This window comes from Castor canadensis, chromosome 16, assembly GCF_047511655.1.
Source record: "Castor canadensis chromosome 16, mCasCan1.hap1v2, whole genome shotgun sequence".
Taxonomy (NCBI): Eukaryota; Metazoa; Chordata; class Mammalia; order Rodentia; family Castoridae; genus Castor; species Castor canadensis.
In genome coordinates this window covers 27,566,989-27,639,077 of record NC_133401.1, presented here as the reverse complement: position 1 = coordinate 27,639,077, position 72,089 = coordinate 27,566,989, and the positions used below count along the sequence as shown (strand labels likewise).

General features: G+C 40.5%; 1 protein-coding gene and 1 long non-coding RNA gene across 8 annotated transcripts; both read left to right on the top strand.

Moving 5' to 3' along the window:
• The first annotated feature begins 36,207 nt into the window (after positions 1–36,207).
• LOC141418104 (uncharacterized) lies at positions 36,208–52,812 on the top strand. 3 transcript variants are annotated; one of them, XR_012442756.1, is made up of 5 exons: positions 36,208–36,312; positions 38,967–39,058; positions 39,496–39,796; positions 50,186–51,092; positions 52,614–52,812. It is a non-coding gene; the product is annotated as an uncharacterized lncRNA (long non-coding RNA). The 3 variants fall into 3 exon arrangements; XR_012442757.1 differs by lacking the exon at positions 50,186–51,092; XR_012442755.1 differs by lacking the exon at positions 52,614–52,812 and having other exon boundaries at positions 50,186–52,604.
• Positions 52,813–58,269: 5,457 nt separating this feature from the next.
• LOC109693072 (natural cytotoxicity triggering receptor 1-like) lies at positions 58,270–66,013 on the top strand. 5 transcript variants are annotated; one of them, XM_074058261.1, is made up of 9 exons: positions 58,276–58,485; positions 58,722–58,757; positions 61,004–61,258; positions 61,673–61,963; positions 63,970–64,080; positions 64,159–64,201; positions 64,292–64,329; positions 64,554–64,606; positions 64,680–66,013. In XM_074058261.1, the coding sequence occupies exons 1-9, from the start codon at positions 58,452–58,454 to the stop codon at positions 64,836–64,838; spliced, it is 1,020 nt and encodes a 339-aa protein (XP_073914362.1). In that variant the 5' UTR covers positions 58,276–58,451; the 3' UTR covers positions 64,839–66,013. The 5 variants fall into 5 exon arrangements, with proteins under 5 accessions (XP_073914365.1, XP_073914362.1, XP_073914363.1 ...); XM_074058260.1 differs by having other exon boundaries at positions 58,281–58,485; positions 61,004–61,285; XM_074058264.1 differs by lacking the exon at positions 61,004–61,258 and having other exon boundaries at positions 58,270–58,485.
• The last annotated feature ends 6,076 nt before the right edge of the window (positions 66,014–72,089 follow it).

Below are 72,089 nucleotides of genomic sequence, written 5' to 3'. Positions count from 1 at the left end.
AGGCATATGTGCTCACCCTCAAGAAACATGAGAATCCTATATGAAGTACCCAGCATGCAAAATGCTGGTGACTTGACATGATATCTAACCAAGACCTTCCCCACTAATTGAAATTCCCTTTTCCATTCCAGGCACATTTGATACTGTGGGTGGTGCCCTGGACAAGTCTCCCTGGGTGAGAAAGGCTCCCAAGGTACACCATTAGGTTATTTGTTTGAAGTCTGTCTGTCTTTTTGAGGTAGGCTTTTATAGAAATAAACTTTGCTCTTAGAACCTCTTTCCTTGCATCCTATAGGTTCTGGTATGTTGTGTTTTCATTTTCATTTGTGTCTGGAAATTTTTGATTTCCCTTTATTTCTTCAATAACCCACTGATCATTCAAATGTGTATTGTTTAGTTTCCATGTATTTGTATATTTTCTGCAGTTTCTCTTGCTTTGCTATGGATTTCTCATTTTATTTCATTATGATCTGATAAAATACATGAAGTTATTTCAATTTTCTTGCACTTGTTAAGGCTTGCTTTATGTCTTAAAATATGATCTGTTTTGGAGAAAGTCTTGTGGGCTGCTGAGAAAAATGTGTATTGTGTAGTGGTTAGACTATTCTGTAGAATTATTGGATAGAATATTCTGTTAAGTACATTTGATTTCTGCTATCACTTACTTCTGAAGGGTGTTTTTTTTTGTGTGCTGATTTTTTTGTTCAGAATGGCCTATCTATTGGTGACAGTGGGCTATTGAGATCATCTGTTGTGTTGGGTCTACCTATGATTTTATCTCCATTAGTGTTGATTGCATAAAACTTGGTGGACCAATGTTTGGTGTGTCTCATGTCCTGCATGAGCTTGTCCTATAAACCTTAACTGGGGGTGATGGGAGATGCCAGAAAAGACAACAGACTGAAGATGAAACATACGTAAAGCTGGGGCCAGGTAGGATGGACTCTTGGATGGAGACACACCAGCCCCCTCCACCTCTAGGGAGTTTATTATATACAGTCACAACATGAGGTGGAGCAGCAGTTCTCTGGGGAGGGGGCGTGGCATTGTAATTCTTGGGAACAGGATAAACCTGTGACATCTCTCTGAAGGTAAACATCTTAGGAAAAACTGCTGTACTGCATCTTGTCCACTTCTGCAGCTGAGGCTGTGCCATCTCACATGTAAAATTTATTGGGCATAACTATGCTTGCTCTCTTCTGTGGTTTGGGGCTGTGGCAAACTCAAACCTGCAGCTTATTTGATACACCTGTCCTCTCTCCACAGGTGTGTGTGTATGTTTATAATTGGTATACTTTTTTTTGTTTACTTTTTATCAGTATGAACTGATTTTCTTTGTTTCTTCTGAATAATTTTGACTTGAAATCAGCTTTGTAAGATATGAGTATAGATACTACTACTTGCTTTTGGGATCCATTTGGTTGGAATATTTTTTCCCATCCTTTTACTTTAAACCTGTTTTTGTCTTTGCCAATGAGGTACATTTCTGGTAGGCAACAAGAATTAAAATGTCTTTTAATTCAATCTGCCAGTCTATGTCTTTTTAATTGGAGTATTGACACCCATAACACTCAGAGCTATTATTAAAATAATTTGTTGTTTTTGTAATGTTGTTTCTTTTCTAATCCTCATTTGCTTAAGTATTTCTCTAGTGAGACTTATTCTTTCCTGTATTCTCATGGTTATATTTGTCTTTTAATAACAGTTTTAATAACAGGCTCTATTCTTTTTCAGGCATCTACAAGGACAAACCCTCCCTGACTGCTCTTTCAGGTCCCCAGGTGGCCTCAGGAGGAAATGTGACTCTCCTCTGTCACTTATCCCATTCCTAGACATCTTCATTCTGTGCAAAAATAGAGGGACTTCTTTCCCCTAGGACTGTTCCCATCAGGACTACAATACATTTTTCCTGTCCTGTGTGAGCCCAGCCCATGAGGGGGATACAGATGCTACATATCTTCAAGAAATAAACCCCACCTCTGGTCACTGCCCAGTAACCCCCCTTGAGCTTTCAGTCTCAGGTGAGTGGAATCTCTGGCCACTTCAGCTCTGAATCCTAAGACATCTGGGTGCACTGAGGAGGGAGATCTCAGGACAGGTGTAAGAGGTACATACTGAAATGTAGTACATATGGGACTTTGGTTTTTCTCACTTTACAAACACCATGGACTTGTGCTACATCATCAGATTATCTGATAATGTATGAAGTGGATCTGTGAGTCCTTGTGCTAAGTCTCACATTGTCCAAAGGTGCTGCATGAGTGAGGATGTCCTGAGAGCTCTGAGCATATGGCCATCAGACCCACTCATGGTCCTCACCATACCCTTCCTAATGTGTACACCTGTAGGTGTGGATGACAGAAAGAAGAAATCCAGGTATTACGGTCTTCAGTCAGGATTCATTTGTCCTGTCCCTGTTTGTGTCATAGGAAGTTGGTAAAATTGAACTGTGGAAATGACCCTGGTTAACAGTGTCCAGGGTGAAGAGTTGGAAAATCATCAAAAGTGACTATGATGTGTTAAGCAAAGTAAGCCAGGTTCAAAAAGTCAAAGGCTGTATGATTTCCCTCATATGTGGAAGCCAGACCTATGAGTTAAACGTGTGTATAAATATATACATGATCATATATATATATATATAATAGAAAGCAAATGTTAAAGAATGAAAAATGTTGACAGCATCCATCTACATATGAGTACAATATAATGCAATATACTGTAAGCTTTTGACTATCAGTGGAGCATGGTGATGGAGAAAAAGTAAGTAATGGAGGCTTAGTTTGATTAAGGCATGATATATACAGGTCTGAAGTGCCAAGGTGAAACCCCCTTGGACTATCAATATACACTTAAAAAATGAAGGACAAGAAGGTAAAACAGGTCTTTTCTGGGGGTGGGTACTATTGGGAAAAGGGTGGGTATAAGGGAAGGGTGGATGAGGGTGACTATGGTAGATATATTTTGTATTCAGTCTCTTTTTTAAATTGGCAATACTGGGGTTTGAACTCAGGGCCTCTTGCTTGCTAGGCAGGCACACTACCATTTGAGATACTCTGCTAGCTCTGTTTTGTATTAATGTAAGAAAATAGAAGAATGAAACACATTGAAATATTTCTAAGAAGAAGAAGAAGGAGGAAAAATGATGGGGGAGTAAATCTAATTAAGAAATATAGTAAACGCTTATGTAAATATCACAATATATCCCCCATGTAAAACTATTATATGCTAAGAAAATAGTGACAATGATGGATTATGTGATCCATCAAATTATCCCGTGAAAAGGTTAGATCCTATGTCAACATGTAGTATAGCATGTGAATGGGGGTTGGTTTCTTTTTTTTTTATTCATATGTGCATAAAGGCTTGGGTCATTTCTACACCCTGCTAACACCACCTCCCTTACCACCCACTCCACCCCCTCCATCTCCCCCCTACCCCATCAATACCCAGCAGAAACTATTTTGCCCATATTTCTAATTTTGGGGTAGAGAGAGTATAAGCAATAATAGGAAGGAACAAGGGTTTTTGCTGGTTGAAATAAGGATAGTTATACAGGGCATTGACTCACATTGATTTCCTGTGCTTGTGTGTTACCTTCTAGGTTAATTCTTTTTGATCTAACCTTTTCTCTAGTTCCTGCTCCCCTTTTCCTATTGGCCTCAGTTGCTTTTAAGGTATCTGCTTTAGTTTCTCTGCATTAAGGGCAACAAATGCTAACTAATTTTTTAGGTGTCTTACCTATCTTTACCCCTCCCTTGTGTGTTCTCGCTTTTATCATGTGCTCAAAGTCCAATCCCCTTGTTGTGTTTGCCCTTGATCTAATGTCCACATATGAGGGAGAACATACGATTTTTGGTCTTTTGGGCCAGGCTAACCTTACTCAGAATGATGTTCTCCAATTCCATCCATTTACCAGCGAATGATAACATTTTGTTCTTCTTCATGGCTGCATAAAATTCCATTGCGTATAGATACCACATTTTCTTAATCCATTTGTCAGTGGTGGGGCATCTTGGCTTTTTCCATAACTTGGCTATTGTGAGTAGTGATGCAATAAACATGGATGTGCAGGTGCCTCTGGAGTAACCTGTGTCGCAGTCTTTTGGGTATATCCCCAAGAGTGGTATTGCTGGATCAAATGGTAGATCAATGTCTAGCTTTTTAAGTAGCCTCCAAACTTTTTTCCAGAGTGGTTGTACTAGTTTACATTCCCACCAGCAGTGTAAGAGGGTTCCTTTTTCCCTGCATCCTCAACAACATGTGTTGTTCGTGGTGTTGCTAATGATGGCTATTCTAACAGGGGTGAGGTAGAATCTTAGCGTGGTTTTAATTTGCATTTCCTTTATTGCTAGAGATGGTGAGCACTTTTTCATGTGTTTTTTGGCCATTTGAATTTCTTCTTTTGAGAAAATTCTGTTTAGTTCACTTGCCCATTTCTTTATTGGTTCATTAGTTTTGGGAGAGTTTAGTTTTTTGAGTTCCCTATATATTCTGGTTATCAGTCCTTTGATGTGCAGCTGGCAAATATTTTCTCCCACTCTGTGGGTGTTCTCTTCAGTTTAGAGACCATTTCTTTTGATGAACAGAAGCTTTTTAGTTTTATGAGGTCCCATTTATCTATGCTATGTCTTAGTTGCTTTACTGCTGGGGTTCCGTTAAGAGAGTTCTTGCCTATACCTACTAACTCCAGAGTGTTTCCTACTCTTTCCTGAATTAACTTTAGAGTTTGTGGTCTGATTGAGATCTTTGATCCATTTTGAGTTAATCTTGCTATAGGGTGATATACATGGATCTAGTTTCAGTTTTTTGCAGACTGCTAACCAGTTTTCCCAGCAGTTTTTGTTGAAGAGGCTGCCATTTCTCCATCGTATATTTTTAGCTCCTTTGTCAAAGAAAAGTTGGTTATAATTGCGTGGCTTCTTATCTGGGTCCACTATTCTGTTCCATTGGTCTTCATGTCTTTTTTTGTGCCAGTACCATGCTGTTTTTATTGTTATTGCTTTGTAATATAGTTTGAAGTCAGGTATTTGATACCTCCTGCATTGTTCTTTTGACTGAGTATTGCCTTGGCTATTCGTGGCCTCTTGTGTTTCCATATAATTTTCACAGTAGATTTTTCAATCTCTTTAATGAATGTCATTGGAATTTTGATGGGAATTGCATTAAACATTTAGTTTACTTTTGGGAGTATCAACATTTTTACTATGTTGATTCTACCAATCCATAAGCATGGGAGATCTCTCCACTTTCTATAGTCTTCTTCAATCTCTTTCTTCAGAAGTGTATAGTTTTCCTCGTAGTGGTCTTTCACATCTTTTGTTAGGTTTACACCTAGGTATTTGAATTTTTTGAGGCTATTGTAATTGGAATATTTTCATACATTCTTTTTCAGTTTGCTCATTGTTAGTGCATAGAAATGCTAATGATTTTTCTATGCTGATTTTATATCCTGCTACCTTGCTATAGCTATTGATAATGTCTAGAAGCTTCTGAGTAGAGTTTTTTGGGTCTTTAAGGTATAGGATCATGTCATCTGCAAATAGGGATATTTTGACAGTTTCTTTACCTATTTGTATTCCTTTTATTTCTTCTTCTTGCCTAATTGTTCTGGCTAGGAATTCCAGTACTATGTTGAATAAGAGTGGAGATAGTGGGCATCCTTGTCTGGTTTCTGATTTTAGAGGGAATGGTTTCAGTTTTTCTCCATTAAGTATAATGCTGGCTGTAGGTTTGTCATATATAGCTTTTATAATATTGAGGAACTTTCCTTCTATTCCTAGTTTTCTTAGAGCTTTTATCATGAAATGGTGTTGCATCTTATCAAAGGCTTTTTCTGCATCTATTGAGATGATCAAGTGGTTTTTGTCTTTGCTTCTGTTAATGTGGTTTATTACATTTATTGATTTTCGTATTGAACCACCCCTGCATCCCTGGGATGAAGCCTACTTGGTCGTGGTGAATAATCTTTTTGATGTATTGTTGAATTCGTTTTGCCGTTATTTTGTTGAGGATTTTTGCATCAATGTTCATTAAGGAGATTGGCCTATAGTTCTCCTTTTTGGAGGTGTCTTTGCCTGGTTTTGGGATAAGTGTAATACTGGCTTCATAAAATGTGTTTGGCAGTTTTCCTTCCCTTTCTATTTCGTGCAGCAGTTTAAGGAGTGTTGGTTTCAGTTCTTCTTTAAAGGTCTGATAGAATTCAGCAGAGAATCCATCAGGTCCTGGACTTTTCTTTTTGGGGAGACTCTTGATTGCTGCTTCAATTTCATTTTGTGTTATATTTCTATTCAGGTGATTAATTTCCTCTTGGTTCAGTTTTGGATGATCATATGTATCTAGAAATCTGTCCATTTCTTTTAGATTTTCAAATTTATTTGAATATAGGTTCTCAAAGTTGTCTCTGATGATTTCCTGGACTTCCATGGTGTTTGTTTTCATCTCTCCTTTTGCATTCCTCATTCTACTAATTTGGGCTTCTTCTCTCCTCACTTTAGTCGGGTTTGCCAGAGGTCTATCGACCTTGTTTATTTTTTCAAAGAACCAACTTTTTGTTTCATTAATTTCTTGTATGGTTTTTTTGGTTTCTATTTCATTGATTTCAGCTCTTATTTTTATTATTTCTCTCCTATTTGTTTTGGGATTTGCTTGTTCTTATTTTTCTAGGAGTTTGAGATGTATCATTAGGATATTGATTTGGGATCTTTCAGTCTTTTTAATATATGCACTCATGACTATAAACTTTCCTCTCAGGACTGCCTTAGCTGTGTCCCATAGGTTCCAGTAGGTTTTGTTTACATTTTCATTGACTTCCAGGAACTTTTTAGTTTCCTCTTTTATTTCATTGATGATCCATTCTTCATTAAGTAATGAGTTATTTAGTTTCCAGCTGTTTGCATGTTTTTTGTCTTTACCTTTGCTGTTGAGTTCTACTTTTACTGCATTGTGATCAGATAGTATGCACTGTATAATTTCTATTTTCTTATATTTACTGAGGCTTGCTTTGTGCCCTAGGATATGATCTATTTTGGAGAAGGTTCCATGGGCTGCTGAGAAGAATGTATATTGTGTAGAGGTTGGATGAAATGTTCTGTAGACATCAACTAGGTCCATTTGATCTATTGCATATTTTAGATCTTGGATTTCTTTATTGATTTTTTGTTTGGATGACCTCTGTATTGATGATAATGGGGTGTTAAAGTCTCCCACAACCACTGTGTTGGTGTTTACATATGCTTTTAGGTCTTTCAGGGTATCTTTGATGAAATTGGGTGCATTGACATTTGGTGCATACAGGTTGATAATTATTATTTCCTTTTGGTCTATTCCCCTTTTATTAGTATGGAATGTCCTTCTTTATCTCGTTTGATCAATGTAGGTTTGAAGTCTACTTTGTCAGAGATAAGTATTGCTACTCCTGCTTGTTTTTGGGGTCCATTGCCTTGGTAAATCTTCTTCCAGCCTTTCATCCTTAGCCTATGCTTATTTCTGTTAGTGAGATATGTCTCCTGTAAGCAACAAATTGTTAGATCTTCCTTTTTAATTCATTTCGTCAAGCGGTGCCTTTTGATGGGTGAATTAAGTCCGTTAACATTAAGCATTAGTACTGATAGGTATGTAGTGATTCCTGTCATTTAGTTGCCTTAGTTGTTTGAAGGTTTGATTGTGTGTACCTAACTTGATGTTACTCTCTACTGTCTTGCTTTTTCTTATCCTGTGGTTTGGTGCTGCCTGCCTTTTCATGGTTAAGTTGGGTGTCACTTTCTGTGTGCATGATCCCTTGCAGAATCTTTTGTAATGGTGGCTTTGTGGTCACATATTGTTTTAGTTTCTGCTTATCATGGAAGACTTTTATTGCTCCATCTATTTTGAATGATAGTTTTGCTTGGTAGAGTATCCTGGGGTTGAAGTTATTTTCATTCAGTGCCTGGAAGATATCACCCCAAGCTCTTCTTGCTTTTAATGTTTCTGTTGAGAAGTCTGCTGTGATTTTGATGGGTTTACCTTTGTATGTTACTTGTTTTTTCTCTGTTACAGCCTTCAATATTCTTTACTTAGTTTCTGAACTTGTTGTTTTAATGATGATATGTCATGGCGTAGTTCTATTTTGATCTGGTCTGTTTGGTGTCCTGGAGGCCTCTTGCATTTGTATGGGAATATCTTTCTCTAGATTTGGGAAATTTTCTGTTATTATTTTGTTAAATATATTACGCATTCCTTTCGCTTGCACCTCTTCTCCTCCTTCAATACCCATGATTCTCAAGTTTGGTCTTTTGATGGAGTTGGTGAGTTCTTGCATTTTCTTTTCACAGGTCTTGAGTTGCTTAATTAATAGTTCTTTCGGTTTTTCCTTTAATTACCATTTCATCTTCAAGTTCTGAGATTCTGTCTTCTGTTTGTTCTATTCTGTTGGATTGGCCTTCCGTTTTGTTTTGCAGTTCTGTTTCATTCTTTTTTCTGAGGTTTTCCATAACGTGGGTGGTTTCCTCTTTAATGTTGTCTATTTTTGCCCTGAGTTCATTTATCCGTTTATTCATTGTGTTCTCTCTTTCACTTTGGTGTTTATACAGTGCTTCTATGGTTTCCTTTATTTCTTCTTTTGCTTTTTCAAATTCTCTATTTTTGTTGTCTTGAAATTTCTTGAGTGTTTCCTGTACATTTTTGTTGACCCTATCCAGTATCATCTCTATAAAATTCTCATTGAGTACTTGTAGTATGTCTTCTTTTAAATTATTCTTGTGGGTTTCATTGGGTCTTTTGGCATAGTTTATCTTCATTTTTTGGAGTCTGGATCTGAGTACCTGTTTTCTTCATTCCTCTCTGGTTCCTGTACTAATTTTTTGCTGTGGGAAAACTGGTTTCCCTGTTTTTTCTGTCTTCCCATCATTGTCTTTGGTGTTGTTACTGTGTGCAATTAAGTATTTTCTAGCTTGTAATAATAACAATGGTAATATTGAGAATGGAAGGGTGAGCTGAGATGGAAAGCAAGAAGTTAAAGAAATGGGAAAAACAAATACACAGACTGGAAGGAGAAAACAGAACAAGGTATCAGACAAGAAGGTTTCAAAGGTATAAACAGTGAGCTTTAGTGTACTAATCGACAGTAAGCTGAACAGACATTTGAGAGACAGAGGATTGAAAATCAAAAATAAAAAAATAAAGATAAGAAGAAAAATAAAAAATAAGTAAATGAAAGAAAAATCTATACATAAAAATGTATTAAAATAAAATGAAAATAGACAAAATTTAAAAAAACCAAAAAACCAAAAAACCTCCAAGTTCAAATGCAATGAAGTTTCAGTCTTAATAATTTGGGTGTCCATCTCAGTCTCCAATCCTGGAGATGGTGCCTCAGATGTTGTTCTGTAGTTGTCTCATTAAAGGAGACTCATAAAGTAGAACAAAACTAGACACGCACGCACAAAAAAAACCCCCACCAAGTGTCCCAAGTTCAAATGCAATACAGTTTCAGTAAGTTTTTCAGCTTGCAGGTGTAATTCGGTTGTTTTCTCCTCAAAGGTAGGGAGACAAAGAAAAAAAAAGAGTCTAGAGACAGTTCTGAGAATGGTGTCTGCAGCTGTGGCTTGCCTGCCAGCTGCTGTCAGTCTGCTGTTGCTGGAGGCGTTATTTATGCAGATCTCAGTGGTGAGCTTAGCTCTCACCTGGCCCTGCAGGCTTTGTTTACTCAGATTTCTCCTGTGCATGAGACTCTGCTACAAGCTTTCCCCTTTCCAAGCACACTGGGAAAGTTGACACTGCACCCACTTTGTCAGGCCTGCATGTTTATTTACAGTTCATGTGGGAGGTGGGTCTTCCCCCATCTCCTGTGCAGTTTTCCTCCCACCGCCACTTTCACAAGCTTTCCTGCTCCTGATTACTGGGTGGTGCTGCTGCTCCTGCCAGCTGCCATGTTTGTTTACAGTTCATGTGGGAAGTGGGTCTTCCCTCCTCTCCTGTGGAGTTTTCCTCCCTCTGCCACTCTCACAACCTTTCCCGCTCCTGGTTGCTGGGCACATGCCCCTGCTCCTGCCAGAGGCTCTCTAGCCAGGCTGGCTTGTTTATTTACAGTCCTGGGAAGGATTCCTTTCCCCCAATCTTTGGTGCTCAGTGTGCCCCACCCTCTTTCCCGTGTGTCTTTATTGCTCTTATTGCTTATTACTCAGTTTCTCTTTTTCCCTGGGTGGAGGTTTGTCTGTCCAGGGGGCTATGCCATTCTGGCCCAGGCTTGTCTGTGGGAGTACCACGTACCATGAAGCTCACCTGGTCTGTGTCTTCCCAAGCTGTCTGGGCACCGGCGACTGGTGGCCTGGGGGCCCTCCTTGTTTCTCTGTTTAACATGAAGCGGAGATTCTCTGCACTGGCTGGAGGTGTGGAGGGGTCAAAGTTATGCCTCTTCTCAGTGATTATGCCTGCAAAGTGTGTCTCCAGCGTCTCCCCAAGATTTCACTATAGGAGGCTCGCTTTCTGCTTCTTCCCTCTAGCCGCCATCTTGGAATCTTGTCTGGGGGTTGGTTTCTAAGAAATATTCTATTATGGCTGTATATTTACATATGAGCAACAGTCTTTTATGATGACAAGGAAATATAATCTAAAATATGTGTGGTTGCATGATAAGGAGGGGCTAGAGATAAGAGAAAGGAGTCATGATGGTAGACAGGAGGGTTACTTAACCTACCTGACTAAAACTGGTACACGATGTCATATGGGCTGGTAAAAGACCTGGGAATAGTAAATGAGTAAGTTTTTCAGTGTCTCATTTGAATTCTGGACGGCATGAAAATGCCAGAAAAATCTGCTGAACTCCCTATTAGCATCACAACTGTATGAATGTACTCCACTGTATATACATACAATATATATGCAAAATATATTCTTTTAAAAAAATTTTTTATTGTTTATTATTCATATGTGCATACAATGCTTGGGTCATTTCTCCCCCTTGCCCTAACCCCCTCCTTTACCACCCACTCAACCCCCTCCCTCTCCCCCCCACCCCCTCAAGTCTGGGCAGAAACTATTTTGCACTCATCTCTAATTTTGTTGAAGAGACAGTATAAGCAATAATAGGAAGGAACAAGTGTTTTTGCTAGTTGAGATAAGGATAGCTATACAGGGAGTTGACTCACATTAACTTCCTGTGCTTGTGTATTAGCTTCTAGGTTAATTCTTTTTGATCTAACCTTTTCTCTAGTTCCTGGTCCCCTTTTCCTATTGGCCTCAATTGCATTTAAGGTATCTGCTTTAGTTTCTCTGCGTTAAGGGCAACAAATGCTAACTTATTTTTTAGGTGTCTTACCTATCCTCACACCTTCCTTGTGTGCTCTCACTTTTATCATGTGCTCAAAGTCCAATCCCCTTGTTGTGTTTGCCCTTGATCTAATGTCCGCATATGAGGGAGAACATATGATTTTTGGTCTTTTGGGCCAGGCTAACCTCACTCAGAATGATGTTCTCCAATTCCATCCATTTACAAGCAAATTATAACATTTCGTTCTTCTTCATGGCTGCATAAAATTCCATTGTGTATAGATATCACATTTTCTTGATGCATTCATCAGTAGTGGGGCGTCTTGGCTGTTTCCATAACTTGGCTATTGTGAATAGTGCTGCAATAAACATGGGTGTGCAGGTGCCTCTGGAGTAACCTGTGTCACAGTCTTTTGGGTATATCCTCAAGAGTGGTATTGCTGGATCAAATGGTAAATCAATGTCTAGCTTTTTAAGTAGCCTCCAAATTTTTTTCCAGAGTGATTGTACTAGTTTACATTCCCACCAGCAGTGTAAGAGGGTTCCTTTTCCCCCTCATCCTTGCCAACACCTGTTGTTTGTGGTGTTGCTAATGATGGCTATTCTAACAGGGGTGAGGTGGAATCTTAGTTTGGTTTAATTTGCATTTCCTTTATTGCTAGAGATGGTGAGCATTTTTTCATGTGCTTTTTGGCCATTTGAATTTCTTCTTTTGAGAAAGTTCTGTTTAGTTCACTTGCCCATTTCTTTATTGGTTCATTACTTTTTGGGAGAATTTATTTTTTTAAGTTCCCTATATATTCTGGTTATCAGTCCTTTGTCTGATGTGTAGCTGGCAAATATTTTCTCCCACTCTGTTGGTGTTCTCTTCAGTTTAGAGACCATTTCTTTTGATGAACAGAAGCTTTTTAGTTTTATGAGGTCCCATTTATCTATGCTATCTCTTAGTTGCTGTGCTGCTGGGGTTTCATTGAGAAAGTTCTTACTATACCTACTAACTCCAGAGTGTTTCCTACTCTTTCCTGTAACAACTTTAGAGTTTGTGGTCTGATTGAGATCTTTGATCCATTTTGAGTTAATCTTGGTATAGGGTGATATACATGGATCTAGTTTCAGTTTTTTGAATATATTCTTTTAAAAATAATTTTTATTAAGATATATTCATTATATGGGGGATTCATAGTGACAATTCTGATTAGACTTACATTGTAAATCATTTACATTGCCTCCATTGTCTCCACTGTTGCAAACATGTTCTACAATTGAGTTTGTACATGATCATGCTTGTTTTTGTGTATATGTTTATCTTCTGTATCTTTCTTCCATGTATGAGAGAAAACATGCGACTTTTGTTTTTCTGAGCTTGGGTTACTTCACTTAACATGATGTCCTCCAATTGCATCCATTTACCTTCAAACCTCATGGTGTCATTATTCCTTATGGCCGAGTAATACTCCATTGTGTATATACACCACATTTTCTTGATCCATTCATCAGTTGTAGGGCACCTGCTTTGCTTCCAAAGCTTGGATATTATGAATAGTGCTGTGATGAACATCAGCATACAGGTGTCTCTATTGTATCTTTATGTTCCTTTGGGTAGATGCCCAGGTGTGGTATCACTGGATCATATGGCAGTTCTATCTCTAGTTTTTTGAGGAATCTCCATACTGTTTTCTGTAGCGGTTGTACTAATTTGCATTCCCACCAGCAGTGCATAAAGATTCCTGTTTTGCCACATCCTCACCAGCATTTATTGTTGTTATTGTCCTTGATTATGGCCATTCTAATTGGGGTGTGTTGAAAACTAAGTGTTGTTTTGATTTGCATCTCTTTTTTTATAACCAGGGAAGTTGAGCACTTCTTCAGGTATGTCCTGGTCATTTGTATCTCTTCTCTGAGAATTCCTGTTTAATGTGCCCATTTCTTCATTAGAATGTTGATTCTTTTGGAGGTGCATTTTTTGAGTTTCCTGTAGATTCTGGATATTAGACCCTTGTTGAATGAGTAGCTGGCAAAGATTTTCTCCTATTCCGTGGGTTGCCTCTTGAGTCTGTTAACTTTTTCCTTTGCTGTGCAGAGCTCTTTAGTTTGATGCAGTCCCAGCATAATATATTCTTACATGAAGAATATAATATATATAATATGTCACACTTATTAGCATCTGAGTGGCATACAGCAAATATAATACCCTTATATTTACTATATATAATAGTTAAGAAATGTATATTTTCTATATGAGTTCTGAAATCCATGGCTTCTGCATTTGTGATCCTAAAATATTGGGATGTTATTATATTGTTTTAATTGAATGACTTCCTTCTTTTTGTGCCAATGTAAGAAAATGATCCATTATACATCAGGGCTCCTATACTGGGAGATTTTCAGGAAATGTTTTCACAAGTTTAATTTGTCAAAATTGTGCTTTTGATCAACATAGTCTTCCTCCTAAATATTGCATCTCCAAACCACTTCCCAGTCCCAATGTTGGAAGGTTCATCTTCCCTTTTTTTCTAATCAGATGTCATAGTGACAAATACCAATTCCTTCTGTACCATAAGACTCTCTTAATCAGTAAATTCTTTTCAGAATTTCTACTTTAAAAAGGATTGAAAATTTTCTGATATTCCTCTACGTCATGAAGCTCAGCTCTATCTTCATGCTTTTCTTTTGTCTTCCACATGGCCCAACAGTCTCCTCACTGGAACAGCTTATAGCAAGCACTAAATTACATTATATTATATCACAGCCATCATGTTGCAGCACTGTCTCCTGTGAGACTTCCAAAGTCTTTCAGGATCTTTGAATGAAGACCACAGCCTTTTCCAGAGACTGCAGTTCTGCAGGTATGACTGCCATTTTTTACACTGGCTCTGTTCTCATCCTCTGAGGAATGCTGCCAGTTTCAGCTTGCCTCTTTCTTCACCTAGAATGTGGCTGCATAGACTCTGAGGTTAAATTCCCTTTCTGAGGACAATGGGAAATGATTCTTCCCATGTATCTCAGTAAACCCATTGCATGTTTTTGCTGGGTTATCTTCTTACTGATTGCTCATACTTTCAACACTCTTTTATACCCATACTCTTTATGTTCTGCCATTCTATAGTATAAGCAGAGAAAAAGGAAGATCATGGAAGTCATTTGTAAGATAAGATGACATCTGAATATATGGGGAGAACAAACACCTGTGTGACACCTTGTCCATTTCTGAGACTCCCAAGGCTCACATTGGCTTACCGATGTCTGTGACATGGAGAAGCTGAGCTGATTGCCAGTAATGAAGAGATCCCCAGACACAGATGACTCTACCTTTCCCATTTCTTCTGTTAGTTGTCCACAAATTCTCACCAAGACATTGAGGTCAGTACAGGTAGGCTGCCATCATGTTTTGTTAGGGTCCTGGGAAAATTAGCAATGACTTTCATTCCTCCCTCATTTTTGGGCCCTTGATTTAGGGAGCTGTTGGGGTCTGAATTTTATTCTCCATTTGTCTCTAAACGAGTAAGCCTTGTTCAGGGCACCACCCACAGTATCTAATGTGGCTAGAGTGGAAAGGAGACTTCCAGATCTGAGTGAGAGTCTTGGATAGACTCCTTCTAAAACATCAGCAAGTTTGCATGATGGTGCTCTATATGTGATTCTTGTGTTTCTTGATGTTGAGCACATGTGCCCCTATTCCATATTAAATGCCATTTCTTTCCACAGAATCTTCACTCTCAGATCACAGAACATCATCCGGTTGGGCCTAGCTGGGCCCAACAGAGTTCTTGGGGCTCTGTTGCTGGATGTTTGGAAAAGCAGAAGAGGTCTGCAAGGTGCATCCAGAACGTCAGGCTGAGGGCCTTGGTAACCCTTTCTAGTACCTATCAAATTGCTGGAATAAAGAATCTCAAAGGACTTGTGGTCCCTCTAGTCTGTGATCAGTATCTGGAGATGGGGTCAAGTCCATATGATATGGCTGGGGTTTCATAACTCATGGGACTCTGTTTGCAGGAGAGATCCCCCAAGTTCCAGAGCCTTATCTCTCTTTTTTACTTTCCAGCTCCTCTGTGACTTCATTGTGTGTTTCCCATGTCTCACTTCTGAATGCTTCTTTGTGGCTTTTTTTGCACAACAGTGTGTTTCTTCTCACTCCTCTGTTCTCCTTATCTCATACACAGGTATCCCTCACTTTTTCTATTTCCCTCATTACACTCTGTCACTGACCCAGCTTCAGTTTTCACTGTTAGACTAGAACATCCCTGCTTTTCTCTTGCAAAATTGGCAGTTTTGATTTTTCCAAATCAGAACCTCAACTTTGATACATAGGATGCAAAATCAGTGGTTTTCTCTTCACCACCTAGATTTGTAGACTACCTGGAATTTTGCCTTCATAACACCACACAAAGTAATCATTTCTCAAGAATGAATACTCATGTCTGAGGAACTTAGTAAATTAGAGGCACAGAACACTTTCCTCTGTCTCCAAGAACCTGAAACAAACAAACAAAAAACCCCAGGTATGTGGATTAAAGGAGAAGTGGTTGTTGTGGAAAGGCAAAATAGGCCCACAATAAACAGTAGACAGAGACCAGGTAAAATCAAGGAATATTGAACTTTAGAATTATAAAAGAAGACCATAACATCTAGTCCTAAGCAAAGTGAAGTGTGAGAATCCTTCCATGAGGGGTTGTAAGGAAAAGAGGAAAGAAAAGCCTCAGTGTGATACACTGAAAAAGTGACAGTTAAGATGGGAGATCTGTACACTTAACAGAAAATTCCAGAGAAGGGATCTCCTGATCTTCCTAACTTGCTCAGTCATGCTTGAATGGAGAAATAACTTTAGGATATGCCCAATGTCTCTGCTGAGGAGTGAAAAAGACTCATATTTAATATTTTCCACCTCTAAAGAGCTCCCACCCATCACTGGGTAAGGCAAATGACCACCTCAAGAATAAAATGGAAAAAAGCCAACAAAGTTACAAGAATCAGCAACTATCTCTCAAAAGTAACACTAAATTTAAATGGTCTTAATTTTATAATTAAAGGAAACAAAGTTGCTGATTAACAAGATTTGACTGTTTTTTCCCCATTAGAAACATACAACACAGGAAAAGACACAGAGTAAAAGTGAAAGGATGGAAAATGATGTACCAAGCAAGTGGAAGCAGAAAGCAAGCAGAAGTAGCTAGTCTCATATCTGAGAAGTTTTGAAGCAAAAATTAGCCAAAAGAAATAAAGAAGGTCAAGACATACCACTATAGGGAACAATCGATCTACAAGTTATAATGATTATAAATAGATATTCACCAAACATGTGTGTAGCCAGTTTCATAAAACAAGCACTATTGGGAATAATGATGGATAGTATTCTAGTATACTAGTATACTGGTGGTATACTTCAATGCCCTGCTCTCTAAATAGATATATCTTCTAGACACTTCTGAGAACAGCTATACCACAAATCAAATGGACTTAAAAGACATGTACAAAATATTTCATTTAACAGCCTCAGAGTACATTCTTTTCTCAACAGCCTATGTATCATTCTGTACAATAGACCACACTTTTGGTCAGAAAGCAAGTTTTAATAAAACCAAAAAATGAAATAATTTGTTCTATATTGTTAAAGCATAATGAAATAAAATTTCTGTGAGGTCAACAGTCCCTGCCATATGTTCCTACCACCATGCTGTTTTGACTTAGCACATGGGCCAAGCAACCATGCACTAACCCACCTGAAACCATGAACCAAAGTAAATCTTTCATAGTTTAAGCTATTCTCTTAGGAATTTTGGCCATAGCAACACAAAGGTAACTAATACAGCAGGGAAAAAAAATAAATACAGCTAACTTCTAAATTGTAGCTGATTTTCTACTGTCATGAAAGGTAGTATAATGGGGAAAAGGTCTGCTAGCCACAAAGAGTGGGTGCTAATCATGCATTTCAAGAGGGTGAAACAACAGATTGCAATGATGGTGAATGAGGCTCACTGGAAAGGGGGGTTGTGTCAAGATCAAAGATACTTCTGTGATTCATATGAATTCTTTTGCCTGTGACCACAACATCCTCACAGTAGAAAGAGTGATGGAACCCAGATGGGGTCAGTGAAGGTATGTCTTTTGGTCCATAATGCTTTTACTTTCCCCTCAGAGTGATGTTGTGAAAACATAATCTCTCATGTATCATGGTGTCTAAGTGAAGCTAAAGCCCTCATTTTCACACAATAGCACACCCTTATTTCCATCACTAGGTGTGTGGGCATCTGTGGGTGTTGTATTCTGCTTATAGTTTGGTGTCACCTGCACTTCTTGGGCCTCTTTCCTCAACACCAGTGGAAGTGATGGTTCCAGCCTTGGATGTGTTGATATTATGGAGACATATTGGTTAACAAAGATTGTTCTGTTGGTCCCTGCTTATGCCCACGGGCAGAGGTCCAGATAAGTCTTGTGAGTACAAATATATGGCAATGGCCAATCTTGTTTTTTTCTTCTTTTTTTGGGTGCCATCATCCAGTACTGCCAATCACCACCAACTGAAGGCAGCATTTTCTATATTTTGTCCTCCTCCCACAATGTTTTGTTGAGGGTAATGATAGACATAATAATTTTGAAGGCAATATAAGGAATCTTAAAAATTTTAATAATTTTTCTGTGAACATGTATGCAGCTCTGTAAGCCATGTTTTCCCATCATTTTCACTCAATCCACATCATTGATGTGAGGTTACCTCATAGACTTCTTTTATGAATGAAGAGCATGTGTCTCAGAGTGTCATCCACTTTCTAGAGCTCAGTTTTCTATGGAAGAATGAAAACATTCCTGAGCAGTAAAGATCAGCAAACCAAAAAAAGAAAAATCCCAATGGAGACAATACTATGGTAGGAGACACACCTCTAACACCATTCAGATGTTTGTCTTACATTTTAAATTCCAAAAAGGTCATTAAATCATAGACCCTTGAATGATCTATTGAAATGGCCTATTCAATTCTTTATTGTTTAAAATTATATTAGCAATCCTAACAATAGAGAAGTAACTCAGATAAAATAACAACAACCTCCATTTCACACCAAGTATTATGGTTTGATTATGAAAGTCCTGTACATGCTCAAGTGTCAATGCTTGGTCCCCAGCTGGTGACACTATTTTGGGAGGTGCTGAAACTTTATGAGGTGTGCATAGCTGTGGGAAGTAAGTCACTGAGGACATGCCTTTGAAGGTTATACCAGATCCCTAGTCCATTTCTCTCTCTTCTCGTGTCTTCTTCCCTCCCTTCTTTTGTCTTCTTCCCTTCCCTCTCCTCTGCCTCCTTCTCCTCCTCCTTGTCCTTGTTCTATTCCTCCCCTCCTCCTCCCCTCCTCCTCTTCTCCTCCTCTTCCTCCTCCTTATTCTTCTTTTCTCTCTCTCTCTCTACCTCCTATGAGGTTTCTGCTATATGATCTACCTGCCATTATGCTCTGCATCACAGTGGCTCCAGAATCAGCAGAGCCAGTTAGCATATACTGAAACTATAAGACATTATCAGTCTTTTCTCCTTTATTTTATTCTTTCAGGTATTGTGTCAAAGGGATGAAACATGGGAACACATAGAATTGGTACCAAGAATGAGGTCATTACTTTGCTTAAACATGAACATTTGGTTCTTAAGCCTTTGAAACTACTTTGCTGGAAGAATTTGGAAGTTTGGAGAAGTGGGCACAGCAAAACTAGGAGACTGAAGGCAGAGTGTCTTAGGTCCTCAGAGACTGAAATGTATGTAGAAATGTGGAGAGGAAAGACTGTGTTCAGAAGGAGTTGTAGATGGGAAGAATTGTGAATTGTACTGGAGACCATTTGTATTGTATTCTATCAAAGAACTTGACTTATGTTTTGTCCACGTGCTTAGACATTGTGTGAGGCTGAGTTTAGAGGTGACAGATTAATTAATCTGGAAGAGGAAATTTCAAGGCAGTTCTTCATTCAGAATGTGGCCTGGTTACTGCTAGCAGCTCTTTGTCAAGTTTGAAAAACACAGCAGAAAGCCTTGGAAACTTGTACTTCATCCAGAATGTTCAGTGTAAAGTTGGAGCTAAGTAAATCATGGTTTAATAATAAGTTATCACCATTCAGAAAGAGTCAGTTATGATCCATCAGCACAGTAAGAAAGATGTCTTCTCAGCATCTCAGGAATTGGTCAGATCTTACTGTTGGCTGGCAAAGCTGCATGAGAGAACAAAATCACTGAAAGACTTCCCTTGAGGAACATCCAAGATGGAGAGTGGGACACAGCCGCAGACCGTGTGAGCTCCGTGAACCAGGGACTTTGCTGAGATGCTGGAGACACCCTTCGCTGAGGTAAAGCACCAGGGAGAGTATAGCACTCTAAATCCCTAGATCATGGAAGTCCTCTCCATGCCAAGATCTACTAAAAGAACAGCTGGTCCAGCGAGTCCCTGCCCCATAAGCCCGCAAAGCTGCTGCTCAGCTCCGCCAGGCTCCCCACCCCTTGGGCCCCACTGATCCCAGCTCTACATGGGACTGATGGATCCATGCCCCACTGGGATCCCTGCCCCTTGGGCCATGCTGGGCCTCAGCTCTAAGCTAGATCCATACCCCACCAGGATCCCAATCCCTTGGGGCCCCACCCATCAGGCCCCGCCAGGCCACAGCTCCATGTGGGACTGCCTGATCCATGCTCTGCCAGGCCCCCCACTCCTTGGGCCACACCAGGCCCTAGCTCTACAGGCTTGCCAGATAGCCGCTCCACCAGGTTCCTGCTTGGCAGTCTGCCACAGGAGGGCTCCAAACCTGCCTAAGAGACACAGACAGACAGGACTGGATGCTAAAGGAGTATCATCAGAACAACTAAGACTGAAATTCTACTGTTCCAGAACTGTTTTTTTTTTTTGCCCTTCTTTAAGGGCTTGGCTGTCTGGTTTGCTGTTTGATCACTCACCATCTCTCCCATTTTTTCACTTTTTTCTTTCTTTCTTTTTATCTTTCTTTCTCTTTTTTCTCCTTCTCTCTTGGTTTTGTTAGCATTAATATTTTAACCCAGCTAATACTAAATTACATATAGTCCAGAGACAGATATGGTACCCAGTGGAAATATGGGTAGACAAAAAAGGGATGGAAACCATTCTCCCCCCCAACCAAAATAAAGTAGTACATGATTTAGAGCAAAATGAAGAAAACGGCTATACAGATCCAGTCTCTAACAAAACAAAGATAAACTATACCAAGGAACCCAACGAAGCCCACAAGAACATCCTGAAAGAAGATATCCTGCAAAGTAATTAATGAAAATTTCATACAGATGTTACTGGATATGGTCAGCCAATATGTACAGGAGGCACTCAAGAAATTCCAAGACAGGATTTCCAAGATGGCGGCTAGAGGTAGGAAGCAGAAAGCGAGCCTCCTATAGTGAAATCTTGGAGAGACGCTGGAGACACACTTTGCAGGCATAATCACCGAGAAAAGGCATAACTGACTTCTCCACATCTCCAGCCGGCGCAGAGAATCTCCACTTCACCTTAAATGGGGAACTGAGGAGGCCCCCGGGGCCGCCAGTGGCCGGCGCCCACACGGCTCGGGAAGACGCGGACCAGGTGAGCTTCGCGGTACCGCGGTTCCCCCACAGACAAGCCTGGGCCAGAGCAGCATAGCCCCCTGGACAGACTGACCTCCACCCGGGAAAAAAAGAGAAACTGAGTACTAAGCAATAAGAACAGTTAAGACGCTGGAAAGAGGGTGGGGCGCCCTGAGCGCTGAAGATTGGGGGAAGGGAATCCTTCCCGGGACTGTAAATAAACGAGCCGGGCGGGCCGGAGAGGCTCTGGCGGGAGCGGGGCGCGCCCAGCAACCAGGAGCAGGGACGCTTGTGAGAGGAGGGAAGACCCACTTCCCACGTGAACTGTAAATAAACACGCAGGCCTGACAACGCGGGGCAGTGTCGCCTTTCCCAGTGCTTGGAAAGGGGAAAGCCTGTGGCAGAGGCCGCCGCACAGGAGAACTCTGAGCAAACAAAGCCTGTGGGACCAGGTGAGCGCTAGCTCACCCCAGAGATCTGCATAAATAAAGCCGCCAGCTACAGGCTGAGAGCAGCAGGCAGGCAAGCCACAGTTGCAGATACCACTCTCAGAACTGTCTCCAGATGCTTTTTTTTCTTTTTCTCCCTATCTTTGATGAGAGAACAACCGAATTACACCTGCAAGCCGAAAAACTTACTGAAACTGTATTGCATTTGAACTGGGGACACTTGGTGGGGCTTTTGTGTGTGTGTGTGTGTGTGTGTGTGTGTGAGTGTGTAGTTTTGTTCTACTTTATGCATCCCCTTTGATGAGACAACTACAGAACAACACCTGAGGCACCAACTCCAGGACTGGAGATTGAGACGGACATCCAAATTATTAAGACTGAAATTGCATTGCATATAAACTTGGAAGTTTCTTGGTTTTTTTTTTTTTTAATTTTCTATTTTCCATTTTATTTTAACTCATTTTTATAAATAGATATTACTTTCATATACTTATTTTTTATTTTTTTTATCTTTGATTTTCAATCCTCTCTCTGTCACTCTATTGTCTGTTCAGCTTACTGTCGATTAGTACACTAACGCTCCCTGTTTATACCTTTGAAACTCTCTTGTCTGATACCTTGTTCTGCTTTCTCCCTCTTGTCTGTATATTTGTTTTCCCCTTTTCTTTAACTTCTTGCTTTCCATCTCAGCTCACTCTTCCATTCTCAATATTACCATTGTTATTATTACAAGCTAGAAAATACTTAATTACACACAGTACAGGGACAGTAACAACACCAAGGACAATGACAGGAAGACAGAAAAAACAAGGAAACCAGTTTCCCCACAGCAAAAAATTAGTACAGGAATCAGAGGGGAATGAAGAGAACAGAAACTCAGATCCAGACTCCAACAAAATGAAGATAAACTATGCCAAAGGACCCAATGAAGCCCACAAGAATAATTTAAAAGAAGACATACTACAAGTACTCAATGAGAATTTTATAGAGATGATACTGGATAGGGTCAACCAAAATGTACAGGAGACATTCAAGAAATTCCAAGACAATAAAAATAGAGAATTTGAAAAAGCAAAAGAAGAAATAAAGGAAACCATAGAAGCACTGTATAAACACCAAAGTGAAAGAGAGAACACAATGAATAAATGTATAAATGAACTCAGGACAAAAATAGACAACAATAAAGAAGAAAACAGCCAGGATATGGAAAACCTCAGAAAAAAGAACGAAACAGAACTGCAAAACAAAACGGAAGGCCAATCCAGCAGAATAGAACAAACAGAAGACAGAATCTCAGAACTTGAAGATGAAATGGTAATTAAAGGAAAAACTGAAGAACTACTAATTAAACAACTCAAGACCTGTGAAAAGAAAATGCAAGAACTCACTGACTCCATCAAAAGACCAAACTTGAGAATCATGGGCATCGAAGAAGGAGAAGAGGTGCAAGTGAAGGGAATGCGTAATATATTCAACAAAATAATAATGGAAAATTTCCCAAATCTAGAGAAAGATATTCCCATACAAATGCAAGAGGCCTCCAGGACACCAAACAGACCAGATCAAAATAGAACTACTCCACGACATATCATCATTAAAACAACAAGTTCAGAAACTAAGGAAAGAATATTGAAGGCTGCAAGAGAGAAAAAACAAGTAACATACAAAGGTAAACCCATCAAAATCACAGCAGACTTCTCAACAGAAACATTAAAAGCAAGAAGAGCGTGGGGTGAGATCTTCCGGGCACTGAATGAAAATAACTTCAACCCCAGGATACTCTACCCAGCAAAGCTATCATTCAAAATAGATGGAGAAAGAAAAGTCTTCCATGATAAGCAGAAACTAAAACAATATGTGACCACAAAGCCACCATTACAAAAGATTCTGCAAGGGATCCTGCACACAGAAAGTGACACCCAACTTAACCATGAAAAGGCAGGCAGCACCAAACCACAGGATAAGAAAAAGCAAGACAGTAGAGAGTAACATCAAGTTAGGTACACACAATCAAACCTTCAAACAACTAAGACAACTAAATGGCAGGAATCACCACATACCTATCAGTACTAACGCTTAATGTTAATGGACTTAATTCACCCATCAAAAGACACCGTTTGACAAAATGGATTAAAAAAGAAGATCCAACAATTTGTTGCTTACAGGAGACTCATCTCACCAACAGAAATAAGCATATGCTTAGGATGAAAGGCTGGAAGAAGATTTACCAAGCCAATGGCCCCCGAAAACAGGCAGGAGTAGCAATACTTATCTCTGACAAAGTAGACTTCAAACCTACATTGATCAAACGAGATAAAGAAGGACATTCCATACTAATAAAAGGGGAAATAGACCAAAAGGAAATAATAATCATCAATCTGTACGCACCCAATGTCAACGCACCCAATTTCATCAAACATACCCTGAAAGACCTAAAAGCATATATAAACGCCAACACAGTGGTTGTGGGAGACTTTAACACTCCATTATCATCAATAGATAGGTCATCCAAACAAAAACTCAATAAAGAAATCCAAGATCTAAAATATGCAATAGATCAAATGGACCTAGTAGATGTCTACAGAACATTTCATCCAACCTCTACACAATATACATTCTTCTCAGCAGCCCATGGAACCTTCTCCAAAATAGATCATATCCTAGGGCACAAAGCAAGCCTCAGCAAATATAAGAAAATAGAAATAATACCGTGCATACTATCTGACCACAATGCAGTAAAAGTAGAACTCAACAACAAAAGTAAAGACAAAAAACTTGCAAACAGCTGGAAACTAAATAACTCATTACTTAATGAAGAATGGATCATCGATGCAATAAAAGAGGAAATTAAAAAGTTCCTAGAAGTCAATGAAAATGAAAACACAACCTACCGGAACCTATGGGACACAGCTAAGGCAGTCTTGAGAGGAAAGTTTATAGCCATGAGTGCATATATTAAAAAGATTGAAAGATCCCAAATCAATGACCTAATGATACATCTCAAACTCCTAGAAAAACAAGAACAAGCAAATCCCAAAGCAAATAGAAGGAGAGAAATAATAAAAATAAGAGCTGAAATCAACGAAATAGAAACCAAAAATACCATACAAAGAATTAATGAAACAAAAAGTTGGTTCTTTGAAAAAATAAACAAGATCGATAGACCCCTGGCAAACCTGACTAAAATGAGGAGAGAAAAAACCCAAATTAGTAGAATCAGGAATGCAAAAGGGGAGATAACAACAAACACCATGGAAGTCCAGGAAATCATCAGAGACTACTTTGAGAACCTATATTCAAATAAATTTGAAAATCTAAAAGAAATGGACAGATTTCTAGATACATATGATCATCCAAAACTGAACCAAGAGGAAATTAATCACCTGAATAGACCTATAACACAAAATGAAATTGAAGCAGCAATCAAGAGTCTCCCCAAAAAGAAAAGTCCAGGACCTGATGGATTCTCTGCTGAATTCTATCAGACCTTTAAAGAAGAACTGATACCAACCCTCCTTAAACTGTTCCATGAAATAGAAAGGGAAGGAAAACTGCCAAACACATTTTATGAAGCCAGTATTACACTTATCCCAAAACCAGGCAAAGACACCTCCAAAAAGGAGAACTATAGGCCAATCTCCTTAATGAACATTGATGCAAAAATCCTCAACAAAATAATGGCAAATCGAATTCAGCAACACATCAAAAAGATTATCCACCACGACCAGGTAGGCTTCATCCCAGGGATGCAGGGGTGGTTCAACATACGAAAATCAATAAATGTAATAAACCACATTAACAGAAGCAAAGACAAAAACCACTTGATCATCTCAATAGATGCAGAAAAAGCCTTTGATAAGATCCAACATCATTTCATGATAAAAGCTCTAAGAAAACTAGGAATAGAAGGAAAGTTCCTCAACATTATAAAAGCTATATATGACAAACCTACAGCCAGCATTATACTTAACGGAGAAAAATTAAAACCATTCCCTCTAAAATCAGAAACCAGACAAGGATGCCCACTCTCGCCACTCCTATTCAACATAGTACTGGAATTCCTAGCCAGAGCAATTAGGCAAGAAGAAGGAATAAAAGGAATACAAATAGGCAAAGAAACTGTCAAAATATCCCTATTTGCAGACGACATGATCCTATACCTTAAAGACCCAAAAAACTCTACTCAGAAGCTTCTAGACATCATCAATAGCTATAGCAAAGTAGCAGGATATAAAATCAACATAGAAAAATCATTAGCATTTCTATGCACTAACAATGAGCAAACGGAAAAAGAATGTATGAAAACAATTCCATTTACAATAGCCTCAAAAAAATCAAATACCTAGGTGTAAACCTAACAAAAGATGTGAAAGACCTCTACAAGGAAAACTATACACTTCTGAAGAAAGAGATTGAGGAAGACTATAGAAAGTGGAGAGATCTCCCATGCTCATGGATTGGTAGAATCAACATAGTAAAAATGTCTATACTCCCCAAAGTAATCTACATGTTTAATGCAATTCCCATCAAAATTCCAATGACATTCATTAAAGAGATTGAAAAATCTACTGTGAAATTTATATGGAAACACAAGAGGCCACGAATAGCCAAGGCAATACTCAGTCAAAAGAACAATGCAGGAGGTATCACAATACCTGACTTCAAACTATATTACAAAGCAATAACAATAAAAACAGCATGGTACTGGCACAAAAACAGACATGAAGACCAGTGGAACAGAATAGAGGATCCAGATATGAAGCCACACAACTATGAGCAACTTATCTTTGACAAAGGAGCTCAAAATATACGATGGAGAAATAGCAGCCTCTTCAACAAAAACTGCTGGGAAAACTGGTTAGCAGTCTGCAAAAAACTGAAACTAGATCCATGTATATCACCCTATACCAAGATTAACTCAAAATGGATCAAGGATCTTAATATCAGACCCCAAACTCTTAAGTTGATACAAGAAAGAGTAGGAAATACTCTGGAGTTAGTAGGTATAGGTAAGAACTTTCTCAATGAAACCCCAGCAGCACAGCAACTAAGAGATAGCATAGATAAATGGGACCTCATAAAACTAAAAAGCTTCTGTTCATCAAAAGAAATGGTCTCTAAACTGAAGAGAACACCCACAGAGTGGGAGAAAATATTTGCCAATTATACATCAAAGGACTGATAACCAGAATATACAGGAAACTTAAAAAACTAAATTCTCCCAAAACTAATGAACCAATAAAGAAATGGGCATGTAAACTAAACAGAACTTTCTCAAAAGAAGAAATTCAAATGGCCAGAAAACACATGAAAAAATGCTCACCATCTCTAGCAATAAAGGAAATGCAAATTAAAACCACACTAAGATTCCACCTCACCCCTGTTAGAATAGCCATCATCAGCAACACCACCAACAACAGGTGTTGGCGAGGATGTGGGGAAAAAGGAACCCTCTTACACTGTTGGTGGGAATGTAGACTAGTACAACCACTCTGGAAAAAAATTTGGAGGCTACTTAAAAAGCTGGACATCGATCTACCATTTGACCCAGCAATACCACTCTTGGGGATATACCCAAAAGACTGTTACTCAAGAGGCACCTGCACATCCATGTTTATTGCGGCACTATTCACAATAGCCAAGTTATGGAAACAGCCAAGATGCCCCACCACAGACGAATGGATTAAGAAAATGTGGTACCTATACACAATGGAATTTTATGCAGCCATGACGAAGAACGAAATGTTATCATTCGCTGGTAAATGGATGGAACTGGAGAACATCATTCTGAGTGAGGTTAGCCTTGCTCAAAAGACCAAAAATCGTATGTTCTCCCTCATATGTGGACATTAGATCAAGGGCAAACACAACAAGGGGATTGGACTATGAGCACATGATAAAAGCGAGAGCACACAAGGGAGGGGTGAGGATAGGTAAGACACCTAAAAAACTAGCTAGCATTTGTTACTCTTAATGCAGAGAAACTAAAGCAGATACCTTAAAGCAACTGAGGCCAATAGGAAAAGGGGACCAGGAACTAGAGAAAAGGTTAGATCAAAAAGAATTAACCTAGAAGGTAACACCCACGCACAGGAAATCAATGTGAGTCAATGCCCTGTATAGCTATCCTTATCTCAACCAGCAAAAACCCTTGTTCCTTCCTATTATTGCTTATACTCTCTCTACAACAAAATTAGATATAAGGACAAAATAGTTTCTGTTGGGTATTGAGGGGGGGAGCGGGAGGGGGTGGAGTAGGTGGTAAGGGAGGGCCTGGGGGCAGGGGGGAGAAATGAACCAAGCCTTGTATGCACATATGAATAATAAAAGGAAAATGAAAAAAAAAAAAAAGAAATTCCAAGACAACAAAAATAAAGAATATGAGAAGACACAGAAACAAATAAATGAAGTCATAGGAGCCCTAAATAAACACCAAACTGAAACAGAGAACACCATAAACAGAGAAATAAAAAATTACAAGTGAAAATAGACAATATTAGAGAGGAAGTAACCCATGATATGGAAAACCTCAGAAAAAAGAATGAAACAGAAATACAAAACAAAATGGAAGGCCATTCCAGCAAAATAGAACAAACAGAAGAGAGAATCTCAGAACTTGAAGATGAAATGGCAATTAAAGGAAAAACTGAAGAACTATTATTTAAACAACTCAAGGCCTGTAAAAAGAAAATGCAAGAACTCACTGTCTCCATCAAAAGACCAAACGTGAGAATTATGGGCATTGAAGAAGGAGAAGAGGTGCAAACAAAAGGAATGTGTAATATACTCAACAAAATAATAACAGAAAATTTCCCAAATCTAGAGAAAACTATGCCCATTCAGGTACAGGAAGCCCTCAGGACACCAAACAGACCTGACCAAAATAGAACTAACCCATGACATGTTATCATTAAAACAACAGGAACCGAGACTAGAGAAATAATATTGAAGGCTGTAAGAGAGAAAAAACAAATAACATACAACGGTAAACCCATCAAAATCACAGCAGATTTCTCAATGGAAACCTTAAAAGAAGGAAGAGCATGGAGTGAGGTCTTCTGGGCACTGAATGAAAATAACTTCAATCCCAGGATACTCTACCCAGCAAAACTATCATTCAAAATAGATGGAGCAATAAAAGTCTTCCATGATAAGCAGAAACTAAAACAATATATAACCACCAAGCCACCACTACAAAAAATTCTCCAAGGAATTCTGCACACAGAAAATGAAAGCAAACAGAACCATGAAAGGGCAGACAGGCAATCCCAAACCACAGGAGAAGAAAAGACAAAGAATCAGTGAGTAACATTGATTCAGCTACACAAAATCAAACACTTAATCAACAAAGACAACTACATGACAGGGATCACCCCATACCTACCAATACTAACACTAAATGTTAACAGAATTAGCTCCCCCATCAAAAGACACCAATTGGCCCTCTGGATTAAAAAGGAAGATTCAACAATTTGCTGCCTAGAGAAGACCCACCTCATCAACAGAAATAAGCACTGGCTGAGACTGAAAGGCTGGAAGAAGGTTTACCAAGCCAATGGCCCCTGAAAACAGGCAGGGTTAGTAATACTAATCTTGGACAAAGTAGACTTCAAAATTACATTGATCAAAAGAGATAGAGAAGGACACTCCATACTAAAAAAAGGGGAAATGTACCAAAAGGAAATAACAATTATCAACCTATATGCACGCAATGTCAATGAACCCAATTTCATCAAACATACTCTGAAGGACCTAATATATATATATATATATATATATATATATATATGCTAACACAGTGTTAGCGAGAGACCTTAATATCCCCTATCACCCTGAAGGACCTAAAAGCATATATTAACTCCAACAAAGTGGTAGTGGGAGACATTAACACCCCACTATCATCAATAGATAGGTCATCCAAGCAAAAAATCAATAAAGAACTCCTCAGCAAATATAAGAAAATAGAAAGAATCCCATGCATTCTATCTGATCACAATGCATTAAAACTAGAAATCAACAACAAAAACAGCAATAAAAAACATGCAAACAGTTGGAAGCTGAACAACACATTGCTCAATGATCAATGGGTCATTGATGAAATAAAAGAGGAAATTAAAAGTTTCCTGGAAGTTAATGAAAATGAAAACACAACCTACCAGAACCTATGGAATACAGCAAAAGCAGTCCTAAGAGGAAAGTGTATAGCCACGAGTGCATATATTAAAAAGACTGAAAGATCTCAAATCAATGACCTAATACTACAGCTCAAACTCCTAGAAAAACAAGAACAAGCAAATCCCCAAATAAACAGAAGGAAAGAAAGAATTAAAATAAGGGCTGAAATCAATGAAATAGAAACAAAAAATACAAAGGATCAATGAAATAAAAAGCTGTTCTTTGAAAAAATAAATAAGATTGACAGAGCCCTGGCAAACCTGACTAAAATAAGGAGAGAAAAAACCCAAATAAGTAAAATCAGAAATGCAAAACAAACACCACGGAAATCCAAGAAATCATCAGAGACTACTTTGAGAGGCTATACTCTAATAAATTTGAAAATTTAGAAGAAATGGACAGATTTCTAGAAACATACAACCACCCCAAACTGAACCAAGGGGATATTAATCACCTGAATAGATCTATAACACACAAAAAAATTGAAGCAGCCATCAAGAGTCTCCCAAAAAAGAGAAGTCCAAGTCCTGATGGATTCACTGCTGAATTCTATCAGATGTTTAAAGAAGAACTAATACTAACCCTTTTAAAAAATTATTTTATTATTCATATGTGCATACAAGGCTTGGGTCATTTCTCCACCCTGCCCCCACCCCCTCCCTTACCACCCACTCCGCCCCCTCCCTCTCCCCCCCAACCCCTCAATACCCAGCAGAAACTATTTTGCCCTTATTTCTAATTTTGTTGTAGAGTATAAGCAATAATAGGAAGGAACAAGGGGTTTTGCTGGTTGAGATAAGAATAGCTATACAGGGCATTGACTCACATTGATTTCCTGTGTGTGTGTGTTACCTTCTAGGTTAATTCTTTTTGATCTAACCTTTTCTCTAGTTCCTGCTCCCCTTTTGCTATTGGCCTCAGTTACTTTTAAGGTATCTGCTTGAGTTTCTCTGCGTTAAGGGCAACAAATGCTAGCTAATTTTTTAGGTGTCTTACCTATCCTCACCCCTCCCTTGTGTGCTCTCGCTTTTATCATGTGCTCATAGTCCAATCCCATTGTTGTGTTTTCCCTTGATCTAATGTCCACATATGAGGGAGAACATACGATTTTTGGTCTTTTGGGCCAGGCTAACCTCACTCAGAATGATGTTCTCCAATTCCATCCATTTACCAGCAAATGATAATATTTCATTCTTCTTCATGGCTGCATAAAATTCCATTGTGCATAGATACCACATTTTCTTAATCCATTTGTCAGTGGTGGGGCATCTTGGCTGTTTCCATAACTTGGCTATTGTGAATAGTGCCGCAATAAACATGGATGTGCAGGTGCCTTTGGAGTAACCTGTGTCACAGTCTTTTGGGTATATCCCCAAGAGTAATACCAACCCTTCTTAAACTGTTCCACCAAATACAAAGGGAAAGAGCACTGCCTAACTCATTTTTTGAAGCCAATATTACTGTTATCCCAAAACCAGACAAAGACACCTCCAAAGAGGAGAACTACAGGCCAATTTCCTTAATGAATATCAATGCAAAAAACCTTAATAAAATAATGGCAAACTGAATCCAACAACACATCAGAAAGATCATACACCATGACCAAGTTGGCTTCATCCCAGGGATGCGGGGGTGGTTCAACATATGCAAACCTATAAATGTAATACAGCATATCAATAGAAGCAAAGACAAAAACCACTTGATCATCTCAATAGATGCAGAAAGAGCCTTCAACAAGTTCCAACACCACTTCATGATAAAAGCTCTAAGAAAACTAGGAATAGAAGGAATGTACCTTAACATTGTAAAGGTATATATGACAAACCTACAGTCAACATTATACTTAATGGAGAAAAACTGAAACCATTTCCCCTAAAATCAGGAATGAAGACAAGGGTGCCCACTCCTATTCAACATAGTACTGGAATTTCTAGCCAGAGCAATTAGACAAGAAGAAGAAATAAAAGGAATACTATTAGGTGAAGAAACTGTCAAAATATCCTTATTTGTAGACAATATGATCCTATATCTTAAAGACCCAAAAAACTCTATCTAAAAACTCTTAGACACCATAAGCAGCAATTGCAAGGTGGCAGGATACAAAATCAACTTACAAAAATCATTAGCTTTTCTATACACCAGCAACAAACAAACTGAGAAGAAATATATGAAAACAATTCCATTGACAATAGCCTCAAAAAAATCAAATACCTAGGAGTAAATTTAACAAAGGATGTGAATGATCTCTACAAGGAGAATTACAAACTCTTGAAGAAAGAGATTGAGAAAGACTACAGGAGATGGAAAGATCTCCCATGCTCATGGATTGGTAGAATCAACATAGTAAAAATGGCTATACTACTGAAAGCAATCTACATGTATAATGCAATTCCCATCAAAATCCCAATGACTTTCATCACAGAGATTGAAAAATCTACACTAACGTTCATTTGGAAACACGAATAGCCAAGGCAATACTCAGCAAAAAGTACAATGCTGGAGGTATCATAATACCTGACTTTAAACTATATTACAAAGCAATAGCAATAAAAACAGCATGGTACTGGCACAAAAACAGACATGAAGACCAGTGGAACAGAATAGAGGACTCAGATATGAATTCACACAACTATACCCACTTCATTTTTGACAAAGGTGTCAAAAATATACAATGGAGAATAGACAGTCTCTTCAACAAATGTTGCCGGGAAAAGTGGTTATCCGTCTGCAAGAAATTGAGTCTAGATTCATGTCTATTACCTTGTACTAGTATCAACTCAAAATGGATCAAGGACCTTAATATCAGACCTGAAACTCTGAAGTTACTACAGGAATGAGTAGGAAACACTCTGGAACTAATAGGTATAGGCAAGGACTTCCTCAATACAACCCCAGCAGCTCAGCAACTAAGAGAAAGGGTGGACAAATGGGACTTCATAAAACTAAAAAGCTTTTGCACAACAAAAGAAATGGTCTCTAAACTGAAGAGACCACCCACAGAGTGGGAGAAAATATCTGCCAGCTATACATCAGACAAGGGACCGAGCTTAAGAAACTAAACTCTCCTAAAATCAATGAACCAATTAAGAAATGGGCAACTGAACTAAAAAGATCCTTCTCAAAAGAAGAAATTCAAATGGCCAAAAAACACATGAAAAAATGCTCACCATCTCTGGCCATAAAGGAAATGCAAATCAAAACCATACTAAGGTTCTACCTCACCCCTGTTAGAATAGCCATCATCAAAAACACCACCAACAACATGTGTTGGTGAGGATGCGGGGAAAAAGGAGCCCTTGTACACTGCTGGTGGGAATGCAAGCTGTTGCAACCACACTGAAAAAATTTTGGAGGCTTCTTAAAAATCTAAACATAGATCTGCCATATGATCCAGCAATCCCACTCCTGGGGATATAACCAAAGGAATGCGACACAGGTTACTCCAGAGGCACCTGCACACCCATGTTTATTGCAGCGCTATTTACAATAGCCAAGATATGGAAACAACCAAGATGCCCCACTATTGATGAATGGATCAAGATAATGTGGTACTTGTACACAATGGAATTTTACTCAGCCATGAAGAAGAACGAAATCTTATCTTTTGTAGGTAAATGGATGGAACTGGAGAACATCCTGGCTGAACAAGATCAGCCAGGCTCAGAAGACCAAAAGTCTTATGTTCTCCCTCATATGTGGACTTTACATCTAGGGCAAATACAGCAATGTGGTTGTACTTGGATCACATGACAAGGGGAGAGCACATATGGGAGGTATAGGAATAGGTAAAAAACCCAAAACATGAAAGCATTTGATGTCCCCAGTCCAGAGGAACTAATACAGAAACCTTAAAGTGACAGAGGTTAACATGAGCAGGGGATTAAGAACCAGTGTAAAGATCGGTTAGTGATGAATCAACATGGGTTGTAACACATTTGTACATGAAAGCAATGCTAAGAGTCTCTTTGTATAGCTATCCTTAACTCAACTAGCAAAAACAGTATGTCTTCCTTATTATGCTTATATCTTTTCTTCAACAAAATTAGAGATAAGGCCCGAACAGGTTCTGCCTTGATGTGAGCGTGGGGAGGGATGGAAAGGATGGGGAAGGGAGGCAGGGAGGAGAAATGATCCAAACAATGCACTCACATGTGAATAAATGAACAATTAAAAAAAAAGACTTTCCCTTGAGAAGAGAGAATTTCAGGGACATCCTGGATGCAGAAAGATGTGTAGGGAAGTGTTTCCCTGAGGTTAGCCACCCAGGCCATGAGAGGCTCCTGCAGCCATGGGCCAAAGGGGCTCCACTATTTTTCATTCTGGAGACAGAGGTTGGCATCAACTATGTGTTGTTGGTTTTGAAGGGATGTAGATTTTAACAGTAGTAGATTCATGGAGGCTTCCACAGAGATTGCAAAGGAAAGTATGGGAGACCAACCAATGTATACCAAGTTCAGAATCCTTTCAGGAAGCTTTTGTGTTAATGACTCCTGAAATTTTGAAAATAATACAAAAAATACAATGGAGTTTGAAGAGGTGGAGGTTCCAGGAATGTGGAATGTCTGTCCAGAAAAGCTGCTGGCAACAATTAGAGCCAACCTTAGATTGGAGTATGTAATTATCTTTTTGCTTTTCCAGGGACTTACAGTTAAGAGTTTTCCTTGAGTCCCAGGTGATAATTTTAACTTGGAATTTTTGACAACATTTGAGCTGCTGAGGCTTTGGAGACTTCTGGAGATGGAGGAAATGATTTTTATGTTATATTTTGAGAATATTGGGATCAGGAGTGAGATATTATGTTTGAATATGAAATTTCATTAAGGCTCATATGTTGAATACTTAGTTGTATTTTTGGAGGTGGTGGAAACTTCCATGGGTTTGGCTTAGCTAGAGAAAGTATGTCACTGTTTTGTGCCTTTGAAGATTCTATGTGGTCCGCAGTCTCTTGCTCACTCTCTGCTTCTTATCTGCCTTGAGGTGAGTAGTCTTTGGTGTATGTTCTGCAGTCATCTGTCTCTTCATAGGTCATAATCAACAGAGCAAACACTTTGAACTGAAACCTATGAAACTGTGAGCCAAAGTAAATCTTTTATCACTTAAATGTTTTGATCAGCATTTTGTAACCATGATGCAAAACTCATTAACATACCAACAATTCAAGAGTCTTACTAATTCCTGGATAAATGAAGTTTCATGACCATCCCAAGGATATAAAGGCCTCCAGTCTAACAGAATAGAGATGATTGCCCATAGGGAGACTTTTTTCAGGACATAATCCTTGAGAGAGGCATGTCAAGGGATTTTTTTCCCCTTTTAAACACATTAATGTGGTGTGATTGACACATAGAGAGCTGTTACATATTTAATGTTCTGTGTTAGACTTTTCATCATGTGACTAATACCAGAACAAGATGATTTAAAGGTGCAATGGTATATTTTGACTCCCGATTTCACTAGATTCAGTCCATGGTTCCTTGGTTCCATGGCTTTGGGCCTGAGGTGAGACCAAACATTGTGACATAAACCTGTGGTGGATTAAAACTGCTCACCTCATGCCTGCCCAGAAGCAGGGAGAGAGGAATGAGTTGGGCACTGGATATACTCAAGAAGTCAAACCTCCGGCATCCCATTTTCTGCAACTAGGTCCTCTGGTCCCAAAAGTGTATAAACACTGCCATCAATATTTGAATCCACCAATGCATGAACCATAGATTAGACCAGAGACCTCATTTTCCTCATATTCTCCAAAACTCAGTTCTGAACATTTCATTTCAGACTATGACTTTAGCACATGAGACGTTTGGGACTTTTCATACCCAGGGTATTTCATGAACACATCTTGATGAGTTCCTGGATTAGTACATGTCTGCGATTCTCTCTTCCTCAAGGCCAAATCCATAGTTTCCCAAAGCTTACTCCTACCCCTTTATGATTGTTGTTGGTTTTGTTTGCAAGAATGCTAAAATTCCTGTTAATGGGAAATTTTAAGTGTACAATAGATTATGGTCAGCTGTGAGCAGGGAACTGTGTGATCAAGGAGTTTCTCTAACACAGCATGAAATTTTGAGTGTACAAAATGGTATCCTCAAGCTAGATGACCATGGCTTACATCTATAATTAGCTACTTAGGAAGCTGAGAGCAGGCGGACTGCAGTTGAAAGGGAACTCAGGCAATTAGTTTGTTATAGCCCATATTCAAAATACAAAAGTAAAATTGGCTGGATGTAGAGCTCAAGAGGCATAGTGCTTGCTCTGCAAGCATGAAGCCTTGAGTTCAAACCCCAATCCCACCCCCCAAAAATGGTATCATTGGCTGTGGGCACGGGGTTGCGCATTAGATCATGGAGTTTGTCTGACAGATCATGAACAGGGATTGGTCCTCACAGAATATAGTTGGTCCTGCACTCCTCACCTCCATGTTCTCAGTTCTGCTTTCTGCCTGTCGCCTAACCCAGAGCAGTTTCTGTGTTCCAGTGAGTTCCGCATAAGAGCATTGTTCTTTCTGGATCCATTTCACTTTCTTCTCTATAATGCCTCCTCTGCTCTCTCCAGCAGATATGCAGGTTCTAATGGATAGCATTAAACCCCTCCCTCACATTTGTACCTGTAAGGTCAGTGCAGGAAGTGTACAGAGGAACTTGTCCCCAACTCAGGCATGTGTGTCATCATGGGAAGATTGACAGGCAGAGCCTGGTCTTGTGCAAGAGCAGCTTTCTTTCCTGTTCAGTGTCTGATGTCACCATGCTATATCATGGGTGCTGGGTCCCTCTCTGTTACTTCCCTTGGGTGTGTACCCTTGTGAAGCCTTGGTGACCAGGTGGCTGTGGTGCATGTTGAGATCTGATGGGGGCACTGTCATGGCCCCTAAGGTTTCTCTGCTTCTTGGGCTTGGTGAGTGCTACAGGGGACATTAGTTAGTGGGTGGAGAGGTAAAATAAACAACACTAAGGTTAATTACCCATGTTATTCTCATGGAAGTCTTTCTCTGTGATATCCTGGCCAGGTTGATGGTAGGAATCACACCATCCTCCCATTTTTCTACCTGGACATGTGTGGTACTACCAGGTCAGGGGGTGAGATCTGTACATTGAAGGGCAAAAATCTCTCACCAGGTTTTTCTCTGTTTCAGTGATTTATCTGGAGCAGGGGACATGGGCAGATGAGGATGAGTTCTCCCTTTTGTGTCCTGGACAGGTCTGTGTTTGGCTTTGCTGAGTGTGGGAGTAGCTTTAGCATCTTGAACTGATCCTGAGTTGGAAGCTACACTGATCTGTCATGTACACTCTCCACTTCACCCTTGGTTCTTGCTGTTGTATCCATTCTGGTGTGGATTCTACCCAGTGTGTTAATACTGCCCAGAGGACACACAGCTGTTATGGATATTGATAATGCAAATTCAGAGGATGGGGACACTTCTGTCTTTGAGGATAAGGACATCAGTGTTTGTGTGTTTTCTATTTCCACCTGCTTTCACTGAAGCTACTTCCATGTTTATTACAGATATGAGCTCCTGGGTAAGAAACTTCATTCACCAGACAGTTTTGATGTAAATGTACACCTTGGCTTTTGCTGATTCTGTCACCTTCATCAATCTGGTGTTTGGCACTGACTCCAATTCCTCGTCTGTGTGATCTCAAAATAGTGGAGTGTTGCTCAGTACAGACACAATGCACATAAAGGAGTATGCAGTGCTTTCCTCTAAGGATTTACCATGCAAAGTTTGCAATTGTGTAACATTCATTGTATTTTCACATCGGAAGTCACTGTTCTCAGCACTTTATATAAATGCTATTCAGTTTTTTCTTGTAACTCCTAGAGCTAAGTTCATATTTTTTAGACAAAAATCTGGCTATGTAATCAACATGGCTTCAAATTGATGATATGTCAGCCTTAGCCTCCTGAGTGGTAAGGTTACAGGCATGTGTCACCACACCCCATTGCATTTATTCTGAATTAGGATATGCTTGGTCCCGGCTATGACCACAGATTGTTGTGTGTACTGGACACGGGACCTTGAATACCCAGAAATGCCCTTGGCCTCTAACTGAAGGAAAATAGCATTTACAAATGGATCATTTAAATATGTGCTTTGTTGGAAGGATGTGAATGGTAAGGGTAGAAAGGCATTGGTTATATGTTTTGGGGAGGTTGCAGTGGGAGGTGTTTCAATACCCTGTGTTGGAGAAATAGCCTGAGGGGGGAGGCTAGAAGCACATGGGGGGAACTACCTTGCAGAGAGGATTTGTTGATCATCCTGACGTAATCTTGACTGTGGTCAGTATGTGTGCAGTTATGGGAATGGGTGAGATATGAGGTCACACTCAGGCCACACAGAGCCTTGTTGACCAGGCACAGTGTTCACATGCTTTGTAAATGATAACAGGGACCCTGGAGACTATGAGTAGAGGACTGATATTTTATATAGGACCCAAGTCCTCAGTGTGAGAATGGAAGTGGGGAAGTGTTAGGGCTTATGTGAAAGGAAAAAAAGTCAGATATAGACTAATGATGCAGTGATATACAATGTCTCCTGGCCCCATCATTAGAAACAGTGTAGTGATAATATGGTCCACCCACAGGATTCACTTTCAGGCTGGATGAAGAGGATAGAAGCTAGTCAGTACAGTGCCGAGGAAAGAGTTATTGCTACATTGGTGGGGAAAGCTGTGAAGGTTAGTTGTTTTGAATTTTCAGGGAACTCAATTTAGAGAATAAGTAGAACATCCCATTGGAGGTGTCTTTATGGTTGGGTGAACTAGTATGGTGTCCAGATAAAGGTTGAGTGTGTATGTATGTTTGTGTGTGTCTGTACTTGTGTGTGTGTGTGTACGTGTGTGTGTACATAGATGACTTGCAAATTGGTAGACACACAGAAACAGGTGGTAAATACAGATGGTGACAGAAATATAGTCAGATGCTTTGATAGATTATGATGATAACAGATGATAGATAAGTGATAGATGATTGAGGGTATTGGCAATGGTCCCAAAATGTGTATTGGCACAAAAGAGAAACTAATTGAAGGACCGAGCCCAAGGTCACTCCACAGTGTAGTGCTTTGAAAATGACAGGAAACGGCCTAGGAAATGGAGACAGCATGTTGAGGAGAGACAGGATGACTGTGGCTCTAGGAAGACAGATGAAGTCTCATGTTGCAGGATGAGTGGTGTCACATTGAAGACACATTCAGGTCTCAAAATTACCCCATCTTCCTGGTGAAGAGCAGAAATCCCTCCATTGCAAGAGTGAGTTTTCTGGTATTCACTCTCAGGAATCACAGCTCATAACCTGTGCTCTAATACTTCACAACAAGTTTAGCCATTTTAGGACCTCTTGGGAACAAGGACTTCATGACATCAGATGATTTGGTTCTAATTCTGTTTCCCTCTAGAGTTATCACCCAAGTCCTCCATCTGGGCAATGCCAAGTACAGTGATTCCACAGGGAGTTCTGGGACCATCTTCTGCAGTATTCCTGCAGGGGTGACAGCATTGTGTCTAAATCATGCACAACTCAAACGAAGCTCATATGATTGTAATCCACAGGGAGACCAGAAGGTGGCTGAGTTCTCCTTCCTGCATGTTACAGTCATCACTGCAGGCATTTACCACTGTGACTACTGGAAGCACGATATCTGGTAGGTTGTAGTGGACCATTGGAGCTGGTGGTGACAGGTGAGGGATAGTCCAAGGACACTGTCATGCAGCCTTTGATCTTGCTGCCCATTTCACTGGGTCAGATGTACCAATTACAGGCCCTGCCCTGTATCTTTGCCTCCTGTGTCTGGGTCCCATCCTCCCTCTGTTCTGACCTTGGTCCCAGCTTCATTCAGACAGGTGGCTACTACAAGTTCCAGAGGAGAATCACTTGGAGACAGATTCCAACCATCTCTGTACACAATAGCCACATTTCTTGTCATGAAAATAATCCATGCATGTTTTCATTCTTATGATTCCTGTAAGTTAGCAAGGAGTAATTCCTTTCTTGGCTTCATCCTCCCTTGGTCATGACAGACTATAAGAATGCTGAGTTATTTTAATTATGTTTTTAATAACAAGATTTGTTCTCTTCCAGATGTCTACCCTGTCAAACTTTCTCTGACTGCTCATCTCTGACTGGCCATCTGTCTCCAGGTGGCCTCAGGAGGAAATGTGATTCTCATCTGTGACACATTTTATCTCTCTGAGATCTTCATTCTGTGTAGAGACAGAGGAACTTCCTTCCCTCAGGACTGTTCAAATCAGACCCACAAGACATTCCTCATCTTCCCTGTGAGGTCATCCCATGGGGGGACCTACAGATGCTACGTGTCTAAATACAACTGCCATGTCTGGTCAGTGCCCACTGACCCCCTTGAACTTTCAGTGACAGATGAGTAAGTTCTGGTACCAGCACCTTCACCTTGTCTCAGGGTTGTCCTAAGGTGTTTCAGATGAGGCAGTTTTACTCCAAGTGTCTGCCTGCTATTCTGTCCCACAGCTCCTGACTAAAGTCACTGTATTTGATTTATAAATCAAATTGAGATGCTCAATATGCAATTTGGTGTAGAAATAACTAATTTTTGGGGGGAAAGAGATGTCCTTGCCTGTCTGTGAAAGAGGCTCTATGATCTAGTGGTAGCTCTTGGGAGCTAGCATAACAAATGAGATTGCTCAGTGACTGCTCTATCACCTCCTGAGTCCCTCCCTCAGCCCATCCATCTTTTATGGGCTGGTGACAGCAGGCACATTGTTAACTTGTGGGAAAGGTCAAAAGTGTCTCTGCTAGTTTATTGAAGATGCCTCTCTGGATCACTGAGTCTTCTACAACATTTAGTGGGTGAGGCTGTGACTACAGTGCCTCTGAACACTTCCAAGTCCAATGGAGATAGCAGAAGGGAATTTATAGAATGCCCAAGAGGAATTTATGGTAGGAACCTGTAGAGCTCTGAAGCAGGGAGGCAGCTCAGACTTCTTGGCAGATGGGGGTCTAGTTTTGCAAGTCTCATCTTTTTCTTTCTTTTTTTTTTCATTTTTCTTTTATTATTCATATGTGCATACAAGGCTTGGTTCATTTCTCCCCCCTGCCCCCACCCCCTCCCTTACCACCCACTCCGCCCCCTCCCTCTCCCCCCCACAATACCCAGCAGAAACTATTTTGCCCTTATTTCTAATTTTGTTGTAGAGAGAGTATAAGCAATAATAGGAAGGAACAAGGGTTTTTGCTGGTTGAGATAAGGACAGCTATACAGGGCATTGACTCACATTGATTTCCTGTGCGTGGGTGTTACCTTCTAGGTTAATTCTTTTTGATATAACCTTTTCTCTAGTTCCTGTTCCCCTTTTCCTATTGGCCTCAGTTGCTTTAAGGTATCTGCTTTAGTTTCTCTGCGTTAAGGGCAACAAATGCTAGCTAGTTTTTTAGGTGTCTTACCTATCCTCACCCCTCCCTTGTGTGCTCTCGCTTTTATCATGTGCTCATAGTCCAATCCCCTTGTTGTGTTTGCCCTTGATCTAATGTCCACATATGAGGGAGAACATACGATTTTTGGTCTTTTGGGCCAGGCTAACCTCACTCAGAATGATGTTCTCCAATTCCATCCATTTACCAGCGAATGATAACATTTTGTTCTTCTTCATGGCTGCATAAAATTCCATTGTGTATAGATACCACATTTTCTTAATCCATTCGTCAGTGCTGGGGCATCTTGGCTGTTTCCATAACTTGGCTATTGTGAATAGTGCCGCAATAAACATGGATGTGCAGGTGCCTCTGGAGTAACAGTCTTTTGGGTATATCCCCAAGAGTGGTATTGCTGGATCAAATGGTAGATCGATGTCCAGCTTTTTAAGTAGCCTCCAAATTTTTTTCCAGAGTGGTTGTACTAGTCTACATTCCCTCCAACAGTGTAAGAGGGTTCCTTTTTCCCTGCACCCTTGCCAACACCTGTTGGTGGTGGTGTTGCTTATGATGGCTATTCTAACAGGGGTGAGGTGGAATCTTAGCATGGTTTTAATTTGCATTTCCTTTATTGCTAGAGATGGTGAGCATTTTTTCAAGTGTTTTCTGGCCATTTGAATTTCTTCTTTTGAGAAAGTTCTGTTTAGTTCACGTGCCCATTTCTTTATTGGTTCATTAGTTTTGGGAGAATTTAGTTTTTTAAGTTCCCTGTATATTCTGGTTATCAGTCCTTTGTCTGATGTATAGTTGGCAAATATTTTCTCCCACTCTGTGGGTGTTCTCTTCAGTTTAGAGACCATTTCTTTTGATGAACAGAAGCTTTTTAGTTTTATGAGGTCCCATTTATCTATGCTATCTCTTAGTTGCTGTGCTGCTGGGGTTTCATTGAGAAAGTTCTTACCTATACCTACTAACTCCAGAGTATTTCCTACTCTTTCTTGTATCAACTTAAGAGTTTGGGGTCTGATATTAAGATCCTTGATCCATTTTGAGTTAATCTTGGTATAGGGTGATATACATGGATCTAGTTTCAGTTTTTTGCAGACTGCTAACCAGTTTTCCCAGCAGTTTTTGTTGAAGAGGCTGCTATTTCTCCATCGTATATTTTTAGCTCCTTTGTCAAAGATAAGTTGCTTATAGTTGTGTGGCTTCATATCTGGATCCTCTATTCTGTTCCACTGGTCTTCATGTCTGTTTTTGTGCCAGTACCATGCTGTTTTTATTGTTATTGCTTTGTAATACAGTTTGAAGTCAGGTATTATGATACCTCCTGCATTGTTCTTTTGACTGAGTATTGCCTTGGCTATTCGTGGCCTCTTGTGTTTCCATATAAATTTAACAGTAGATTTTTCAATCTCTTTAATGAATGTCATTGGAATTTTGATGGGAATTGCATTAAACATGTAGATTACTTTTGGGAGTATCGACATTTTTACTATGTTGATTCTACCAATCCATGAGCATGGGAGATCTCTCCACTTTCTATAGTCTTCCCCAATCTCTTTTTTCAGAAGTGTATAGTTTTCCTTGTAGAGGTCTTTCACATCTTTTGTTAGGTTTACACCTAGGTATTTGATTTTGTTTGAGGCTATTGTAAATGGAATTGTTTTCATACATTCTTTTTCCGTTGCTCATTGTTAGTGTATAGAAATGCTAATGATTTTTCTATGTTGATTTTATATCCTGCTACCTTGCTATAGCTATTGATGATGTCTAGAAGCTTCTGAGTAGAGTTTTTTGGGTCTTTAAGGTATAGGATCATGTCGTCTGCAAATAGGGATATTTTGACAGTTTCTTTACCTATTTGTATTCCTTTTATTCCTTCTTCTTGCCTAATTGCTCTGGCTAGGAATTCCAGTACTATGTTGAATAGGAGTGGCGAGAGTGGGCATCCTTGTCTGGTTCCTGATTTTAGAGGGAATGGTTTTAATTTTTCTCCGTTAAGTATAATGCTGGCTGTAGGTTTGTCATATATAGCTTTTATAATGTTGAGGAACTTTCCTTCTATTCCTAGTTTTCTTAGAGCTTTTATCATGAAATGATGTTGGATCTTATCAAAGGCTTTTTCTGCATCTATTGAGATGATCAAGTGGTTTTTGTCTTTGCTTCTGTTAATGTGGTTTATTACGTTTATTGATTTTCGTATGTTGAACCACCCCTGCATCCCTGGGATGAAGCCTACTTGGTCGTGGTGAATAATCTTTTTGATGTGTTGCTGAATTCGGCTTGCCATTATTTTGTTGAGGATTTTTGCATCAATGTTCATTAAGGAGATTGGCCTATAGTTCTCCTTTTTGGAGGTGTCTTTGCCTGGTTTTGGGATAAGTGTAATACTGGCTTCATAAAATGTGTTTGGCAGTTTTCCTTGCCTTTCTATTTTGTAGAACAGTTTAAGGAGTGTTGGTTTCAGTTCTTCTTTAAAGGTCTGATAGAATTCAGCAGAGAATCCATCAGGTCCTGGACTTTTCTTTTTGGGGAGACTCTTGATTGCTGCTTCAATTTCATTTTGTGTTATAGGTCTATTCAGGTGATTAATTTCCTCTTGGTTCAGTTTTGGATGATCATATGTATCTAGAAATCTGTCCATTTCTTTTAGATTTTCAAATTTATTTGAATATAGGTTCTCAAAGTAGTCTCTGATGATTTCCTGGACTTCCATGGTGTTTGTTGTTATCTCCCCTTTTGCATTCCTAATTCTACTAATTTGGGTTTTTTCTCTCCTCATTTTAGTCAGGTTTGCCAGGGGTCTTTCGATCTTGTTTATTTTTTCAAAGTACCAACTTTTTGTTTCATTAATTCTTTGTATGGTATTTTTGGTTTCTATTTCGTTGATTTCAGCTCTTATTTTTATTATTTCTCTCCTTCTATTTGTTTTGGGATTTGCTTGTTCTTATTTTTCTAGGAGTTTGAGATGTATCATTAGGTCATTGATTTGGGATCTTTCAATCTTTTTAATATATGCACTCATGGCTATAAACTTTCCTCTCAAGACTGCCTTAGCTGTGTCCCATAGGTTCCGGTAGGTTGTGTTTTCATTTTCATTGACTTCCAGGAACTTTTTAATTTCATCTTTTATTGCATTGATGATCCATTCTTCATTAAGTAATGAGTTATTTAGTTTCCAGCTGTTTGCATGTTTTTTGTCTTTACTTTTGTTGTTGAGTTCTACTTTTACTGCATTGTGGTCAGATAGTATGCACGGTATTATTTCTATTTTCTTATATTTGCTGAGGCTTGCTTTGTGCCCTAGGATATGATCTATTTTGGAGAAGGTTCCATGGGCTGCTGAGAAGAATGTATATTGTGTAGAGGTTGGATGAAATGTTCTGTAGACATCTACTAGGTCCACTTGATCTATTGCATATTTTAGATCTTGGATTTCTTTATTGAGTTTTTGTTTGGATGACCTATCTATTGATGATAATGGGGTGTTAAAGTCTCCCACAACCACTGTGTTGGCGTTTATATATGCTTTTAGGTCTTTCAGGGTATGTTTGATGAAATTGGGTGCGTTGACATTGGGTGCGTACAGATTGGTGATTATTATTTCCTTTTGGTCTATTTCCCCTTTTATTAGTATGGAATGTCCTTCTTTATCTCGTTTGATCAATGTAGGTTTGAAGTCTACTTTGTCAGAGATAAGTATTGCTACTCCTGCCTGTTTTCGGGGGCCATTGGCTTGGTAAATCTTCTTCCAGCCTTTCATCCTAAGCATATGCTTATTTCTGTCGGTGAGATGAGTCTCCTGTAAGCAACAAATTGTTGGATCTTCTTTTTTAATCCATTTTGTCAAACGGTGTCTTTTGATGGGTGAATTAAGTCCATTAACATTAAGCGTTAGTACTGATAGGTATGTGGTGATTCCTGCCATTTAGTTGTCTTAGTTGTTTGAAGGTTTGATTGTGTGTACCTAACTTGATGTTACTCTCTACTGTCTTGCTTTTTCTTTTCCTGTGGTTTGGTGCTGCCTGCCTTTTCATGGTTAAGTTGGGTGTCACTTTCTGTGTGCAGGATCCCTTGCAGAATCTTTTGTAATGGTGGCTTTGTGGTCACATATTGTTTTAGTTTCTGCTTATCATGGAAGACTTTTCTTGCTCCATGTATTTTGAATGATAGCTTTGCTGGGTAGAGTATCCTGGGGTTGAAGTTATTTTCATTCAGTGCCCGGAAGATCTCACCCCACGCTCTTCTTGCTTTTAATGTTTCTGTTGAGAAGTCTGCTGTGATTTTGATGGGTTTACCTTTGTATGTTACTTGTTTTTTCTCTCTTACAGCCTTCAATATTCTTTCCTTAGTTTCTGAACTTGTTGTTTTAATGATGATATGTCGTGGAGTAGTTCTATTTTGATCTGGTCTGTTTGGTGTCCTGGAGGCCTCTTGCATTTGTATGGGAATATCTTTCTCTAGATTTGGGAAATTTTCCATTATTATTTTGTTGAATATATTACGCATTCCCTTCACTTGCACCTCTTCTCCTTCTTCGATGCCCATGATTCTCAAGTTTGGTCTTTTGATGGAGTCAGTGAGTTCTTGCATTTTCTTTTCACAGGTCTTGAGTTGTTTAATTAGTAGTTCTTCAGTTTTTCCTTTAATTACCATTTCATCTTCAAGTTCTGAGATTCTGTCTTCTGTTTGTTCTATTCTGCTGGATTGGCCTTCCGTTTTGTTTTGCAGTTCTGTTTTGTTCTTTTTTCTGAGGTTTTCCATATCCTGGCTGTTTTCTTCTTTATTGTTGTCTATTTTTGTCCTGAGTTCATTTATACATTTATTCATTGTGTTCTCTCTTTCACTTTGGTGTTTATACAGTGCTTCTATGGTTTCCTTTATATTCTTCTTTTGCTTTTTCAAATTCTCTATTTTTATTGTCTTGGAATTTCTTGAATGTCTCCTGTACATTTTGGTTGACCCTATCCAGTATCATCTCTATAAAATTCTCATTGAGTACTTGTAGTATGTCTTCTTTTAAATTATTCTTGTGGGCTTCATTGGGTCCTTTGGCATAGTTTATCTTCATTTTGTTGGAGTCTGGATCTGAGTTTCTGTTCTCTTCATTTCCCTCTGGTTCCTGTACTAATTTTTTGCTGTGGGGAAACTGTTTTCCCTGTCTTTTCTGTCTTCCTGTCATTGTCCTTGGTGTTGTTACTGTCCCTGTACTGTGTGCAATTAAGTACTTTCTAGCTTGTAATAATAACAATGGTAATATTTAGAATGGAAGAGTGAGCTGAGATGGAAAGCAAGAAGTTAAAGAAAAGGGGAAAACAAATATACAGACAAGAGGGAGAAAGCAGAACAAGGTATCAGACAAGAGAGTTTCAAAGGTATAAACAGGGAGTGTTAGTGTACTAATTGACAGTAAGCTGAACAGACATTAGAGAGACAGAGAGAGGATTGAAAATCAAAGATAAAAAAAATAAAAAATAAGTAAATGAAAGTAATATCTATATATAAAAATGAATTAAAATAAAATGGAAAATAGAAAATTAAAAAAAAAAAACCAAAAAACTTCCAAGTTTATATGCAATGCAGTTTCAGTCTTAATAATTTGGGTGTCCGTCTCAATCTCCAGTCCTGGAGTTGGTGCCTCAGATGTTGTTCTGTAGTTGTGTCATCAAAGGGGATGCATAAAGTAGAACAAAACTACACACTCACACACACACACACACACACACACACACACACACACACACACACACACAAAAGCCCCACCAAGTGTCCCCAGTTCAAATGCAATACAGTTTCAGTAAGTTTTTCGGCTTGCAGGTATAATTCGGTTGTTCTCTCATCAAAGGTAGGGAGAAAAAGAAAAAAAAGCATCTGGAGACAGTTCTGAGAGTGATATCTGCAACTGTGGCTTGCCTGCCTGCTGCTCTCAGCCTGTAGCTGGCAGCGTTATTTATGCAGATCTCTGGGGTGAGCTAGCACTCACCTGGTCCCACAGGCTTTGTTTGCTCAGAGTTCTCCTGTGCGGGAGCCTCTGCTACAGGCTTTCCCCTTTCCAAGCACTGGGAAAGGTGACACTGCCCCGCGTTGTCAGGCCTGCGTGTTTATTTACAGTTCATGTGGGAGTTGGGTCTTCCCCCCTCTCCTCTGAAGTTTTCCTCCCACTGCCACTTTCAGAAGCTTTCCTGCTCCTGCTTACTGGGCAGTGCTGCTGCTCCTGCCGGCCGCCATGTTCGTTTACAGTTCACGTGGGAAGTGGGTCTTCCCTCCTCTCACAAGCTTCCCTGCTTCCGCCAGAGGCTCTCCGGCCTGCCCGGCTTGTTTATTTACAGTCCCGGGAAGGATTCCCTTCCCCCAATCTTCAGCGCTCAGGGCGCCCCACCCTCTTTCCAGCATGTCTTAACTGTTCTTATTGCTTATTACTCAGTTTCTCTTTTTTTCCTGGGTGGAGGTCAGTCTGTCCAGGGGGCTATGCTGCTCTGGCCCAGGCTTGTCTGTGGGGCTACCGCAGTACCGTGAAGCTCACCTGGTCCGCGTCTTCCCAAGCCGTATGGGCGCCGGCCACTGGCGGCCCCGGGGGCCCTCCTCGTTTCTCCGTTTAACGTGAAGTGGAGATTCTCTGCACCATCATCTTTTTCTGTTAGCTGGGACTTTTCAACATTTTTGGGAGGAGATATATTCCAGGCAGGTGGAGGTTCAGAGGTCCATTCTGAGAATTATAGGAAATTGTGAGAGTGTACATGGGTTAAGAATACAAAGATGGACTTAAGTAGGCAGGAATCCCAAGGAAGAACTGTCAGGGATAGGGTAGAGTGCAGTATAGTGACTGGAGTTTGTATATGGGCAGCTGGTGGGCATGTGTGTTAGGTGGTCTGAAGATAATTCAACATCTGCTTCTGTGCAATATTGTTGATGACTTTACTTTTATTGGTGCAGTCAAAACATCCCCAGGAACTTCAGAGTTATGTATCCAATGGAGTCTTGGTCATCTATCTGCTCAGACACCCAGTGAGCATCTCAACAGAGCTATTGTTGACTAATATCCAAATGCCTTCCTCATAATTTTCCACCCATCCCAGTAGTTAACTTTTGCCCTCTCTAATGAGCTTCCTTCAGTGATCCTCTTTTCCTGTCACTACACACTTGCTCTGTCACCAAATCAAATCATTTCTATCCTTAAAATATCCCTGAAATCCAGGCCCTTCTTTAATCCACCATCAACAAGTGTCATGCCAAGATCGACAGCCACCCTACTACCTTGTTCTCTAGTTACCTTTCCACGTCCACCTGGCTTCTGAAATCCATTAACACACAGAAAACCCAATCTTTATTTAAAACAGCACATTACTCATGGCTAGTCAATCCCTTTGTGGGTCATTATTGCCTTTGACCCTTCTGTGTAGCTTCTCACAGTCTTCATTTTCTGACCATGACAACCCCTCCTGATCTCTGATCCATATCAGGGAACAGCCTCCCTGTGTATCTCACTTATCCTTTCTGCATGTCTGTCATTCTGTCTCTCTCTTATCTCTAATCGTTGTTTCTGTTTTTACCACTGCCTGAGAGTAATACCCCATGTGCCTCAGAGACCTGTGGTTTTCTTATCCTTTGGGTCTCATCTTCCCAAATTAATCCATTTGTGATTCTTTTTGGGTTTGTTTGTAAGAACGCTGGGAACTCTGTTTATGGAAAATTTTAAATGTACAATAGAGTATGGTCAGCTATAGGAAGTGGGCTGGGTAGTAGCCAGGATGGGAACACTTCTGCCTTTTGAAAATAAGGACATCAGTGTTCGTGTGTGTGTGTTGTTTTTTTCCTCTTGTTTTCACCTGAGTGACTTCATTATTTTTTAATGATATCAGCTCCTGGCTAAGAAACTTCATTCATCAGGTGTTTTTTGTTTTGCTTGTGGCCAGACTTTGTTGTGTGTACTTGGCATAGGGCCTTGAATATCCAGATGTCCTTGGGCTCTAACTGAAGCAAAATAACTTTAATAAATGAATCATTATAATATGTTCTTTGTTGGAAGGAGGTGAATGCTAAGGGTACTAAGTCCTAGATTTTGTGGAAGTTGCAGTGGTAGTAGTGGGTTAGAGAAACCCACTGGGTAACCCTGGGTTAGAGAAATATTCTGAGGGAGAGGCTAGAGCCATTTGGGGAGAAAGACCTTGAAGGGAAGAGGAGCTGACTGTCCTGACATGATCTTGATTGTGTTCAGTATGTGTACAGTGATGGGAAAGTGTGAGGGATGAGGTCAGAGGTCACACTCGGGTCACACAGAGCCTTGTTGATCAGGCACAATGTTCACATGTTTTGTCAGTGAGTGAAGGTCCTGGAGGCTATTGGTGGAGGACCTAATTGATCCTGTTGTTTATATAAGACTCAAGGCCTTAGTGTGAATGTGAGAGTGGGGAATGGGTTATGGCTTATGTAGAAGAAGACAAAATCAGACATAGACCAATGATCCGATGATACCCAATGTCTCCTGGCCCCAGCACTAGTTATACTGGAGGTGATAAATCAGTCAACTCACAGGACTTTTGTCCAGGCTTGGTGGGAATGAGGAGAAAAACCAGTCTGTACAGTACAAGGAAAGATAGTTATTCCTACATTGGCAGGGAAGGCTGAAGGTAAGTTAGGTGTTTTGAATATTCCAGGAGCTCAATTTTGGACATAATTGGAACTTACCATTGGAGGTAACTGTTTTATGGTTGGGTGAACTAGTATGGAGTCCAGATGAAAGGTGTGTGTATGTGTATGTGTGTGTGTGTGTGTGTGTGTGTGTGTGTGTGTGTGTGTGTGAGTGTGTGTGAGTGTGTGTACATAGTCAATTTGTGAATCTGTAGACATCCACAAACGGAAACAGGTGAAATATATATGGATAGGTGACGAAATATACTCACACTTGATAGATTATGGAGATAGACATATAGCAGATAGGTGATAGGCAGATGATAGAAGGTAGAGTGTGTATTTGCAGAAAAGAAAAACTAATTGAAGGACCCAGCCCAGGGACACTCCACAGTGTAGTGCTTTGGAGATGACAGGAAACAGCCTAGGTAATGGAGACAGCATGTTCAGTGCAGTTAGGAAGTATGTGGCTCCTGGAAAAAGTATGAAAGTCTCATGTTTCAGGTTGGGTGGTGTCACATATTGAAGACACATTCAGGTCTCATAAATGACCCCAAATTCTAGATGAGGGACAAACATCCCTCTAATGCCAACAGCTACTATTCTGATGTGTAGTGCCCAAGATTCACTCACAGGGGTCACAGCTCAGAACCTGGGCCCTAATTCCTCCCCACAGGTTAGCCACTTTAGAGCCTCATGGGAACAAGGGCCTCTTGATATTAGATGATTGGGTTCTGCTTCTGTTTCCCTCCAGGGTTATCACCCCAGCCCTCCATCTGGGCAGTGCTGAGCACAGTGATTCCACAAGGGAGTTCTATGACCATCTTCTGCAGTATCCCTCCAGGGGTGACAGCATTGCATCTAAATCATGCACAACTCAAAGGAAGCACATATGATCACAATCAACAGGGAACCCAGAAGGTGACTGAGTTCTCCTTCTCCATTGTGACAGACATCAATGTAGGCATTTACCACTGTGACTACTGGAAGCATGATGTCTGGTTAGGTTGCAGTAGACCATTGGAGCTGGTAGTGACAGGTGAGGGATAGTCCAAGGACACTGTCATGCAGCCTTGGATCTTGCTGCCCATCTCACTGGATCAGATGTACCAATCACAAGCCCTGCCCTTTATCTTTGCCTCCTGTGTCTGGGTCGCACCTTCCCTCTGCTCTGAGCTTGGTCCTAGCTCCATTCAGCCAGGTGGCTACTACTGCATCAAAGAGAAGAGCCACTTGGAGACAGATCCTAGCCTTCCCTATACACAGATAGCCACATTCTGGTCCTTGTCATAGAAATAATACATATGTGTTTTTATCTTTATGCTCTCTAAGTTAGCAAAGAGTGATTTCCTTCTTGGCTTCATCCTCCCTTGGTCATGTCTGATTATAAGAATGCTGAGTTATTTTAATTATGTTTTTAATAGCATGGTGTATTCACTTCCAGATACTGACAATGTCAAACCTTCCCTGACTGCTCATCCAGGTTTCCAGATGGCCTAAGGAGAAAATGTGACTCTCATCTGTGACACACATTTTTACTATGATATCTTCATTCTATGTAGAGATGTAGTTGATTCCTTCCCTCAGAATTGTTCAAATCAGACCCACAAGACATTCCTCATCTTCCCTGTGAGGCCATCCCATGAAGGGACCTATAGATGGTATGTGTCTACTATATACAATCTCCACATCTGGTCAGTGCCCAGTGACACTCTTGAACTTTAAGTCACAGGTGACTTCTAATATGAGCAACTTTACCTTGTCCCAGGGTTGTCCTAAGGTGTTTCTGGTGAGGCAGCTTGACCTCATGTGCCTGTCTGCTATGTGGTTATTTTGGTTGTATACCATCCCACTACTCCTGCTAAAGTCTGTATTTGCATTATAGGCCCTGAATATTGCTGTGCTCATTATGCAATTGGGGGCAGAAATAGTCAAATTCTTTTGGGGGAGGCCTGTCCTTACCTGTCTATGAAATAGGCTCTATGATCTAGTGGGATCACTAGCCTTTGGGAACCAGCATAACAGGTGAGATACTGCTCAGTTACTGCTGTATCACCTCCAGAAGCCCCTCCCACAGCCCATCCTTCTGTATGTGGGTGGGTGACAGCAGGCACATTGTGAACTTTTGGGACAGAAAGGTCAAAAGTGTCTCTACCAGTTTCTCCATTCAGGATGGCTTTCTGAATCCCTGTGTATTCTACTACATTAAGTGGGTGATTCTGTGACTCTAGTGCCTCTGTTCAGTCCCCAGTCCAAAGGAGAAAACAGAAGGACATTTACTGAATACTCAAGAGGAATTTATGATCAGATCCTGTAGAGCTATGAAGGCAGGGCATCAGCTCAGCCTTCATGTTGGGCATGGGTCATATTATGTAAGCCTTATTTTTTCCAGTTAACTGGGACTTTTCAGGGACTTGGGGAGGGGATATGTTTGAATTAGGTGGAGGCACAGAGGCACATTCTAGGATCTGTAGGAAATTATGAAAATGTGCACAGGTTAAGGATGGAAATATGGACACCAGGAGGCAGGAATCCCAAGGAAGAAATGTTAGGGATAGGGTAGTGTAGGGCATGGTGCATGACTGGAGTTTGTATATGAGCAGCTTTTGGGCACAAGTGTTGGGTGGTCTGACATATTTAGACATCTGCTTCTGTGCAATATTCATTGATGACTTTTAACCCCAGTAGCTTCATAGTTATGTATCCAATGGAGTCTTGGACATTTACCTCCTCAAACACCCAGTGAGCATCTCAACAGAGCTCTTATGGACAAATATCCAATGCCTTCCTCATACTTGTCCACCCATCACAGTGGACACCTTCTGTCCTCTTTAACGAGTGTCCATAAATGATCCTCTATTACTGTCACAGTCCACAATCTCTTCACCAAATCAAATCATTTGTATTCTTAAACATCCCTGAAAGCCAGTCTGTTTTTTATCCCATCATCACCAAGTGTGGTACCAAGATCCCCCAACCATCCAGTTACCTTGGTCTATAATTGTCCCTCCACTTCAACATGGCATCTTCAATGCATTTGTCACACAGAAAACCCATTTTTTTCTTGGAAACAGCACAGTTCTCATGGTAATCATTAAGGTGTTCTCCATGTGCTTCTTATGTTTCTCACAGGTGACACATGAGCCATTGGCTCCATGTTAAGTGTTGTTTCTTTCCACCAGAGTCTTCACTCTCAGATTACAGAACAGAGAGTGTCACCTGGTTGAGTGTGGCTGGCCCTATCCTGCTTGCCCTTGGATCTGTATTGCTGGACACTTGGAAGAGCAGAAGAAGACTGAGAAGTGCATCCAGAGAGCCCTAGGGCAAGTGTCTTCCATATTCTTTGTAGTCTTCATCAAAATGCTGGAATAAAGAATCTTAAAGGTCTTGTGGTCTCCCCATTCTGTGTTCAGTGTCTGGAAATGGGGTTGATTCCTCATGATACGGCAGGGATTTCATGACTCATGTACTGTGCTCGGAGGAGAGGTTCCTATAGTGCCAGAGCTTTGTCTCCCTTTTATCTTCTTGATACTCTGTGACTTCATTGTGTGATGCCCTTTTCTCTCTTATGAATCCTTTGTTGATCTTTTTGCACAGCAGTGTTTCTTCTTCCTCCTTCTCTGTTCTCCTTATCTCACTCTTTCCTGTTCCCTCATTACACTTCCTTGTCATTGACCCTATGAACCACATCTCATTGCTTCACTTCAGCTTTCACAGTTAGACTAGAACACCAATTTTATATCATTCCCTGCTTCTCTCTTGCAAAATCAAGATCAGGATCTCAACATTGATAGATAGGATGCAAAATCAGTCCAGATTTATAGCCTGTTTGGCATTTTGCCTTCATAACACCACATGAAGCAATCATTTCTGAAGAAGGAATCCACAGATTCTGGGGAACTTGCAAATTAGAGACAGAGAGCACTTCCCTGTGTCTCCATGAACCTGAAACAAAAAAAGAGAAAAATCAAGTGTGTGGATTAAAGAGAGACAGATGTTTTGGAAAGGCAAAATAGGGCCCAAGTAAAACAGTGAACAGGACCAGGTGAAATGAAGGATTATTCAACTGTAGATTTATAAAAGAAATAGCAGAAAATAAATCTAGCTCTAATCAAAATAATACAGAAAGGTCAGAATCCCCACCCCACCCCAGAGTGGTTGTAATGAGAAGGGGAAGCGAAACACCAGTGATGCACCGTGTGACACACTGAAAAGATGACATTTAATATGGGAGATCTGCACACCTAACAGCTAGAAGAGGTCAGAGAAGGGTGTCCTGATTTTCTTAATTTGCTCATGGTGTGTGGGAGGGAAAATCAACCTTAGGATTTGACTTACTGCCCAGTGTCTCTGCTGGGGAGTGCAGAAGACACAGAATTTTATATTATCCAGCCCTAAAGACCTTCCACCCTCCACTGGGTAGACAAGTGACCACACCAAGAAGAAAAAATCCAACAAATATATAGGAATCAGCAACTGCATCTCAGAATCATCTGATATATAAATATTCTTAATTTTCTAATTAAAGGCCACAGATTGGATGATTGGACTAAAAAGAAAATCAAAGTGTTTTTGGTGTGTTAGGAAAGACACAGACTCAAAGTGAATGGAAGGAAAATGATGTAGCAAGTAAGTGGAAGGAGAAAGTAGCATGGGCAACTATACCCATATGTGATAATCCTTTAAGACAAAATTAGACAGAAGAGATAAAGAAGGTCAACAAATACTTGTAAAGTAATGATACATCACTAAGCATTGGTGAAACCAAATCCATAAACACGCACTTCTGGAGATAAAAGGGTAGACAAGCTTGGGTCTAATAGCAGTGAGTGACATTAAACCCACTCTTATCAGTAGAAGCACCTTATAGACAAAAAAACAACATAGAGTTACTTCTGAGATAAACTAAAGCACGGATCAAATGGAGTGAAAAGATATCTACAAAATATCCTATTTAATGACTGTAGAATACATGATCTCAACCGCTTATGCAACATTCTCTAAAACAGATCACATTTTAGGCTAGGAAGCAAGTCTGAACAAATAAAAAAATTTGAAACATTTCAAATAATTGTTTGAAACATTATTAAATTATAATGAAATAAATAATGGTATGATGACAACAGTCTCTGCCACCTGATCTTACCACCATAGTGTTCTGAGTTGGCACATGGGATAAAACAACCATGCACTGAACCCTCTAAATAAATCTTTCCTCCTTTAAGTTATTCTTTTAGGAATTTTCAAAACAGCAATACAAAAGTAACTAATACAGCAGTGAGCAAAATAATGACAGCTAACTTCTGCATTGATATTGTAGTTCACGTTCTATTTTTCTTTTTGGTACTGGGGCTTGAACTAAGGCCTATACTTTTACTCACTCCACCAGCCCTTTTTTTGATGGATTTTAAAAGATAGGGTCTCAGGGACAATTTTCTGTGGCTGGTTTTGAACTATGATCCTCCTGATCACTGCCTCCTGAGCACTTAGGATTCTAGGCGTGATCCACCAGTGCCCAGCTGCTGACTTTCTGTTGTAATGAAAGATTTTATACATGGGGAAAAGGTCTGCAGACCATATAGGGTGAGGTGTTAATTTTCTGGATGTAAAACAGTGGATTGCCATGATGGTTAATGAGGCCTTACAGAAGAAAGGGATCCTGTCAGGATCAAAGACACCTTCTGTGATTCAAATGAATTCTTTGCCTGTGATTACACCATCCTCATAGCAGAGGGAGTGATGGAACCTTAGGATGGCATAGGTGAAGGTGTGACCATCTGCCCCACATGGCTGTTTTTTCCCCTCAGAGTTATGATGTGAAAACATAATCTCTTGTGCATCATGGGGTCTAAGTGATCCATCCCAAAGTCCTAATTTCCACACAGGAGCATGATCTAATTTCCATCACCAGGTGTGTGGTCATCTGAGGGTGCTGTATTCTGCTTATAGCTTGATGTCTCTTGAATTTCCTGGCCTCAACTCTCAGCACCAGTGGAAGTGACAGTGCAAGCCTTGGATGTGCTGATCTGAAGGGATTGGTAGAGATGGCTTTATTGGTGTCCCTGCTTGGGCAACATGACTTCAGCTCCCATATCCGTAGCCAAATCACATCACTCATCCTTGGATTCTGCCCCTAAGAGCTAGGTCCTGATCAGTCTTGTGAGTGCAAATCTCTGGCAATGGCCAATCTTGTTTACTTCCTTCTTTTTTGGTGCCACCACTTAATATAGCCTGTCACCCATCACCTGAAAGTAGCATTTTTTATATTGTGCCCTCCTTCCACCTTTGTTAGTGAGGGGGTAAATTTTGAAGGCAAAGTAAATGTTCTTAAAAATTTTTATAAGTTTGCATCCACTACTTTGTGGTTGTTGCTTTTGTTTGTAAGAACCCTGAAGACTTCTGTTAATGGGAACATTCCTTTTAAAAAAATTTTATTATGATATGTTTATTGTACAGAGGAGATTCACTGTGACAGTTCTAATAGGCTGGTATTGTACATTGGTTAGATCGCCCACAGTCTCTCCTCCTTGACCTTCTCACTGCCTACTTACAGCAAGTGCAAGAGGTTTCATTCTTCCATTTCATGTAAGTCTATGAAGTCCATCAACCTCATCCTCTCAACTTTACCTCCCTCGATCACCCTCCCCTGTCCCACAAATACTCTGCCTATCTGTGATGGATGCTGAACTTGAGTTTGGAAGACTTAACATTTGTCCAGTTGGGTTTTGGTCTTGCTTTGGTCCCATTCCTCCATGCTCTGCCTCTGTGACTCCCTTTTGGATGGGAATGGTTACACTGAGACATTGCGTGTTGTAAGTATCTAATTTCCCTTTTGATTTCCAGGGACACACAGCTAAGAGTTTGTCTTGAGTCTGAGATGGGAATTTTGAAAATTTTGGAACTGTTGAGGCTTTGGGGATTCCTGCAGATGGAGGAATATATATATATCACAATATATTATGAGAATTTGGGGGTCAGGATGAGATGTTATGTTTTGAATATGAAATGTCCTTTCAGGCTCACGTGTTGAACGCTTAGTGGTTACATTTTTGGAGGTAGAGGAAACATTACGGAGTTTTACTTAGCTGGATAAAGTTTGTCACTTTGAAGATTTTATGTGGTCCTCAGTCTCTTCCTCACTCTCTGCTTCTTGTCTACCTGGAGGTGAGTAGACTCTGGCACATGTTCTGTCACATGTGTGTCACATGTGTGTCAGATCAGCAGAGCTATGATGAGCTGAAACCTAAGCATGTGTGAGCCCAGTGACTCTTTGTTCCCTTCAGTTGTTCTGCTCAGATATTTTGTAACCTTGATGCAAACTCATTCACATGACAAGTCTTCAAGAGTCCTAATACACATGGGCTAAATGAAGGTTCACAAGCATCCCAAGGACAAGACAGCTCCCATTCTAACAGAGTAAAGATGATTGCCCATGGGGACACTTTTGGTGAGGACATAACCTTTGAGGTGCAGCATGTCAGGGGATTTTTCCCTGTTAAACACATTGTTTGGTGTGATTGACATATAGACAGCTGTACATATTTAATGTTCTGTGTTAGTGAGACTTTTCATTGAGTGCTTAATACCAGAAAGACATGATTTGAAGGAGCAAAGTTTATTTTGGGTTCTGTTTTTCACAAGATTCAGCACATGGTTCTTTGGTCCCATAGATTTGGATTGAAGTGAGACCAAACATCATGACATAAACCCATGGTGGAGTAAAGCTGCTCACCTCATGGCAGCCTGGAGCAGGGAGAAAGGAAGGAGCTGGGCACTAGATATACCCAACAAGTCAAACCTCCAGTGTCCCATTTCTTTCCATTGGCCCACCTCCTAGTTCCCTTTGTCTCTCAATAAAGTCATAAAATTTGAATCTACCAGTGTATGAATCATAGACTAGATCAGAGATCTGATTGTTGATTCACTGCCCAAACCTCAGCACTGACCACTTCATTTCAGACTATGCCTTCACCCCATGAGACTTTGGGAAACTTTTCATACCCAAACATTATCATGGTTACATTTTGATGAGTTCCTGGATTAGTACATGTGAATGATTTCCTCACCCTCAACGACAAATCCATAGTTTTCCAAAGTTGACTCTCACCCTTTTATGATTATTGTTGGTTTTGTTTGTAAAAACCCTGAAAGTTCTGTTAATGGGAAACTTTAAGTGTACTATAGAGTATGGTCAGCTGTGGACAATGGGCTGTGTAATAGATCAAACATGTTATTTCTTCAAACAACATGCAATTTCAAGTGTACAAAGTGGTCTCTTCCAGCTGAGTAGCTATAGCTTACGCCTGTAATTATAGCTATATGTAAGCTGAGATTGACTGGATCTCAGTTCAAGGCCAATCAGGCAATTAGTTTGTGATAGCCCACCTCCAAAATAGCAGAGTATGGCTCAAGAGGTATAGGAACTTCTTGCAAGCATGAAGCATTGAGTTCAAATCCCAGTCCCATTCCCCTGAATTGGTATCACCAGCTGTGGGTACTGAATGGTGCAGTAGAATCAGGAATTTCCCCAACAGAACATGAACACATTACACAAGAGTTGAGCCTCAGAGAACATCACTGGTCCTGCTCTTCCCTATTCCATATTGTCAAATCTGCTTTCTGCCCATGGTATAACCCAGAATGGCCACAATATTCTGGTGGTTTAAACATGTGCCCTTCATTCTTTCTGGATGCATTTCACCATCTAATGCCTCCTCTGCTCTCACAGGATATATGCAGGTTCTAGTGGACAGCATTACACCCCTCTCTTGCCTTTGTGGCTGTAAGGTCAAAGCAGGAAGCACACAGAGGAACTGGTCTCTTGTCCCAGGCATGTGGTGGAGTATTGATGGGCAGAGCCTGCCATTGCGTAGGAGCAGCTTCCCTTCTAGTTCCGTGTCTGACGTCAGCCTCCTGTGTCAAGGGTCTGAATCGTTATTATTTTCTTTAGCGTGTACTGCTGTGAAGACTTGGTGAGCAGTTGGCTGTGCTGATTGTGGGGATCTGGACAGGGCACAGTGATGGTGTCTGAGGTCACTCTGCTGCTTGGATTAGGTGAGTGCTTCAGGGACATTAGTTAGTGGCCGGAGGGATAAAAATAAAGAACACCAAGGTTAATTTTCTGGGTTCTTCTCCTGGTTCATTTCTCTGTGATGTCCTGGCAAGGTGGCTGCTGAGAAGTCACATCTCTCTCCCTCTTCTCTGTCTGATGTGTGTGTGCTCTTGGGTCAGTGCACAGGGTCTGTTAATTGAAGGGCAGACTCTTCTCACTGGGTCTTTCTCCATTACAGTGATTTTTCTGGATCAGAGAACCTGGGCACACAAGGGTGAGTTTTTCCTTTTGTCTGTCCTAGACAGGTCTGAGTTTGGCTTGTTTGAGTGTGGGAGTAGCTTGAGGCATCTTGAGCTGATTGTGAGTTTGAAGCTACTCTGATTTGCCACCCTCACTCTCTACTTCACCCTTGGCTCTTGCTGTGGCATCTATCCTGGGATGAGTCTACCCAGTGTGCTGATACTGCCCAGAGGACACCCAGCTATGGTGGACATTGACAATGCTGATTCAGAGGATGGGGACACATCTGCCATTGGTATTAGGACACCAGTGTTTATGTGTATGTTGCCTTTTTCTACCTGCTTTCATCTGTGCTATTTCCACGTTTATGACTGATATTAGTTCCTGGGTAAGAAACTGCATTCACAAAATAGGTTTTAATTCAATGTAGACTTTGTCTTTTGCTGATTCTGTGTCCTACTTCAATCTAGTGTTTGGCACTGACCCCTTTCCTCTTTTCAGTGATCATATAGTGGAGTGTTGCTCCATTCAGACACAGTTCTTGTGAATGAGTGTGCAGTGCTTTCTTTCATGGATTTATCATGCAAAGTTTGCCATTGGGTAACATTCACTGTGTTTTCACATTGGAGGCAGTGTTCTCAGCTCAGTATGTAGATGATACTCAGTATGTAGATGATTTTTCTTGTAACTCCTAGAGCTAAGTTCATATTTTTGGACAGAAATTGGCTATGTAACCCAAGATGGATTCAGACTGATTGTATGCCTGCCTAAGCCTCCTCAGTGGTAGGATTGCAGGCACATGTCCCCACACCCCACTGAATTTATTCTGAATCCAGATGTGTTTGGTTCTGGTGTGGCCACACATTGTTTTGTGTTGTAGGCATGGGGCCTTTAATACCCAGAAATGCCCTTGGCCTCTAATTGAAGAAAAATAGCATTAATAAATGTGTTTTGTTGAGAGCAGGTAAATGCTAAGGGTAGAAAGGCATTGATTATGTGTTTTAGGGAATGTTGCTGTTGTAACAATTGTAGCAATGGAAAGTGTTTCAGTACCCTGACTTGGAGAAAAACTTGAGGAAGAGACTAAGACCACATGGGGAGAAACATCTGCCAGGGAAGAGGAACTGATCACCCTGATGAAAAGTTGACTGTGGTCAGTATGTGTGCAGTTATTGCGAATGGGTGAGGGATGAGTTCAGAAGTCACACTCAGGCCACACAGAGTCTTGTTGACCTGGTGACAGAGTGTTCGCCTGTTCTGTAAATGAGAGCTGAGGCCCTGGAGGTTATGGTTGAAAGAATGAGTTGGTTCACTTTTTATATAGGACTCAAGGCCTTAGTGTGAGAATGGAAGTGAGGAATGGGTTAGAGCTTATGTGGAAGAGACAAAGTCTGACATAACCAATGATCCAATGAGACACAATGTCTCCTGGCCTCAGCTCTTAGTACACCAGTGGTGATAAATTGGTTCACTCACAAGATTCATTTCTAGGCTGGATGGGAAAGTAGGAGAGAAAGCAGACAGTAAAGTGTAAGGAAAGATAGCAATTCCTACATTGGCAGGGAAGGCTGAGGTTTTTGAATATTTCATGAACTTAATTTTGAACATAATTGGAATTTCCCATTGGAGGTGACTGTGTTATGGTTGGGTGAATTATATGGAGTCCAGATGAAGTATGTGTGTGTGTGTGTGTGTGTGTGTGTATACATAGATGACTTGTCAATCAGCAGACACACACACAGAAACAAGTGGTTGATAAGACTATTGACAAAAATATACTCGCACTTGATACATTGTGATGATTGGTGGGTAGATGATAGATAGGTGATTGTCAGATGATTGTAGGTATTCGCAATGGACTAAGAAGTGTTTTTGTAGAAAATAGAAACTGATTGAAGGTGGAGACCAGGGTCTCTCCACAGTGGAGTTGTTTGGAGATAACAACAAACAGCCAGGAAATGGCGACAGCATGTTCAGGGGAGACAGGAAGAGTGTGGCTCCTGGAAGACAGAGGAAGTCTCACATTGCAGGCTGGGCGGTGTCACACATTGATGACACATTCAGGTCTCATAATGACCCCACCTTCCAGGTGAAGGACAGATGTCCCTCCACTGCAAGAGTTAGTCTTCTGCTGTGGAGTGGCCAAGATTCAAACTGAGGACACACAGCTAAGATCCTGGACTCTAACCCTTAGGTTCATCCATTTCAGGGCTTCTTGGGAACAAGGGCCTCCTGACATCAGATGATTATGGTTACGGTTATGGTTTTGTTTCCCTCCAGAGTTATCACCCAAGCCCTCCATCTGGGCAGTGCCGAGCACAATGATTCCACATGGGAGTTCTGTGACAATTTTCTGCAGTATCCCTCCAGGGGTAACAGGACTGCGTTTACATCATGTACAACTCACAGGAAGTGTGTATGATCGTAATCCACAGGGAGCCCAGAAGGTGGCTGAGTTCTTCTTACGGACTGTGACAAAGATCAATGCAGGCATTTACCACTGTGACTACTGGAAACATGAATTTTCAGGACAAGGTGACTCAATGGAGCTGGTAGTGACAGGTGAGGGATAGACCAAGGACACTGTCATGCAACCTTGGGTTTTACTGCACACTTCACTGGACCAGATGTATCCATTACAGGTCCTGCCTTGTGTCTTTACTTCCTATGTCTGTTCTGACTTTGGTCTCAGAACCATTCTGAGAGATGACTGTGACCTCCAGAGGATGAACCTCTTGGGGAGAGATCCCAGCCTTCTCTATACACAGAAAGCAACATTCTTGTCCTGGTCATGACAATAATACACGTGTACTTTTTCCTTATGATCCCTGTAAATTAGCAAGGAGTGAATTTCTTTTTGGCTTCATTCTTCCTTCTGTCAGGTCAGACCATTAGGAATGGTGAGTTAGTTTAACAATGGTTTTCATAATTGACTACATTTATTTCCAGATGCCTACAACAACAAACCTTCCCTGACTGCTCATCCAGGTGTCCAGTTGACCTCAGGAGGAAATGTGACTCTCGTCTGTGACATACCTAGTTATTACTATGACCTCTTCATTCTGTGTAGAGACAGAAGAGCTTCCTTCTCTCAGGACTGCTCTAATCAGACCCACAAGACATTCCTCATTTCCCCTGTCAGCCTGTCCCATGGGGGGACCTACGTATGCTATGTGTCTACTGTATTCAATCGCCATGTCTGGTCACTGCCCAGTGACCCTGTTGAACTTTCAGTCACAGGTGAGTAATGTCTGATAATAGCACCTTTACCTTGTGTCAGGGTTGTCCCAAGGTGTTACAGGGGAGGCAGTTCAACTTCAAGTGACGGCATGCTACGTGGGTTGAGGGTTGTATTATGTCGCATCCCTCCTGTCTAAAGCCACTGGATTTGCTTTATAAATCCTGAATATTGATATGTTCATTATGCAATTTTGGGGCAGAGATAGTCAAATTATTTTGGGGGAAGAGAAGTCCCTATTTGTCTTTGAAAGAAGCCCTGTGATGTAGTGGTACCATTGGGATCGTGCATGACAGTGAGGTATTGCTCAGTTACTGCTGTATCACTTTCTGAAGCCCCTCCACCAGTGCTCCCTCTTTCTATATGAAATGGTGACAGCGGCACATTGGTAAATTGTGAGGCAGAAAGGTCAAAACTGTCTCTGCTAGTTTCTTCATTCTTAATGTCTTTCTGGATCTCTGTGTCTCCAACAACATTTAGTGGGTGATGCTGTGACTGTAGTACTCTGAACAGTCCCCAGACCAGTGGAGGAAGCCAAGGACATGTACAGAATGCCCAAGAGGGATTTAGGGTCATATCCTGCAGAGCTGTGAAAGGAGGCAGCTCAGCCTTCTTGTTAGATAGGGATCAAGTTTCATAAGCCTCATCTTTTCCTGTTAGCTGGGACTTTTCAGCATTTTGAGGAGAGGATATGTTCCAAGCAGGTTGAGGCACAGAGGTACAGTCTGGGAGTTATAGGAAGCTATGGGACTGTGCACATGTTAAGGATGGAAGTGTGGACATAAATAGGCAGGGATCCCAAGGAAGAACTGTCAGGGATAGGGTAGAGTGCAACATGGTGACTGGAGTTTGTATATGGGCAACTGGCAGGCACATGTGTTCGGTGGTCTGAACATATTTCGACATCTGCTTCTGTGCGATACTGTTGATGGCTTTGCTCTTATTGGTGCAGTCCACACATCCCCAGGAGCTTCAGAGTTATGTATCCAATGGAGTCTTGAACATCTATCTGCTCAGACACCAAGTGAGCATCTAAACAGAGCTCTTATTAGCTAATATCCAAATGCCTTCCTCATACTTGTCCACCCATCACTCAGCACTGTGAATAACTTTCACCCTCTCTAACGAGTGCCCATCCACGATCCTTTTTTCCTGTAAATGCCCACTTGCTCTGTGACCAATTGAATCATTTCTATCCTTAAAACATCCCTAAAATCCGGTTCCTTCTTTAATCCATTTTCAGCAAGTATCATGCCAAGATTGACAGCCACCCAGCTATCTTGACTTATAATTACTTCTTCACTTCTGCCTGGCTTTTAAAATCCATTTATCACACACAAAGCCCAATCTTTCTTTAAACAACACATCACTCATGGCTAGTCAGTCCCTGGTGGGCCATTATTGCCTTAGAACCTTCTGTGTGGCTTCTCACATTCTTCATTTTCTTTCCATGACGACCTCTCCTGATCTCCCATCTTTATCAGGAAACAGTCTCCCTGTGTTTCCCACTTCCCCTTTCTGTATGTGGTTCACTAGGTCTCCCTCTTTCCTGTAAGCCTTGTGTCTATTTTTTCCCCTGTCTGGGTAATTTCCCCATGTGTCTCAGAGACATGAAATTTTCTTATCTTTTGAGCTTTATCTACCTAAATTAATCTCTGTCAGTGCATTTCTGTCATCTCATCCACTGGCATGGTGGTATGCACCTGCAATCCCAGCACTTGAGAGACACAGGCAGGAGGACTGAGAGCTGAGGTCAGCCTGGCCTGCTTAGGAAGTTGGAGGCCAGTCTGAGTTATATAACCAGACACTGCCTCAAAAACTTACCTCACCATAAAATTTGCCTCTGTGAGCCAGTTATTGCCTAGATTGTTTTGTTGGGTAAGGTCTCTACAATGTCCCAAAGATCCAACAGCTTGCTTCATGTAAGGTAGGTACTCAATAAACATCTTATTAAATGAGAGAATTAATCCAAGCAGAGTTCAATAATGGCCATTTTCTCTTTGCTAAGTCCTAGGTCTACCTAGTGTCACTGTGATTGTGATCTCAGTCTCCAGTGTCTGCTTTCTCTTCTTCCTCCTCCTCCTTCTGATCTGCCTATGCCAGCATCGGGCCAAATGCAGTAGGTCTGAGGGTCAGGGGAGCAATGTGGGGAGGGACTTGGTGTGTTTTCTTCCAGGCTGACAATTATCCTTCACAGGGTCTGCTGATGGTGGGACGAAGAGCCAAATGAAGTATAAAAGGTAGGGAAATTTGAACTCCTTCAGTAAAAAAATTGAATTCCTGCATAATTTCTCAGACCTGCCTTCACATTCTTATCCCCTTTTCCTCAGCTCCAGCCAGGCTGTGGACATCCAGAAAGAAGATCAATGTAAGGGAGCAATGAGGGGGATGAGAAGTTTGGGTGGGGAAAGGGGATGTTTGGGGGACCTAGGAGGCCTTCAGGGAGGGACAGAAAAGGTGGAATGTGCCACCTTTTTGTGTGATGTCACCATCCTTCCCAAGGCTTCAGTCATTCACCTCTGAAATACAGAATGCAGAATAGATAATATGAGGCTCTCATGCCAGAAGCCACTCCCTCATTTGTCCTTTTAGGTGATGACTTGGAGGACATACAGCCTGAGGAGAACAGACACATGGACACACAGGTGAGTCCTTCTCACCTACCTTCTGTTTGTCACCAGAACCCACTCTCAACCCTTTATGTGTCTTGAATGGCAGGTCCCTGCAGAGGACGACATGCAGGAGGTGACATATGCCCAGCTGCACCAAGAGACCCTCATGGGGACTGTGAATCCACTTCCCTCCAGGACCCTTCAGGATCCATCTGCACAGCCCTGTGTGTACACCACTCTTGCCTTGTTCCGAGAGGAGAGCTAAGACAGTGGTGTGAGGGGCAGTGTGCAGGTGCCCCTTCAGCCAGGGGTAGCTCTGCTAGAATCCTGCACATGTCCCCAGTCCCAGCCATCAGCTTAAATGTCCCGAAGACTCAAGTAGAGAGAAGTTTTCTCAACTGTCAAGATGCTCTGGGACCCATCAAACATCTCAGCAGATTCCTGGCTCCTGGTATATTTACTCAATCACCTGCATGTCTGACAAATGTCTGCAGTTGAATCTTTCCTTGGACTTATGCTATGGATACATAGGTTAGTAAATGTGGCTTCCAGTAGTGAGGATTTTACCATTTACCAAAGAGGCAAGCCATGTGGTCTGGACTTTGGAAAGTGAAGTTTCTTTGCACCAACCAGAGCAAGGAAACTTTGGGTCACTGACCAGGTAAAACCACTCAGGTGAACTGCAGGCACCAGGTAGAAGAAGTCAAGAAGAAACAAGAGTCATTTCTATAACTTGGGTTTGTGTGTAATACTGCAATAAATATGAGAGTGGAGGTATCTTTATGAGGTACCAATTTCATTTCATTTGGGTATATACCCAAATTTAATTTCTTTAGGAATTTCATACTGTTACCCTTAATGGCCACACCAATGTACACTCCCACCAACAGTGAAGGGGGTATCCTCTTCAGCACACTTTCACCGACTTCCTCTCTTTTTAGTAATAGTTATCCTAATAGGTGTGTGGTGATTTCTTATGGTGGTTTTGAGTTGTGTTTACCAGATGATAGTGATCACCTTTTCATGTGCTTGTTGTCATTTTTATGTCTTCTTTGAAGAAGTAAATAAAAGTCAGGTCTTTTGCTCATTTTAAAATCAGGTTATTAAAACAGGTGTGGTGGTTTACAACTCTAATCCCAGCTACTCAGGAGGTGGAGATAGAGAGGGTTGTGTTTCAAGGCCATAGCCTGGGCAGAAAGTTAGTGAGAGAAGCCAGGTTTGGTGGTTCACGCCTATATTCCCAGCTGTGCAGGAGACAGAGATTGGAAGATGGAAGTTCAAGGCTGGCCTAGGCAAGAAATGGGAGACCCTACATAAAAAAATAACTAAAATAAAAGGGTTGGGATTTGGCTCTTGCAGTAGAGCACTTGTCTAGCAAGCATGAGGCCCTGAGTCAAACCCCAGTACTACCAAAGAAAATAAAGTAGGTTATTTGTTTTCTGCTACTGAGTTCTTTGAGTTCTTTTAGATATTAGCTCTTTATTGGATGGATGAATGATGACTGGATAATGAATCTGTGATATCTATCTATCTATCATCTATAAATATATGTAGTAATTGTTCAGCCTTAAAAAAAGAATGTAATTCTGTTGTTTTCCATGACATGCATGAAACTGGAGAAAATTTTGCTAAATGAGATACGACAGACAGCAAATATTGTATGATCTCACTTTCTCTGTGAAGTCTAAGAAAATAGTGGGTGGGAGGAATGGTGTGTGGGTTGAAGGACATATGGTGGATATGGGACCAACATGCTTACAGGTCTAATATACAGGAGAGCTGTAGAAAACACTGTGGTATGCTATTTAGAATTTTTGTGAAGGATTAGATGTTACCAACTCTTGCCACACACAGAAAAACTGAGAAAAGTGTGAGATGGTGGGAACAGTTTACTTCACTATAACAACCACTTTACTTTTTCTATGCAACCCAAACAACAGGTTGTATACTTTAAGTATATGCAATAACATTTATTATATATTTACAGGTAAGATACCAAGACAACCCCCCACTCCAAATGAACAGACAGTAAAACAATGAAGGTCAGGAAAGCAAACAGGTCATGTTAAAGAGAGAGTAATATCAGGGGAAAGGAAGGATAAATGAAGAGGTAAAGGAGGGTGAACATGGTTGATGCACTTTCTATACACGGATGAATATGGAACATTAAAACTTGTCAAAGTCATTGTCAGAAGGGACAGGGGGAAGAGGGTAAATAAGGGAGAGGGTGAACCAAACCTGGGTACAAAATATGTATATATAGAAATATCACAATGAAACTCCCTGGGTAACTATCAGATACTAATAAAAATGTTTCAAAAAAGTTAAAAAATGCTGGTTATCCAAGATGGAGACTAGGGCATGGAAGCAGAAAGCCTCAGTTCTGAGACAACAAAACCTCCCTGAGATGTTGGAGCCTCAGTTGGGTAATTCTGAATGCTTCTAGCCAAAATAATAACTGCCATCACATGTGGTATAGAAAAAAACTTAAAGACTGACCCTTAAATCAGCCTTTAGTTGCACCTAACAGCTGTGACCCACTGCACAGACAGCATGGTGGGTCCAGCCCCGGGGAAACCTTCATACCCCATGGCGATTTTCGTTTTTTTTCTTTTTATTTTCCTTCTCTTCTTCTTCCCCCATCAAGCAGAAATAAAACATCAACCAGAATCAGACATTCGACATCGTGGACCCCTGGTCTGTAGAAAGGCTCCCCACACCACGTTACACTGACAATATTTGACACCATTTCTTGCTGCTGCTGCCCACTCCAAACCTGCCTGAGCATCAACTGACAGAACAAACAGGATTCAGAGGGAAATGAAAAAAATGACACCTAGTTCCTGAGCCCAACAAAACAATGATAAACAACACCAAGGAACCCAGGGATGCCCACAAAATACCCTCAAAGAAGAAATCTTGCAAGAAATCACTGAGAATTTCATGGACAAGATACTAAACATGTTAACCAAAATCTACAAGATGCACTCAAGAATTTTCAAGACATCAAAAATAAATAAGGAATATGAGAAGACACAGAAGCAAATAAATGGACTGAAGTTATCCCTAAATAAATACCAAACTGAAACAGAGAACACTATAGAGAGATAAATGAATTAAAGATGAAAATAAAAAATATTAAAGAAGAAGTGACACAAGATATGGAAAACCTCAAAAAAAGAGAATCAAACAGAAACACAAAACACAGTGGCAGGCCACTGCAGCAGACTAGAACAAATCAGACACAGACCAATGATCTGATGAGACCCAATGTGTCTTGGCCCCAGCACTGGGTATTCTGGAGGTGAGAAATCAATCAACTCACAGGATTCTTGTCCAGGAGGGTGGGAATGAGGAGAAAAGCCATTCAGTACAGTGCCAAGGAAAGATAGCTATTCCTGCATTGTCAGGGAACATTAAGGGTAGGTTAGTTGTTTTGAATTTTCCAGGAGCTCAGTTTTGGACACAATTGGAACTTCCATTGGAGGTGATTGTTTTATGTTGGGTGAACTAGTACAGAGTCCAGAAAAATGTGTGTGCGTGTATTTGTACTAGAAAAATGGTGAATCTGTAGACATGCACAGATAAAAACTTAGGTGAAACATATATAGATAGGTGACAGAAATATATTCACACTTGATAGATTATAATAGATAGACAACAGATAGGTGATAGGCAGATGATAGAAGGTAGAGTGTGTATTTGCAGAAAAGAGAAACTGATTGAATTTCTGCTCCCAGGTATACTCCACAGTGTAGTGGTGTAGAGATGAGAGGAAACAGCCCAGGAAATGGAGACAATATGTTGAGGGGAGACAGGAAGAGTGTGCTCCTGGAAGACAGATAAAAGTCTCATGTTGCAAGCTGGGTGGTGTTACATATTGAAGACACATTCAGATCTCATAAATGACCCCAAATTCCAGATGAGGGGCAAACATCCCTCCACTCTCAATAGCTACTCTTTTGGTGCATAGTGACTGGTTCCGTGTCATGGGAATAATAAATTAGGGTTTTTTTTGGTCTTTTTGATCAGCTGAAAATTAACAAGGAGTGATTTCTTTCTTGGCTTCATCTTCTCTCTGTCATGAAGGACTGTAAGAATCCTTAATTATGTTTTCAATAACATGCTGTATTCATGTCCAGGTGCCTTCAATGTCAAACCTTCCCTGACTGCTCATCCAGGTCACCAGGTGACTTTTGTCTGTGACACATGTTTTCACTATGATATCTACATTCTGTGTAGAGATGCAGAAGTCTCCTTCCCTCAGGTTTGTTCAAATTAGACCCACAAGTCATTCCTCATCTCTCCTATGAGCCCAGCCCATGGGGAGACCTACAGATGCTATGTCTCCTCTACAACCAACCATCATGTCTGATCAATGCCTAGTGACTGCCTTGAACTTTCAGTCACAGGAGTGTAATGTCTGATATGAGCATCTTTACCTTGTCCCAGAGTTGTCCAAGGTTTTCAGGTGAGGCAGTTCAAATCCAAGTGTCTGCTTTCTGTGTGGTTCCGTTGTATGTATTCTGCCCCATTCCTTCTGCCTTTAGGCACTGTATTTGCTTCATAGATTCTGAATATTTATAGGTTCATTAATGCAATTTGGGGGCAGAAAAGTCTAATTATTTTGGGGGATGACAAGTCCCTATTTGTCTTTGAAAGAGGATCAATGTTCTAGTGGTAGCCCTTGGGATCCTGCATGACAGGTGAGGTATTGCTCCGTGACTGCTCTATAACCTCCTGAAGCCCCTCTCCCAGTCCATCCCTCTCTATATGGGTCAGTGACACGTTGTTGTTGGAGCACATTGTTAAGTTGTGGAACAAAATTTCAAAACCATCTCTGCTAGTTTCTTCATTCAGATTTCAGAATGTCTTTCTGGATCAATGTGTCTCCTACAGCATTTAGTGGGTGATGCTGTAACTATAGTACCTCTGAACAATCCCCAGTTTAATGGATGAAGTAAAGGACATTTATAGAATTCCCAAGAGGAATTTATGGTCATACCCTGCAGAGCTATAAAGGGGGATGCAGCTCAGCCTTCTTGGTGGATGGAGGTCAATTTCATAAGCCTCATCTTCTCCCATGTTATCTGGGAGTTTTCAGCATTTTTGGGAGGGGATATGTTCCAGGCATGTGGAGGCACAGAGGTGCATTCTGGGAATTACAAGAAACTGTGAGAGTGTGCACAGGCTAAGCATGGAAGGATGGACATAATTAGGCAGAAATCACCTGATTTTCTTCATTTACTCACCAGTGCCTGGGAGGGAAAATCAAATTAGGAGATGACTTACTGTCCAATATCTCTGCTGGGGAGTGCAGAAGACACAGCATTTTATATTATCCAGCCCTAAAGACCTTCCACCCTCCACTGGGTAGACAAGTGACCACACCAAGAAGAAAACAGGAAAAAATCCAACAATTTATAGGAATAAGCAACTACCTATCAAAATCACCCGAAATATAAATGGTCTTAATTTTCTAATTAAAGGTCACAGATTGGATGATTGGATTAGAAACAAGATCCGACTATTTTTTTGGTCTGTTAGGAACACACTTCACAGTCAAAGTCACAGACTAAAAGTGAAGACATGAAAATGATGTAGCAAGTAAGTGGAAGCAGAAAGTAAGCATGGGCAACGATACCCATGTGTGATAATCCTTCAAGACAAAGTTAGTCAGATGAGATAAAGAAGGTCAAGACATACTAGTTTGGGTAATGATACATCACTAAGCATTAGTACCACCAAATACATAAACACGCACTTCTGGAGATAAAAGGATAGGCAAGTTTGGGTTCAATAGCAGTGAGTGACTTTAAACCCACTCTCATCAGTAGAATCACCTTATAGACACGAAAAATCAATGTAGAGTTACTTTTGAGATAAACTAAAAATGGATCAAATAGACTTAAAAGATATCTATAAAATATCCCATTTAATGTCTGCAGAATACATGATCTCAATAGCTTATGCAACATTCTCTAAAACAGATCATTTTTAGGCTAGGAAGTGAGTCTGAATAAATACAAATATTGAAACATTTCATTGCATATTGTTAAATTATTATGAAATAAAAATGCTATGATGACAAAGTCCCTGCCACATGATCCTACACCATGGGGTTCTAACTTGGTACATGGGGTCAAGCAACCATGTTGAACCCTCTTGAATAAATCTTTCCTCCTTTAAGGTGTTTTTTTAGGAATTTTCAAAACAGCAATAAAAAGGTAACTAATACAGCCATGAACAAAATAATGACAGTGAGCTTCTACTTTTATATTGTAGTTTACATTCTATTTTTCTTTTTTGGTACCAGGGCATGAACTGAGGGGCTATACCTTGAGTAACTCCTCAAGTCCTTTTTTGTGATGGGTTTTTCAAGACAGGGTCTCAGGAATTATTTTCTTTTCTTTTATTATTCATATGTGCATACAAGGCTTAGGTCATTTCTCCCCCCTGCCCTCACCCCCTCCCTTACCACCCACTCTGCCCCCTCTCTCTCCCCCCCACCCCCTTAATACCCAGCAGAAACTACTTTGCCCTTATTTCTAATTTTGTTGTAGAGAGAGTATAAGCTATAATAGGAAGGAACAGGGTTTTTGCTGGTTGAGATAAGGATAGGTATACAGGGCATTGACTCACATTGAATTCCTGTGCATGTGTGTTACCTTCTAGGATAATTCTTTTTGATCTAACCTTTTCTCTAGTCAGGAACTATTTTCCATGGTCAGGTTTGAACCACTATACTCTTGATCACTGCCTCTTGATAATTTAGGATTACAGGCATAAGCCATGAGTGCCCAGCTGCTGACTTTCTACTGTAATGAAAGACATTATAGATGGGGAGAAGGTTGGCTAGCCACTTAGGGTGAGGTGTTAATTTTCTTGATGGTAAAACAATGGATTGCCATGATGGTCAATGAGGCCTTACCAAGGAAAGGGGTGGTGTCAAGATGAAAGATACTGACCCGAGTGCAAAGTTAAGGAGCCAGGCTTTAAAACCTCTGACCCACCTCTGGGTGGAGGAGATGTTCTAGCGGCTTGAGAATCTGTTTATACTGATAAAGAAAGGAGAAGAGGTGAATGAGCCCGACTTGGGCACTGGAGCAAACAACTTCACAGGATAACAAACAGGTCCATTAGGAGCACTAGGAACAGAAGCAAAGACAAAAACCACTTGATCATCTCAATAGATGCAGAAAAAGCCTTTGATAAGATCCAACATCATTTCATGATAAAAGCTCTAAGAAAACTAGGAATAGAAGGAAAGTTCCTCAACATTATAAAAGCTATATATGACAAACCTACAGCCAGCATTATACTTATCGGAGAAAAACTGAAACCATTCCCTCTAAAATCAGGAACCAGACAAGGATGCCCACTATCTCCACTCCTATTCAACATAGTACTGGAATTCCTAGCCAGAGCAATTAGGCAAGAAGAAGGAATAAAAGGAATACAAATAGGTAAAGAAACTGTCAAAATATCCCTATTTGCAGACGACATGATCCTATAC

What these genes read in the sequence shown, in the direction of transcription:
- LOC109693072 (XM_074058260.1), top strand. Translation starts at nt 58,452, where the DNA reads ATGGTGTCTGAGGTCACTCTGCTGCTTGGATTAG. An exon ending in AATGGAGCTGGTAGTGACAG is followed by an intron (nt 61,286 to 61,672) that starts GTGAGGGATAGA and finishes ATTTATTTCCAG; the next exon opens with ATGCCTACAACAACAAACCT. An exon ending in ACAGACACATGGACACACAG is followed by an intron (nt 64,607 to 64,679) that starts GTGAGTCCTTCT and finishes CTTGAATGGCAG; the next exon opens with GTCCCTGCAGAGGACGACAT.